The sequence below is a fragment of the Mastacembelus armatus genome, chromosome 7 (assembly GCF_900324485.2).
Source record: "Mastacembelus armatus chromosome 7, fMasArm1.2, whole genome shotgun sequence".
NCBI classification, from domain to species: domain Eukaryota; kingdom Metazoa; phylum Chordata; class Actinopteri; order Synbranchiformes; family Mastacembelidae; genus Mastacembelus; species Mastacembelus armatus.
The window spans coordinates 23,548,782-23,620,870 of record NC_046639.1 but is presented as its reverse complement, the minus strand read 5'-3'; the positions used below and the strand labels follow the sequence as shown (position 1 = coordinate 23,620,870).

Genomic DNA, 72,089 nt, shown 5'->3' with positions numbered 1-72,089 from the left:
TAGGAAATCCATTTTCTTTAGGAAAAGCATATTTGCTTTTTGTCCAGAGTGGGAGAAGATCAATATCAGTCCAATTTATATGCTTACAAAGCAGTTTACCCACCTCCTCTTGTCGCAATCCAACATATATTTTGTTTATTTGCTGCAGATATAATACACATAGCGTTAACCCAGTATTAAAGTAATATAAGTTATGTAACAACACTTAATGGTTTCATAATTTACTAGCTCTATGTAGCAGAGTGTGTTAATATTTCGGGATGATAATGTTGTTTGGGATTGTTTAATCTCCAGTCCAGTATCAGCCTATCATGTTGGCACACCCCGCACTCTTGTGGCCTGAAAGGTGCCCAACACTAAATACCCAAAACACCTTAGAGGTCCACACCTGGTATATACTGAGGGAAAATAACTATCAGCACTACTTTACTTGAGTATTTCCAATTTATGCTAATGTATATTTCTACTCCATGACAATTCAGAGAGCAATATTGCACTTATTACTATTTTTCATACATTTATTTGACAGGTGTAGTATCTGGTTGCATTTTAAAACAGGCTAAGTTTAGAGAAAAATCGTGCCACTTCACCAACCTACTCTAAGTGTATATAGATGGTAAAACTTCACCTTGACCATCTAAAACACTAAAATGCCACTTATTCAGTGCTACTCATCAGTACTAACACCAATGATTTAATATATAATAATATGTATGGGGGAAATTTCACAGGTAATTGCTTTAAGTATCCTTAAGTTAGCTTAAGTACATATAACTGGTAATACTTATGCAAATTTACTTAAGTAGGTTTTTAAATGCAAGACTTATGCCTGTAATGTAGTATGCAGAGCTGCATGTCTACTTAATTAAAGGAATAGTGGCCACAACTGGCTTTACATATCTGTTCATGTCAAGTTAAAACAGATAAGATTAAAAAGAGTGTATCTCATTTCTCACATCAATATATTTTATATTTGCTAGGGTAGCCATTTTAGAATTAAGAAGGTCTAATCCATCCTGCCTCCAGATTTAAGTCTTCTCATCTTACCCTCCTAAAAGAGAGCAAGTAGGCATAGTTCCCAAAAAGTGTTAAGCTCTTCTTTTCTTTTCAAGAACAGTATAAATGAGTACCTGCTCTATACTGTTTTTCATAATGATGTTATTTTTTTCATCAAACCTAAAAGATAGAGCTTCTGTTAGTAAAAAGAAATAATATTATTACTGCTTGTAGCCAAACTTTCCTCCACATGGGTCTGGATGCAATGCACAGTATAATATACACATTACTGCAATAAACATATAGCACATTCAGTGTAATATTCACATCCACACTCAGATGTGCCTATGGATTATATCACCATCAACCCAGTCGGGGGCACCAGGGCCTGAATGGTGCAATAACAAACATCCTAATGTGTAAAATATGTTTATTCTCTCAATCAAGCCTCTTCCCCTCGCCACTAACCCACTTCCTGAAATAGATCCGCTTCATTCACTCTCTGAAGTGTTCCAAAGAGAAAAAGAGCTTCTGGCTGCCCATGTCCTACATAATGTAATTATGTAAACCAAACCAAGAGAAAGGACTCACACACCACACAATCTACCACGCAATCAATGACAGATAATCATTGACAGAGCTATAAATGCATTCAAGCATACCATAGTTATTGCAAATACAGCTATGCTGTTCTTTTTCTGGGGATACATGAATACTGTCTCTGTTTTTTTCCTGTATTGGTCAAAATGTGTTCTATGGATAGCGGTTTTTGATAGAAGTTCTGAGAAGACCCTATGTGACTTCTGTTTATTCAGCAAAACCGTTTGGTGCTCCGGTCTTCATGAAATGCCACTTGAAGCCTTGCTCATCATGCTGTAATAAGCATTAGCACAGTGCCATAATATTCTCACTCATGCATACGCACCCAGCAGCTTCACATAGCCAACTGATGTTCTGGATATCGAAGTACAGTTGTGACATATATGTTTATGTGCATCCTAAAATCTACTCTAGAGTGAAGTGTGTGGAAAAGGGAGCTGAGCTGAGAAGATCACAGCTTAGGGCAGAAGAAGAGTTTTGCATGTCTTGTCTATTTTGCAGCATGTCTGTAACACAGCTCATTGGTCCAGCCATTAAAGAGAACAGGCTTTCTGCTTTCACATCTGTGATGCTGCCATTGATTATACTGACTCACTTGGGGACTACTTGTGCCATTACAGAGTGGTTTAATCTGCAAGCGGGCACCTATTTGCCTTCTCTCACTCTCTCACTCTCTCTCTCTCTCTCCCTCTCTCTCTCTCTCTCTCTCTCTCTCTCTCTCTCTCTCTCTCTCTCTCTCTCTTTTTTTAAAGAAGTGTTTGGTTACGCAGACACATAAACATGCACACACATCTAGAACTCCAGCACCAAAGCCTATAAGTGCCATTAAAGCCAGGGGTGATTTCTTCAGCTAACGTCAATAACAAGACACGTAAAGTGAAGTGAAAGCATTTTCTCATGACTGAGCTCTTGTTTTGACACATCACATGTTCACAGAACAAGTCGTGTCAGAACCTCACCTCCTTTAGAAGCACATCATATAACTCTTTTTTTTTTTTCATATAATGTCTACACTGATGCTTGAGTGAGGAAGAGATCCAAATGAAAATATGTACAGTATACTCGCTTTCCTCTGTACTTCATACCAAACACCTGAGAGTGAAGGATAATCATTTAATAAAGTTTAGTTAGTCCCTCGAGAATTCACCGCAGCTTCTCTAATGCCCACTTAACGCTGGCTCCAACACTCAACTTTATTGAAGCAACACAAAACACTTGTGCACAGCCAAATGTCACAAGTGTCTTGTCAATTTTTTAAAAATTGTTTCATTTATTAGACATTAAACCCCCATGAGTTTGTCTTTTTTTCTATGTAAACAAAAGTCTAATGAATATGGATGATGTGTAAAGATGCTCCTACCTGTAATTTTTCAGAAATTTAAATCCAGTAGAGGTCCAGTAGACAGATAGTAGACGGTAAACAAAGATGACTGTTGCTCTCTGAAAACAACTTTAACGTAACGAACCAATTTTTTGAATCTGTGAATGGATTGAGCGTTTTTAGTCTTATGTATATTCAGGAGTTTCTGCGATCCTTAATTATCATACACCTGTGGGCCTGACACACAGTTATGTATGGGGTTTGGTAGTTTGATTGACAGGTCGTTCAGTGTGTTGTGGATTTTTCTTACAGTAAGGCAGTGCAGTATGTAAACATTTTTCTTTTATTTCCATTTAAATTTTTTACATCCAAAGTGTTAACACTGAAATGCAGAATAATAGTAGTAGCACTGAACTAGATTCGTGCATTATTGTAGGTTCTTAATTGCTGTTATCTAACTTTTTTGCCACTGTTGTGTATTGTGCACTTTGCACTTGGCACTCACAATGAATTTTTCATGAAGGTTTAGAAGTTGTGAGCTGCATTGGAAAAATGTTGTGCAAATGAGTCAGGAGTAGCCAGTCCCCTTTTGTGGAGGATGGAATTAGGACATCAGCCCAGTGTGGGGATATCACAAGGCATATGGCTCAAACAACACTTGAGCTAAATTCAAAAATGTGTTTGTTCGAGTGCTCTCAACTGTCCTAATTATGTCGTCCGGTCAAACAGCCGACTGTATTTCCTCATTAGAACTGGTGTCCCAACATCACTTTGGCCTCTATGACCAGGGGCCATGTTGTAGATTAGAAATGGGTAAAGTGGCAGCTCTCCCAGCTCAGAGGAACCAGGGGATGGCAAAGGAGGCGACCAATTAATATTTCAACAACACATTCTCCATGGCATGAGACTGACTAAACTCCTATATGCCAGAGCAGTTATCTCCAAAACTGGGTGAAAATTCCATGTACTACGTTGTAAAGGGGATTTTATATTCTTTGTTCACTTTTGCATTTTATGTACAATTAGTTACAGAAGCAATTAACACTGGTAAAAAAAAAAAATGAAATGAATATAAATAAGGCTGGGAGGCAAACATTTAAAGTCATTTGATCAGAAATGAGCTGCAAGTTAAACTGAGCAAACTATTTCAGAACGTAAGGTGATGCTGTGAATGTTTGACTATTCTGATGATGTAGAGAAGGACATGTCCTGTATCACTACAAACTTACTTGTTTGACAAAAAGCGGTGGAGTATTTTCCATGTCCAGGAAAAAGCTCTTTAGTTAAAGTTTTTTAAAGAAGTATTCTTTATTCTCAACAAAGCTGTTATTTTCTGAGTAGATGGATTTGATTATTATTTAATGTATTTTATTGTTACATCACGGTCATCTCAGTGGTTTTTAGTTATGGGTGGCAACAGTGCTCAAAGGGTGGTAATGTCAGCATGTTGGTCAGTTTGGTCTGTTGCATTTTCTTAAAACGAGCCTTTTAAATCTACATAGGGAGCAAGTCTGTCCTCACGGAGACAGCAATGTTGTACTGCCTTGTTTCTGTAGTGGCCTAGAACACACAAACTAAACACTGGCACTAGACAGGGAATTACGTTTTGACATGACACCTCACAGCCACCGTACCCTCCCTCATGCCTCACGGAGGTGATGATGATGCTAATCTTTCACATTTTACACATTGCACCTTTAATTGATTCCCCAGCTCTTTGCCTGCAGTAGGAACATCATGAGGTTGACATTTTTTGGTGACTGCTGCCCAGTGGGTACATTTTAATGATTTTTAATGTTTCATTTAGTTCCACCATGAAGACGCATTTTTGGCCTCATCTTAAGGAGGTTTGCGATGATGGTTAAGTCAAGAAAGCACAAAGTTCTGCAAATGAGACTGTCCTACAGATAAGTCATCTAGTTAGCTGGACTTTATGGATATACTGCACCAGCTAGATTTTCTCCCTTCTAGTGAGGTGTTGTTCCATTTTTGGAGAACCACTTTCCATTTGCAGGGTTCCCAGATCTACTACCCTGACGGTTATTGATTTGACCCATACCTTTGGCCTTGAGGTGGCAACAAATAGCACTTACTTTGTGACATAATGTCGATACTCAAGTCTCCAGCATGTGTATTAGTTTGAAGACTCTAAGGTAGTGTATCTGCAGAGTGCAAGATGTTTTTGTCCTGTTTCTGTAGATCTTGGATTGGAGCAGTTTGCAGCATTTGATTGTGATAAAGTCAGGTATTTAGCTGCCTTGAATGCACTATAATACATTGCGATGTCTTCTCTTTGCAGGATATCTGATATTGTCAAATAAAGCAATCAGAGAACTGCTGATCTTCATTAAGAGAAGCTAGCCTTGGTGGTTTTATTTTTGACAGTGGTGATCTACCGGGTGCCACTGACTGGAATGCAACCATGTGTCAAGTTGGTCTGTGCTGGCCTGGTGGCAACAACAACGCTGCTTAGGAGAAAGTGGCCCAGTTGGTAGCTCGCAAACCACCAAGTCATTTGCCTTTTATTTCTTACCCATTTATGTCCAGAGGCATTTAGCAGTTAGAATGTTACACTCTAATTTGCCTCAAATTAGGCCTTAATAGTACCTCTACATCACACTGTTGATTGTATCTTAAAATTGTATACTATGTTAAAACAAGATCACCACATTCTGTAGCATCTTTAGTCCACAACCAGTGAAGTAAGGCTCATTATTTTGCCATCCAAGGTGTTATATTTGAACTGGATCCTCAGCCAGGTGTCAGGAAGGTGTGGATCTCATTTGAAGATAGCCTTTGCCTTCACTCTTCCTCTCTTGCTGTAATATTTCAGCAGCATGTTGATGGGTTTATCTGTAGAGTTGGAGGCTGATGAGGCACACCTTGGCGTGTTTGGACTTCCTGATTAGTTGACACAAAATAGGGAAATTGTAGCATGTGGTGAAAACGCACCACGCTGGCTCAGGAAATGCACCTGCTCTCTCCCTGACTCTCCTCTCTTTTGATTCATTAAAACTTCTCTAACCTGCAAGTTGTGTTGGTAATATGAGTTTCTCAATTACCTGAAAGTATAATAAAGGGTACGCATGTCTAAATATGCCAAGCAGTCATTTCCATGACTCTTTTTAATCTTGATTGCTAAATTGGCCCCCTCTTAACTAATGGAGTAGTACTATTTACTGTTCTATTATTATTTCCTCTTATATGGCGGAGTAAAGATTTGCATCTAAACTTAGATATTCTAAGTTTTATTAAAAGTTGAAGAGAGCAGCAATCAAGAAAATCTGCACAAGCACCATAGTGTAACCAAAAAATGGAAGCGCTGTTGGTTGAGCAGCTTCAGTATGACTAATACTCTCATCACTCCAACCAAATGATATGTTGTCAGCGATCAGTCATTTCACTTTGTCCTCGGAAACATGATCATATAAGCAAGTTTGAAAGATTGAGTAAGAAAAGCATCTACATAAAATGCACATACTTCTCTTTCTGTGAGGCTTAATGAATTGATGTAATCGGAGGTGTACATGTAGGAGTTTTTAAGGATCCCCTGAAGGCAGCTCACTCTTTTTCATGTGAACAGATATGTTGCAGTCAAGGGCTCGTGAGGGTTGATTTATTTTTTATATATCCATGTGCAGTGGAGTTGCATGCTTTGAGTTTCCACGCTCTCTTTTCTCTCTGTATCTATGTAGGGCAGCCCATGGATCAGCTGACATCCCCATCCTCCCACATGCCCACACAATCTTGTTAAAGCATGCTGTTAATCTGAAGAGGAAAAGGACTCTCTTCACAAGCAAGCCGCTCTTTCATCACCCTATTGTATTGCCCACATCACGTTGTCACGGGAATATTGGATTCTCCTAAAACTCAGGTGCTGAAGAGAAGTTGTGCCCTTGTACTGGCTCTGTGTGATGTCATTTGCCTGGGAGTGGCTTGGTAAATTGGCCATTATCTCACACTCTGGGAGCATAGACAGCATTATTTTGTTGCAAGAATTAACATGTCAATGGGGACTCGCTCTTATTTTTTCTCTTAAAATTTGGCTCCTCCATCAATACTTTAGAACGAAGTACTGCCCCAAAGATGAAACGGGAGGACTAAACAAATCTTTTGGAGGTTGCCTATAGTCATTTATTTAGGAATTTGCTCCTATTCTTTGCATTTTTATATTCAGTCAGATCCAACAATAGATGAAAACACACAAACTCTCTCATCTCTGGCTCTTTGTAGCGTCCTAACTTGTTCAGAGCCTCAGCTACTATCATTATCTTGTAGGCTGTGTGAAGTACAGCAGTTTGATGAGCACAGATACAGAGCAGTGCTAGAAAGGCCTCTGATTGAATTGCCACTTGCTGCTGTTGCTGCTCTTCATTCCCAGTTTGCCCAACACAGTGTAAGAAACGCAGCATGAGAGGGTCATCCATAAACGCAGGAGGGCTGCAACCCAGCCCTCATTTGACAGGAGAATCATTGTGTGGATGGGGAGGAGTGGGAATTGTGTGGCAGATATTTGTCCCCACGATGAAGTGGCTCCAAACCTTGAGACCCCAAGTTTCGGCTCAAGCATTTCTCGTTAGGCTCTCAAAGAGTCTCTCGCTTTTATGGGCTGCGATATCTCAAAAGAGAGAAAGTGAGAGCAAATCACGGCGAACTTGAATAACTCCCACATAATCACGAGTGTGCTTTTTCAGACATAATAAAAATGCAGTGAGCTCTCAAACAGGCTTCCATGGGCTGATTGTGCTCAAGAGGAAAATGAACCTTGACAAATGAAGCAAACCTTTTCACTCTCCTCCTACTTGTTATACCATATGAGTGGTCTTTGCATTGTCTGCATCAGACTATTAATTACATGGCCACAGTCTAAAGGGGACCGAAGGTTTAAAATGATCACATGTAGTCCTACTTCTTCACTGTATCATCAAGTCTATTTAAAGAGAGAGTGAAGAACTCATATGCAATTGTGGTGGTCTCTCACAGTTTTTTTTTTTCTATGTAGCTGGCATCCATGTTTTAGTCAATTAAACACAGTATATTTGTATGGTGCTTTGGTTGATTTGGCAACACTGCCATCTCATGGTGATCAGAGTAAAAAGGCAACACAATTCCTGTCTGAAGCCTCTTTATCAGAGTAGGTTTATTAGGCAACAAAAGATGTTATCATCCTCTTAAACTGCCAAACAGACCCAGATGACAATAATATTTCACCATCAGTTTTATAAAAAAGACATTTGCACAACATAATGAAATCATATTATAACAAGCTGTTGGTAATTGAAATGAATGTATTGTACTGTAAAGCTCAAAGCTATGTTGGTTGGGTTTCAGCCATCTTGTAAATTCCTTCAAAAGGGACATTAAATGTGCTGAACTGATTTTGTCCAGCACAGGAATCTCATCTGATTGAAACACCACTTTTTTTCACGTTTTATCAGAGGCAGTTGTATAAATTCATCTCTGATCTTTTCAGGGGGGACTTATTCTCTTCTCTTGTGGTCTGTTACTAGTCACTGGCCCTCCAGAGAGCTGAGACTGTCTCAAAACGAAGCTTAGATATAAGAGATGGCAGATGGGTTTGACTTTTCTTCTTGGTGTGTGAAAGCCATTCCCCCCTGAGGGCCAAATTCATGCCTCATGGCATTTTGAGCCTTTTCTATACCTGCACACATCTCTGATCTTTCCTCCTTCTCAGTCTCCCTCTCTGTGTTTGTATGACAGCTCTGCTCCTCGCAACACTCCTTTCTCCCTCTTTTCATTTCCTCGTTCACCTCTCCCCCCCTCTGGTTTTGGCAGTGAAGTACCAGGGCAGCACACCTCCCTAACCCCAAATCCCCTACTTGCTGCTCGCACTGAACCACATAAATCCGATAAAGCTCCAACAGGACAATGAGGATGTTCTTGCAGGTGAAGAAGATCATGAGCTGATTGAGTACCTGCTCTTGAACCATGAGGTACAACCGGTAAAGCAGGAATGGACCATCTTGGAGTCCCACTGTGAGCAGCAAGCTCCATACTTCACTGGAGCAGCAGGAGGGTGGAGCTCCAAGGCAGCAGAAGAGACCATCTGTGGTTCCTTCAGAAGGCTCACTCTTTGAGAGCCGTGTCTGAGTGAGAACCAGCGGAAACTGCATGAGAGCCCAAGAAAAGAGGGCCAGACCGATGATGACCACCACCCTGTTGGTTTTCACTTCAGGTTCCTTGAAGGTGTCAAAAATGTCCAGGATGTCGGCACCAAGTCCCACATTGACCATAAGGAGTTGGGAGAGCTGATCACGGGACATGTCCCCTTTAGGCATCAGCCAACGACCCACAACCAACACTATGAGCATAGTCTGTTCCAGACCAACTACCCAGTTCTCTGGTTCTAGCTCCACGATGCCCTGGGGGTGAAGGAAAGAGCAGCGTCTGATTATTTTAAAAGCATCAAAGAATTTCTTATTGTGTTAAAAAGGAGGAAAGTTCCTTTGCTTTCTTACTGGTTTTCCAACTATTTCATTTGTTTTTTGATCAATCATTCGCACCTTTAAAATATTACAATGCAAGTTTAATCACGGACAATCATCTATACAACAAAACATCTCCTCTCTGGTGTCGATATTATCCTGATGACTTGTGAGTCAGCTTCTCATTGTGTCGGGGTTCATTGAGTTTATCCTGACAGCTCCTTTTAACATTTCACAACGTTTGCGAAACACTATGTCTTCAAGTTTCAAAAGCTGCCACCCAGCCTCAAGCACAGCCAAGGGGCAAAAAGCTCCCAAATCCTACATGAAAGAAATTGCACCAAAACCATCCCAGATGGGGAGAGATCTGAAAGGTTTTCAAGCAGAAGCCTATCTGGACTTCATCTCAATATGTCTGTTACACATTTCCTGCAACTAATAGTTTATCCACCCCCTTGCTAGATTTAAATCTTATCTGAGATCAGGTGTTCCTTTAATGTGGCTGCGTGGAGGTTGAGGCGGGGAGGGCAGTTTTGTGGTGGGATGCCTACCGCTGTGATCGGGATGTGAGCCAGCAAATGAAGCTCAGGGCCTGAGGAATTGTTGATGGGCAGCTTGGACTGCAGCAGGCTCAACTCCAGAAACCAAATGGATGGGATGACAGTACTGAGGTACAGGAAAACCATGGGGGAGAACCTAAAAGAGGACCGCCAAAGGAGAGGGAATCGAGGGGAAAAGGTGGGGGTAGGTTATTTTTAGAGACAAGCTTTTTTTTGCCAGCCACTGAAGAAGAAAGAATCCTATACATACATATATATATTTTTTTTTTTTTTTGTTTGGAAAGAAGTATCGAATTTCAGACAGGCAATTATTCTCATCATATATGCAAATCCCACTTGACAGTGCAAAGCCTTCTCCATGAGGAGAGAACTTCAAAGTCAGACTAAAAAGAGAGGTCTAAAGAAAGCTTGTTTCTGAGGATGTTCACCAAGTGTGTGCCATGGAGCTACAGCTTTTGAATGAGATGCAGTTTGGTGTTGAATGAGGTGTGACACTAAATTGCACTGTATATCCTTTTGAGCCTCACAAAATAAAGGCTGATGTCAGTTTATGCTTACTCAAGCCAGATTTTTCAAAATATGATAGTTGGTCAGAAATGACTCAGGCCAGCAGGAGACATTTTCTCCATGACTGGACAGGAGAGGGAACGTGATAGCAGGCTGAGAATATCAGCTCAGTGAAAGACCGAGCAATAACACAGCAGAGGAAGTGATTTGTTTTTGATAGAGAGTGAAAAAGTGAAAGAGACTGCAGAGGCTAACAGAGAATTTAGTGACAGATGATATTACAGGTCTTACACGAGCTGACTCTTACCACCCTGGATAGATGGAGTGCAAAGTGTTTACACAGTTACAAGTTCAAAGGTCATTTACTCCCTACACAAACAACAAGTGTGTTTTTACAGGCATAATCGAAACGTTACCATTTCCACTCTGCGTTACGGGTGCATTTCAGGGTGACAGCCATTTCCACGCCCAGCAGAGCCACGCCTGCCAGCAGCAGCCAATAGAGTGGCTCCCCTTTAACGGCCACCACTCGCCACACTGTCACCACCCCGTGGACCGCAAACAGGAAGCGACTCAGCAAAGCCAACAGGACGTTCAGGAGACGACACATCATGCACCACAGAAACCCTGTACAGAAGAGAGCTTCATTATGTATCCTGCCCCATCCATGGGATCCTATTTGTGTACCATACTTGCTTCTCAACAGATCATTCTTGCAAGCTTGGTCAAACCTGAAGCTGAATCAGCACTTGTGCAAAAAAAGCTCATACACTCTACAAAGGATTGGCCAAACACAGGCTGTCAAAAAAAATCAAATTGTGAGTTAACAACCTTAAAGATGAAATAGATAAAATTGCCAATAGAGGAAGAAAGAAAATTTACTTTACACTTCAAACTTTTGTTTACAATGTCTCAAAGGTGCTTTATGTTGTTTTGAACCTAATATATAAATTTAATGTCTGGCAGTAAAGACCCTTGTACAATAAGGAATGGAATAGTGCCAAAGGCCATTTCTATTTGATTGCATTTTCCAAAGAATTTCAGGAATGAACTCACACAGAATATCAATTTCACACTGGCAGTTAATCCTGTCATGGAAAATTAGTTAACACTTATGTTAGTACTTACATCTTTACACATCATACTCCCACTTCAGCTTTCATTATAATAGAAATAGTTTAATAATTTTATTTTCAATAATTATTACATGATGTCAGTGTGCAAACAGTCCGCACTATCAATTAGTCAGCAGGATAAAAGCTTCTGAGCTTTGGGGAAATACAAAACAAGCACTGATTAGTAGGCAAGAGTTAAACAAACTGATCTGTAGTTGGTATTAAATGAATCCTGGAGGCTTTGCATGGGTTTGCTTAAATTTTTTCTGTGGATCTCTGTGGATTATTGTGATGACTGGATTACTTGAAAGTGGTGCTAAAATGTGGGCATCCAGATTGCCTACCGATTAAGATGCAAACTGTATAACCTGATTTGGTTCTAACTAGGTACATTTATTTTAAGTCATATTAAGTAATCCACCAATGGGTGTTACACAAATCATTGGAGGGGTCTTCCTGATGAGCTAAATAGCTAAAACAACAAACTAGCCAAAGTGATTTTATAAAACCTGGCAGCCCAAATTTTGTTAATGCATAAAGCATCAGTAGTTTTACAAAAAAAATCATAAATAAATCCATTTGTTCCATTTTATATATTTAACCTTTATATGTGCTGCTTTATGTGCTGACATATATTATGCACTGGATATCTCAGCCTTTATCCTTCTGACACAAATATCTTTTTTTCTACATGAATTTAACTCAGGTCTCTCTATATAAGCCTTGAACACATAGCATGCAAGATATCAGGTACTGTTTCATGCAGTACAAACCTACAGTATAAGCTGGGCTCCTCACTGAGATCAGTTTCTTCGTCTCTTGCCCGAAAGTTGTGATGCTGTGCAGCAGAAAATGACAATGGCACAGTCACACACCGTGACCTGGCCTGAATCTGTCTGGTTTTGCCTTTTAAATGGCAGACACCTCCTTAAACCACTGGGTGAATAGGCACATCAGAAGTGTATGTGTGTCTATTCAGTGGTGAGTGACTACTGTTCAAGTCCAGTGGAGTAGAGTATCAGTGAGTAGTAGTGTGTTCCACAAGTGTATGTGTGTGTCTCCTTCCCCTCTGTGCCATTGTAGGAGATAACGTTTCCTGCCCCCTGCGCCCACATCTTCATCGCCATCCGTCATGATGTCATCTCTCTTGGCCCAGAACAAAGTTATCTCCCTGGGAGAAGCCGGCATGCTGTGCTCCCTGTTCAGAGAGCACCCAGCCCTGCCCTGCTCCCACCCATGCCTGCTCTGCTTCTGCACTGCTGGCCGCGATAACAACCTCACTCCCTGCCCTCGTACACACAAACATGAAGCAACAGGAGGGAAAGGAGATGCCGATGGGTCTCTGAGTAGTAATCACTGCAGGGGTGTGTGGGTTTGTTACTGCTATTGCATCAGAATGAGGATGTTCATGCCATGAAAGAATGTCAGTCCACTAAACCACTAAAGTAAAGCAAAGATAGAAGACCGAGAAGGTGTTTTCTATTATTTGGTCAGTGTAAAAATTCTAAATATTTGTTAACGTGGTGTTGATCTTGCTCCTAAATGCTCTTCTGACTTGAACATGCAGTGTCTGATTTTCTGGCCTTTCTGGGTGTAAGAACACAAATATATTAGCAATTTATATATCCAGCAGACATGGACCAGCGTTAGCATTCATTTGGAGCTATTTTTCTGTCTAGTACCGTAAAAGGATGTTAGTCCAGCCAGTATTTATTCCCCTTTAGCTATTTAGTAATGTTTGAGTTTCCAGGTGCTAACATTTTCTGTCTGTTGTCTGACTTTTTATTTTTATATATATATATATATGTATATCATTTTTTTATGGCTGAACTTAATTAGAGCAGTGACAAAAAACAAAAATAGTAACGGTGCTGCTGGTTGGAAACCCAAAACCATGAGGTGCAGTTGGGAACTGCAGAATCATGTGATAATTCTCCATGGGTTCATACCTCATGCTGTTGATTTCATCCATTGGTAATATAAAATATTAACTGTGGTGCTAGCAGCTTATTGTACATCATGTTTAGGAGACCCTTATTAGCTATAATAATTATGACACAAAGGAGAACATAGAGTGATGGAGCAACAAAGTGCATTAATAGGAGGTTAGGGTGGATGGGTGAGAAACCCAAAAATCCATAACTGTTCAACACCTTTAACTGCATGTTGATTACTGTAAGCAGTAACTCATATTTAAATCCAAACCACAGTCCTATCCCATGTCTAACCAAGTGGTTTTTGTGCCTAAACACTATATGGATTAGTCAAAACTCATTTACGGGATACATCACCAGACGACTGCTATGAAATTTTACTTCACTGTTTTCAATGGATAAATCCTTTACATTTAAGGGAAACTCTCTGGAATAGTGCCAAAGGCCAGTAATGTTAAGGTGACAGTATGTATTTTAGTTAGAATTGTAGCATATTCTGCTTCAGTCAATCTAGTATGAAAACGATGCCATTTTCTCATTCCTGAATTTACTAAAATTAATTTCCCAGTTCAGAAAAGAGCCTAAAATGAATAATGGAGCACAACTCCTCACATTTTAGGTTTAAATAACAACTAGGAACCAAGAGCGAGACAGAGACAGAGACAGGTAGTGGAGGAAGTCTTTTAATAGTGAGGAAACAGACAGAAACTGGCAGCAGGAGATAAGACACTCCAGACGGTGCCCTAAACAAAAAATGAATTGAAAAAAAAATGGGTGGAGGACCAAAGAAGAAAAAGACAGAGGGGAAAGGCAATGGGGGAGAGTGTGAGTGAGTTATCGGCCATGCAGAATAGTACACCTCTTCTTATCCTCTTTTTGGGGTGGTGTGTTTGCTTTTCTAGATAACAGGCGGTTCACCCCAGATTGTGGCTTTGAGTTAGTCGAGCTAGGTTTGCTTATTTTTGTTTGAAAGATGTAAGGTTATGGTCAGTGCTGCAGGTGATCAAGCAAGTTGATTTGTTGTAGTGTCCTGAAGTAGTTTATAACAGGATGATGTGGAAATCTGGACTTGTTAAGCTGCATTCACTGAGTATGCAAATCTTCAACAGGCAATGCAGTCTTTTGCCTTTATATATCCCTTCAGTATACATGTCATTTCTCTAATTGTATTTAAAGATAGGAATTCCTGTTAACACTTCTTAAACGCATAGCTACTTTCTTTAATTACCATATTTCCATATTCACAGGTTGTAACAGTTCATTTCTTCTGAAGTTGTTTTTTTTTTTTTTAAACTGAGGCCTGCAGTATATTCAGCTGCCAGTCTGCCAGCACTGAAGTGGCACAGCTCCAGCAGTTTCTTATATACAGCCCTGGATGGCAGCCATTCACACAGAGCTGCTGCTTACTCCTCACATGGTGTATGCCACCCAGTAGATCACGTTCACCACAGCAAAAGTGAAAGGGAACACAGCCCTGGCATAGATATCGATGGTGTCTGCATCGATGGGCTTGCAGACACACTTGGAACAGCACTTCTTCTCCTCCTTGCTCTCCTCTGCCTGCTTGGACCTTCTTCTCTTTGGTTCGGGCTCCTCTGTGCCCCCTTCCCCAGGGATTTCGCTGCTTGGGGGCTGAGTCCGGCCGGGACGGCTGGAAATCACCACGCCCTGGTTCATGCCAGTAACCGACAGGGAAAACAGAACCATAGCCTGTTTTCCGTTTTTTACAATGGACTGTGGGAGATAGGGACATGAAGACATAAGCATTCTCTGAGGCTTTACTAGGTATGGTGCAGTTTTTAGCTATTTGACAAGATAACAGGCACAAATGACAGCCCATCTGCCTCCCCAATGGATTAGTTGGGTAGAATATAGAAAATTCACACACACACACATACACACACACACACACACACACAGTGACAATGATTTAATTTACCTTTTGAATCCCACAACCTAAAAATGGTATGTTTTACAATATAAAACATACAATTTCTTCTCTTTTACTGCTAGGCTTTATAGAGATTCAGTGTCTTAGTGTGAAGGTCAGTGGGATGGGTTCTGATCAACACCAGGGTTTGAAACTCAGGTCTATGTTCCCAACACCACCCTGCAGCCAGTATCATTATCTGCTGATGGGAGTACATGGTGGGAATGATTTCCTCACCTCAGAGGTGAGCTTGTTGGCCTTCACCTTGGCCTTCTCTTTGAGTCGGTAGTCAGCATTGTAGTGGGCAAAGGCGTACTCGATGAGTGCGGCGAAGACGAACACGTAACAGATCCAGAAGTAGACATCTAACGCCTTAATGGCTGATGCTCGTGGCAGGGAGGAGCGGGCACTCACCATCAGTGTGGTCATGGTGAGAACAGTTGTTATCCCTGTGAAATAGGGCCACAAGTAAGCATCATGCAGCAGCAGGTCTCAGTGGATGGCAATATCAATCAGCCTACCAACCTAGTGATACACGAGCAGGAACTGCTGATTGGCTGATCCAAAAGGACACCCAGGACATGGCAACCAGTAATATCGAAGGCATGTATGACTGGATAATGTAGACGCCTCGATTGCGTCTCAGCTGGAAGCGAAGGCTGAGCCTTGGAAATCTTCCCGCTAGGAAGCAGAAAACAGACATCATCAAATGTTTGACTGAGGAAGTTAATCATTCACTATGAAAATATCCACTTTTCTCCACAGATGCAGATATTAAACATCTGTCTGCTTCCTTGCGCCCCTCGTGGCAAAGCTTTTAGAAGTAAGACGCAAAGTAGTTTTGCAGCATGCATCTTCTCATCAGCAACTCCTATCATCTCCTAAACCTCCTGCCTGGCCCAGCAGCAAGCCTGACTTCATTCATTCCTTTTATGCATAAAATATAACCACAGAAGTGCCAGGAATAAAAAAACTTGCTTCAAAAACAATCTGCAGTGGTCTCCAACACAAGAGGCAAGCCAAGTAAAAAAAAAAAAACTCAAAGTAGTACATAATGCATAAAACAACAAGCAAGGGTTTTTTAAACTGGCTGTGGTGGAACAAGCTGACAAGTGAAGAAAAACAAGACGGATGCTCACCAGATTTGAAGTTCATCATCTCAGTGACAAACCGATAGTCTGTGATGGTGAACTGAGAGAGCTCCAGTTTGTCCAGACCATGGATGTGTTTCTGACTCTCCGACCAGTGATACACAATATCCTCTGAGGAGTAACCGTCTGATGTGAAATAACAGATGAAAACCAGTCCAACCAATTAAACCATGTTAAGATTTTTATCCTCAGACTGAAAAACTGAAGGAGCCTGATAAACTGTAACTTTTTTTTCCTTCCTAAAGGAGGTGTGGAGAAAAGTTTCATTCCAACTTACAACTTTCGAGGTCCAGCATGCACTCCTGTTCATCCATGGGATACTTGGTGAGGTCCATGTCACATGCCACTGTCGAAGTGATTCTAGGAGCAAAACGGTATCAATCATCAGATTAGTATCGAAACTCCAGTGACCTGATATGAGAGCTGTGTCAGGTGATGACACTCTCCTTAATGCTCCACTATGTTCAGCAGCTACTGTAGACACTGACGGTGGGTTTATCAGAGATTTTTGTAAAAATAAAATAGCCTGTTTGGAACTAAAACGCAATAGTTTGGACATCAAAACCTAAATAATGGCTGGAGACATTGCTACTGAGTCTTCTGTTTGTCTCTTATCTTCTATTTCAACATCAACAGGGATCTTTCCCTGACCTTGTTAACCACATAGTCTTAGCTTAACCAAATGTAAACCACAGGTCGGCCATGAACCAAAGGGTTGGTGGTTCGATCCCCAGCTTCACTAGTCCACATGTCAAAGTTGGGCCAGACACTGAACCCCAAGTTGTCCCCAGTGGCTGTTCCATCAGTGTATGAGTGACTGTGTTTATGAATGGATGAATGGCAGGTAGTATAAAAAGCACTGTGACTGCAAAAAAGTGTGCTACAAATATAAAAGCGTTTAAAATGAGACTAGGAAATCCTCACATGAATCTTTTTTGTGATTTGTGACACTTTTTTACAGGCACTTGAATACAATGCAAAATATAATGCTATCCTACTAAGAAGGATGGCAAGATTTTTTTAAAAAATGCTCGTAAGTTGCTGAATATCAGATTCACTTTACTTGCAGATCATAGACTAAAGGATACAGGATTTTCATACCCACAGTAAGCAAATAAATATCAGTGCTCTCCAATTTCTGAGTTTTGCAGGTATAAAGAACACAAAAAGTCTGAAATAATAAGAACTTAGATCATATGCAGTAGAAGGAAATGGTCAGCATCATAGCAGCCAGATATGTACTGCAGAAATACAGAATCTCACTAGTCTTACTGCATTTTCTGATTGTGTAGCCTGACTAGTGAAGACAGTCTGTTCGCTCATACCGGCTGCTGTATAGAATGACTCCATTGGGCTGCAGGCGGATCAGCTTGTTCTCCACAGTCACATCATGGAACCAAGCAGATTTGGCATTGACAATGAAGGTGTCGGGAAGCCACAGCTTGTCCACGAAGCGACTGTCCAACCCTAGCGTCTTGTTGGTGTGATTGTAGGACAAGCGGTCATCGTGCCAGCTCTGCCGCAGGAACACAGTCATGGTGTATTCCTGCCAGGAGTAACAAACATATAAACATTAGAGGCTGAGTCACGGGCTGGTAAAACAGACTTTAATTAAAGAAAATGGGCCCATGTCCAATATTAAGAAAGAGGGATCCTTACTTTTTTTTTTTTTTCTATAACCCACTTTCTGTCAAGAATGACTAATTATTCTATTCTGTGCAAATCTAAGATATTTTATTTTATGTTAAACAAAAAAAATTGTTTGGAATAGAATCAGAGTCACATACATAACATGAATCGTCCCAGTAGATTTGGCTCTTACTGCACTAAATCCATGAAAGTATCAAATTATCTGACAACTCAGCCAATGTGTCACACATGTTCACACTGAGTACTCTCAAACCCTCGAGTGGGATAAATAAGGATTATGCAAATGGGAAATCTTTGATCTTTGCCGCAATAGGGAAGTTGAGGGGATGATAAAGCCTGTCACTGTAAAATGATGAAAAATGGGACTGTATACTTTACCATGTTGGCTTCAGAGATGTGGTCAATGCTGGCCACTTCAATAGCCATGGCCACATTTACTGGTGGACCTGCAGGGGTAGAAGTGAGAAAAGAAGGCAAACCTGCCCCTCTCCCATTCCAAACACACACTCTTTCTCCTCATTCTGAATCCACTAGTCCATCCTATCCTCAGTCCAGCTTCCATCTGCTTCCCTCCCACCACTATCCTCCCACTTTTTCAACACTCCTACAGTGCACAGATATTGAGCATTATCCAGTTTAACCATGCTAAGTGGCACATCACACTGTGGGCATTCATAAACAGCACTGAGGTTTCATGGGCTCGCACAGAGTGAGCTTCTGCCAACACACACACACACACACACACACACACACTGCAGCAACTTAATGCAACAGTTTGCCATATGATTAGCATGAAGTACGCCTCAGTGATCGGATGCTAGAGGGCAGAAACTACTGAGGAGCTTGCTGATGCGTAACAGAAAGGCTATTTATACTGAACATTAAGGAATCATACATTACCATTCCCCTCCATTCAACACCTTCCCATAACCATTTGTGGTTATCATATTCAATCGACCATACGTTGGATATATAATGTGAGGTGACTTCTACTGGCAGGTTTAGAGGGCAGAGAAAGGCTTATGATGAGCTTCATCATTCCCCTGATGCCATAACAAACGTTGATTATAGTATCCTCATAATGAGGTGCACAGATTAATAACACATGTAATAGATATGCCTTTACAAATCTCTTAATGCTAATCATAAAGCAGGCAAAAGGTTTGCAGTGCAAATACAATAACATTGCATTAACATCCACAAATATGGTTTGGATATTATGTGATGTATATGACAGCCAGAATAGCTCACAAGTGGTAAAAATGTTATGTTTGTGGTCTAATATTGTAATTATTAAATATTATTAGTTTAAAAATTCTACACACTCATTGAACATTTTTAGTTCTGAAGTTTTTTTTAGTTCTTGTGCTACAACACAAATAATTTTACATTATGCATGTAAGTCTCTTTGGAAAAACACAATATATTATATTAGTATATTATCATGTATGTCTCTGAAGAAAAATATATAGTTCATAACATTTTAAACCAAAATCTTGTGGTGAATGAGAGAAATGTTCCAAAACTATTTATTACATGTGTTTGTGATGGCAAACCTCATATTTGTGAATGTTATTTCTTCTACAAAACAGATGTGAGTTGAATGATGGGAATTAACCCAGATAACACACATGACTCCTTAATGATCATAATAACCCTTTTTAGTTTTAGCTTTCATTTTCAGTGCAGTAGTGACCACATGATGTTGCTATATGATGGTCTGTCCAGGTGTGGAGTGCACAGGATGGTGTGTGTGATGATAGCAGCACTCCAGCTCCACATTTTCACCTTTGCTTAGCTGAGTTAAGCTGTGAGGTTGAGAAATCTATCGCTGTGGTCCTTGGATATTTCACATCTTGCAGCCATCCTTAGCAAGAACGCTAAAGCAGTTCTCATTGTTTGCACCACCCACCCCCTTATTGCCCTTTAAGAGCTTCGTCCTGAATACTACCTTCAGTACAAGATTGTTTTTTTTCCTAAATGTATTGTGTGTGTGTGTGTGTGTGTGTGTGTGTGTGCGTGCGTGTGCGTGCGTGCGTGCGTGTGTGTGCGTGCGTGTACTCTTTATAAGCAAAAACGATGTGCAAGAAGAAACAAACATAACGACACCTGCCAGAATTAGAAAATCAAATGTAAATATTGTCCTATAATCCTGGGTCGGATTATGCTAAGGATGGCTGTAAATGTGAGGAGGTGAAATGCAATCCAACACCACAAGCAGTAGATCTCATACTCACCTCCTATCCCAGGGCGAAAATTTCTGGCATAGCCCTTCATTAAATCATCCAGATTAGGTAACCAGGATATTTCAATGTCTGTACCTACATAGTCCCCAATGTCACTCAGCATGGCCCTAAAGGAGACAAACAGCAAACACAGCAGCCTTTTCAGCCATATGACAGAACCTCAGATACAGTTAGCAACATGCACAAATAAAAACAACCCTTTAAATAAAAGATTGTATTAGCTGGCAGGGTTGTTGAGTTTAAATAAAGCATTGCACTGTAATTAAAAAAAAAAAAACTTTCGGCATGGTTTGAGCTGTGGTTACGAAAACCTGATACCAATCATCAATTTTTCTGAGTTCTCTTCTTGAATTTGAAGAGAACTCACTTTCTATGTTAGAAATGTATTCAGTCATTTATCATTTATTTGTAGATTTGTGTATGTCTTCAAAATGTGCACATAAACACAGTGGATGGTTGTTTATCCAAAAATAGTATTCTGAAGCAAAGATTATTTGGATCATCATGTAAAGAGAAATGTATAATCTACCAGTAACATCCTCTCCTCCCCTACACACCTTTTGAATTAATCATCAATAATAAAACCAAGGATAAATATTTAAAGAGACATATGCACCCTGTATTTTCATTTGCAAATCCCTGTGTTGTTATATCCGTAAGTAACACTAAGTACAATAAATTGAATATACATTATTTATGATTTTGTGTTATCACTAGCACTTTGTCATGGAAACAGCATGCTATTTGTTGGAAATGTTTACATGATAATGATTATGTTAGAAGATGTTTAAAGATACTCAGTGTCAGCAGAAAATTCCAGCTGTATCCTTCAAGCAACTGTACTTGGATCAGCATCCATTAAAGCCTGGTTGGCATATTTTTATTTAGCTGTGTCTTCACAAGAGGCTGACTGAAGAGGCACATCATTGTAGCCTTGGATTTCACACATCATGCTGTGCCTTAGTCTCCAAGCCTCAAAACCCTTTGATTTGAATTATAATAGGTTCTCATTCGACTACAGATCCCCCTTTAACCATTTTTATTATTAATTTTTACCACCTTATTACATGCCTCTTTCTAATTTGTGAGGGGGGCACCTTTATTACTGTAAAATTGTATAAATTTTCTATTCTGTTAACCTTTCAAGAGGGGAATATTAGTAGAGTTAAAATTATTTTCTGGTATAAAGGGACTCCCTTGAGGCCCTTAGAGCCCACAGGGGCAGCTGGAAGCCTCAAAGCCCACACCAATAGTCACAGCTTTAGTGTAGAATTTAAAAGGTGCAGTACAGAGCAGAAACCACCAGGTGGCAGTTTTGCATTCTAAAGCAATGAACCTATAGACCGTTACAGTACCGGTCAGACACACTGCATAGCATGGACCTTGTATCTAACCTAGCTGTAGAGGCAATACTGTCATCTAGTATAGGAAAACTGACTGATGTGAAACAAAACATGAATAAAATTGAAGGGTGGCAAACAGGGAAATAGACCATGTGGGGGCTTGATCAGAGGTGTTACTACTGACCAACAATGAAAAGCCACTCAGTGACCTTTTAAATAGAGCTGACATTTGAGGAAAATCAACTTCCTAGAGAGCAATGTGTTACACACACAGCTACATAGAAAACCGACCTCCACTGCAAAACTATATGTCACAAACAGTATATGCTTTTCTGTACAAACAGTAAAAAAAAAAAAAAAAAAACATTATTTCTTCCATTTTATTAACATTTACTGAGTAGGTCCATTTTGTAGTGGTAGATGTATTTTTAGTCTGGCAATCACTGTCATGTCTGAAACAAATGAGAGCACTGAGTGAATTAATTAATCACTAATGTGACTCCTGGATTTCTTCACTAATTGCTAGTTTCTAAATTTGGAAATAAAGAGCTTTTCCTTTAAGAAACCCGTTAACACGCCAAGGTCAAACGGGCCTCTTTGCATGCAGCGACAATGACTATGTGAGAGTGTGTGTCTGCTAGGCACTGTATTGTCTTTGTACTACAACTTAAGGTTAATTTTTACAAGAACTTGCTCCATTATGTATCTATGCTGATCAGATTATGGAATTTCTATAAAAATATATTTCTATATTCTACTGACCATGTCTCTTTAGAGCCTTTCTTCTATGCAGTTTTCTCTAACTATTCTCATACGAACTGTATTTATAATGTAGTTACTGATTACAAAAATCTGTCTTTTCCTAGTCAAAAAGAGCTAGTAGGCAATTACAATGTGAGGCTTTTATCTAATGAGTGAATTAGTAACTGCAGCATATGAGAAAAATTGACATTTATTTAAAATGTTATGGATTATTGCTGCTCTCTAAAGAGCACATTGGTTTTCTCTAATTCTGTAAAATGGTATTATAGTGAAATTATTTTTTATTTCTTGATTTCCCTACCTGAGCTAGCATTTTTATGACCACAAAAAGCCAAACAGAGACACAGCTGACATCTCTGTGAGAATACCCCTCTATCCATATCAAAGAGCTGAGAGTCTGTATTTCCAGATACTTCTCTTCCTTCTATATTTCATTTTCATAAATGCCTCTCCTGAGGCCTGGATTTGCACCCGTCTGTTTATGATCTAACATTAAACAGATGGGAAGAGAAGGCAGAGGAGAGGAAAGACAAAGAGCGGAAGCCTTGCTCAAATTTATGGCATCTTTTTGTATCATGTGCAGCACACACTAACAAGCCTAATTGGTTTTATATAGTGACACTGAGAGTTACTTGAATATGAGTGCAGTGTCATTCTATGACTCACTGTTTTATTTGCTTTTATTGGCATTGCTGTGAGATGAGGTGCACTACAGTGCAGCAGCAGCATCAAATCCAATTGGGTAATCATCATAAAATAAATGAATAGTGCATATCTATAAACAGCTACACCATATTTTAGACTGTGTGTTTGAACTGAATTAACTTACAGTGATAACAAAGATTGCTTGTCAACCCACATTCATATCTTTTGATTGACTAATTTACTATTCTAATAATGTTTGACATTAGACACGCAAGTAATAGAATTCACTAATTCCGTTAAAAGATTATGGGGTTGCCTGAAGGAATTTGGCATTTATTTAATTAGACAACCAGTCACTATTTATTTCAAACGTACCTATTTTTGTCTTTTAATGGCTTTTGATTTCTTGGTCATAGCACATATGTAATCATTTATCTTTTTCCCATCCTACACACATTAATATGATTTTCATAAATGCAACGAGGAAAATGTGTAATGTTAGAAAACACGTTGTTCCTTTTGCTAATATTTGTGGTAGCAAATCCCAACTGGTTAGCTAGCAAGCACTTTGTATCACCTTTGTGTGTAAGGTTCATAGACAGATTAGAAGACAATGGACCCCTGACATGTAAAAAGCCAACACCTCTCAATCCTCGAAACTAGAATCACGGATTGAACAAACACGACTTGTCAGTTTATGTTTTTGTCTGTTTGTTTTATGTCTATTTTATGTCAACTTTTACTTATTTTACATTTCTACTTATTTCACTGTTGATATTTTGTTTCATTTGACCATTTTGCAAATTTCATTTTTTGTCTTCATGGTGTTTACTGTTTCTTTTTAGTCTTTTTTTTTTTTTTTTACAGTTTTACATGTATTTTTTCTCATTTTGTGACATTTGCAGTCACTTTGTAATATGTTTTTGACCTTCCAACATAACGTCCATGGTTCTCTAGTCTAGGAACACAGTGTGCCCAGTAGGTCCATTTATATATCCATCCATGGTCAGGATAATAGTTTGCATAGATATTTTGCTGTTGTCATGTGAGCTGTTGTTGCAGGGGAGTTGTGGCTCACTGTCTGGAGTAAGGAACACAGATTTTCTACTACAATGGGATTATTTGATGCATAGCATGGTCTGGGCAGCCCTGGCATAAGCACAAGGTTGTTAATTCATAAAATGTCCAAACCATCCTGTCTTGTCTATTTTATGGTATTTTACTGTGGTTAAATGAATTTTTTTATCATTTAAAAAAAGAAGAAAAATCAGTCATTTTTGTGAAGACCCCCCCTCAGTGCAGATAGGGCAATGGTCAGCTAAAGAACAGCTGGAAGGGACTCAGTAATGTTAAAGTCTGCACCCTGATCCTCTAGTTATAAGATGGTTCCTCTATCCCATCCTGATAAATACAATGATTAATTCTGCTTGATAATCTGCTGTTGGAGGAGATTTATAGTAGAGCATGTATTTCGTGGTCAGAGTGGAAAACAGGGCCCCTCTTCAGTTCAGTGAGTATACTGTGTTATTTTAAAGAGCCTAAAGACACAGACCGTCTTCATATTTGAAAGTGCCATTTTTTCCTGATCAGTTTTAGACCAAGCTCCTTGGATCCACAGTAAGAGTCACTGGACAAACTAGAATGATACACTCATAAATGTACCTGGCTTCTTACTATTTCCTGCTCTAAAAAGTTGTATTTGTATTTATAAAAATATTTAATTTATTCATCTAGAGGAGTTTGAGACTGTATGAAAAAAAGACAAATTAATGTTAATTTGAATGTTTGTGAACATAGTTAGCAGATCAAATTAAGCTGATGGAAATAAACTTCCTACTGTTTTTATATGTGGTGCATCAGCTTAAGTTGCATAGGAGGCTTTTAGTAGAAGCACTGATGTGTCCCTGTACCACCTCACCCTGCAGCCAGAGCAAAGTCGGGCTTTAGAGCCAGTTCATGCTGCCAGAGGACCACGATCAAATCACTTTGTCATTGGGAAATGTACTCGGGACAGTAGGAGGGATTTGTCCGCTGACTCAGCCTGTCTTACAGATTAGTTGAGAACTGTGCCACCTGAAGTTTAAGGGCAAGTGGGTGAGACCAGAAAGATGAAATTAAACATCTCGCTAAACTATAATCTGTTCAGGCTTGGACATTTCTCCTGTATCCACATAAAAACAAAATATTTACTCCTTTTTCTGAAAATGTAAAACATGGCAGTGATCTTCATGATGTTGAGCTTCTCTTTAAGCTAAATAAATACTACATATACTATAGACCACACTTTTCCCCCTATCTAATCACTGCGCATGTGTTCTGCAGGCTGCACATGATTTATATTTTCTGTATATTTTTTATTTTATGCTGCAGAAAGTCCCAGAAACTAAAAATGCTTTTGTCCTAGAAACTAGTCGATGCCTGATTTGTGTTAGCTAAATTATATGATATAATTAAAGTGTTAGGGGGGTCCTTCTGTATATTCACAAACACATTTATATAATCAATCCATCAAGTTACAGCCAACTACTGTAATTGAGTGGCACCTGCTTCATGGTAGAGCACCAGAGCAGGGTGTATAATCCTATCAGTTGGGAGTAACCATACTGATCCAGGGTCAAATCCCGACAGGCCTGTTATCAACAAAAAGCTGTGCATGGTGAAATAGTGTTTAAATGCCACACAGGCAACTGGACAGAACACATTCTTTCTTAACATCTCACTGCTTTTCGCTTTCTGTGGTAGCGCTGCATATCCTGAAATTCTGTGTTGCTTCAAGTTTTGATCGATGTCCCTGTCCTCAGCTTTGACCAGATAGCAGCCTGACTTCTGCTTTATCTGCTGGAATCAGAGCTGACTAAACTGCAAGTACGTATATTAAAACTGCAGACTCGACGATAAAGGCTTATCACCGGTGAACCACTTACAGGCTTCTATTGTTATGTAGCTGCAGGAAATGTTTATCTAGTCAACAAGGTTACCAACAAATGTTTTTACTAATTTGAGAAAAATGTACCCACCTATGATTTTGGCTGTTTTTCAGCACTTTGTTGCCAGTGATTCAAATCTAAATAGTGCATTGGAGGAATAGTACAAGAAGATGTAGCCACATAATAACACACATAATATTATATATTACACATAATAACTGGTTAGATGAAAGGGCACAGATGACTGGTCTTTTCTCGCTCCACTTCTTTATGTAAACAAGACACAGTCTGTGCAACCAGATAGAAATCCAACACCAAGCCTCTATCACAGCAGGTCTTTTCCGATTTCATAACAGGAAAAGCACAAAAGGACCTGATGACATTACTAATGACTGCATTTGGGACTTAAAATACCTTTGCTTTCAAAAAGTCTGACATTATCTATAATTTTGTAAATGTAAAAAAAACCCAAAGAGACCAAAGAACAGTTTCTCTGTCAATAGTTTTCGACTTCTCTGACATGTTGTTTCCTTCCTCACCGGCTCCTACTGAGAACGTAAATCTTTAAGAAATGGTCACAGATATATAATTAATTCTTTGTTTGAATAAAGTCATTTCCTGGAACAGCTGGTCATTATAGCTCCTGTTTGGAGACTATCTCCAACCTCTGATTCATACACATTTGGTGATTTGACAGCCTCATAGCGATTATATACAGTAGAAGTTGGTTTTGGACAGGAGTGGAGGCCTACACAGCAAATTAAAAGTGTTTATATGTAAACAGTGGACACATACTAACACTTTTAGCATTAAATTAACACTGAGAGTTGATTTATTATTGGTAATTTTAGCGTGCACTGCTTTAAGACCCTATGAGTAAACCATAATGTACAGTATACTTTGAATACAGAGGCAATACATCTTAGTAAGAATAATTCATTGCTGAATTTGGATGTTTAATTTTCATATGTCTCCAAACCAAAAATACGTTATGTTGCCATCTTGGCCAAATGATTATGACAAACCTGTTCAATCTGTGTGCACTGCTGTAGTATGGGTTATAAGCTCAGAGTTTATTCAGTTTATTTGGTTTTGCTGTCTGTTCTGTAGCTAGTCCTTTATAACACAGTGCTTCTTGTTGTCTCTGATGCAGATATTACACCATCAATTAGATGCAGATTGTGTTGGTGAAGTGAAGGGTAAGTGACACTTCAGCCTGAAGGAAAATCTGTGAAATTCACACCACAGTAAAAGTGCCAAGGCATAACTTAGCTAAGCAACTTTTGTGAAAATGATAAATGAGGAGCTAAAAAAAGAACCAGTGTAATTCTGTTCTGAAGGGGGAGGCGAGGAAAAGAATCAGTTTGCAATTTTCAAACACCAAATGCAAAACAGCAGTGTGTTTGTATGTGTTTGTATGTGTGTGTGTGTGTGTGTGTGTGTGTGTGTGTGTGTGTGTTTGTGTGTGTTTGTGTGTGTGTGTGTGTGTGAAAGAGAGAGAGAGAAACAGAGGGAGAGCTGACACATAATGAGGTGCAAGAAAAAGCCTACACTCTGCTTTGTGCTGAGAACAAAATAATAATAACAGCAGTGACTAGAAGCAGAAAAATCCAATTACAACAGCTATTACTCCCTCTACTGGTGAACAGCCAAGAGGGACAAAAGAAGTGATTTGCTCAAATTTCACCCAAAGCTTAAGCAGCTGCACCCTTTGCCCTTTTCAGTGGAAGCACTGCCAACGTATGTACTTTGTGGAAACTGTAGCTCAGTGGTGGGTGGTGGTTAGTGCTGGATGCTATTCTGACTGCACACAGATGAACGTACTGTCGGCCCCTATTAAAAATGTGACGTTTGAAGCACAGAAAGTCACCATCGGATTTAGATATGCCTAGTTTACCAGTCTGACAAAAGCATACAGTTTTCTATTCAGGATGTCTGTTCAGGATTATTTATAATCCAGAGAATAGTGACAATCAGATGGCATGATTGGATTACATTTCAACATGACGATTATGTAAAATCACTTTAAATGGCACTGGGGTTAGTGTTTTCTTAGCTGAGGAGGATTGGTGTTTGATTATCACAGGCTTGCCTCACTTTAATTCCTCTACTGAATATGATCAGCTATTATTAAAGACTAATTTTTATTAAAGCACGTTCAGGAGGTGCTGTAAATCTAAATTAGTGTTATATTTATGACAGTCCATTTGACTATCAGTAGCACCTGCAGTCCTGCCTTTTTTTAAACTCCCCAAACTGGGAAACAACATTTTTACTTATATAGGCAAAGAGATTTGCTCAAACACAAGACTCGTCTTCCATATGTATCACGGCACCATCTGATATGTGACCCCTGTATGAAACAGGCCTGGAGGTGGGTGACCTTCTCTGCCACACAAAACGCACCCACTCACCTCACCTAGCATACATCTCCAGAAAAAAAACAATCACCTCTTTTTATGCATATGTATTATGCTAATAGAGTCATCAGGTCCATGTGCGGAGAGGGGAAGCAGAGCAGAAAGTAGACTCCAGGTTGTGGGTGTGAAGAAGTATTTTTATCTAAGCATGTAGATGATCAAGACATAAATACAATTTACCCAGTTTCGGGGGTACTGTACATTACTATTACTAAGGTAAAACCGTGGGTGGCGATGCATAGCAAGGGCGAGTCAAACTGTCTGGCGATATTTAAGCGCATAAGCACAAATAAATGTTCTTTTTTCAGAACTATTGTTGATTTTCAGTGATATTGGTTGCTGGTTGCCTTGTGGTTACATTCCGTTTGGAGCTAATAGATAGGTCTGAGTATTAGGCTGTAATGCGTTTATTTGTTATGATGTTAATTTTCAGGGGTGTTTTTGTTTGGTTTTTTTTCTGACCAGACTTTAAATTTACGCATACTCCAACTTTTTTTGAATTTATCCTGGGGCGCTCTGCATTAAGCGGTGGCATGGGGATAGGACACCTAAAAAGAAGCAAAAAGCAAGGCTCATCTCACCTGGTGAAAATATCCCCTCCGACAAAGAGCATAGCAAGGCTCGACAGCAAGAAAGTTGGGATCTCCATTCCACACGCTTCTCAATAAATCGGGGTTTAAAAAAAAAAAACTTTCCCAGAAGAAAATTGATGACAAAACCACAGACTTATTTTAGTGCGCTCTCCTCGAGATCCGGCGCTGCGGATAAGAAAGTAAAGTGTAGTGCTGAAGATGATGGTGAAGATGATGGTGATGATGACCCCATGATCAGCTCCCCAAGTCCTGCGCGTCCTGGAGCGCACAAGAAAAGAGCGCACCTTAGGAAAAGGAGAGAAAAACTCCCGGTCTGACAGCAACAACCAGTCGATCCTCCGCCGCCGCAGATTGTCCTCCAGCAACAGAGCAGAGAGGAGGATGGAGAGAGAGAGAGAGAGAGAGAGAGAGGCAGAGAGAGGGAGAGACTCACTAATCTGTCAGTCCCTCAATTGCTTGGCCTCTCAGCGTCAGATTAAATCTGGCCACGAGAGACGAGGGGAGGGGGTGGCATATCACGAACACAGGACTTCATCATATTATGTAATTTTTGACACATTTGAATCATCTCAATTAGAGAATTAGTGTCACTAAGTTGTGTTTCTCAGGTGGAACAAGCACAAACAGCAAAGGGTGTCGCAGCGAGGAACCCAGTGAGGCCCAACATAGGTAGGGGAACCCAAAAAACAAAATGGAGAGGCTTTCTCGATTTATGAAAACAGCATGTTGTCAGCTTTCATCACAGCACCAAGTACATTTATGTTTATTATCTGACAGGGACAATAGGTGATGATCAAACAACTGCCACAGATCTGCACTTGAAACGATTTAGTCGATTTTCTTTAGTTTCTGTGGAAATTGCATGAAATATCATAATTGTGTGGTTCCCAAAATGCAATTTAATAGCACTGTTAATAGACCTTCCACATCCACAGTGTTTATAATTATATAAACATTATTTTTTAGATGTATTAAAGTATTTCTGTAACCATGTCCATTTCTGCAGATAAATAAAAATACTATAGACCTACAATTTAAGTTATAAAGATAAATATTTCTTCAGTTGTGCAGATATTTGCCAGCATTTTCTCCTCATTCAGTGCAGCCTGTTTTGGGTGCTATTGGGAAAAGTAGTTCGGTGGATAGCTGCAGCAGTGCACCTGCCCTGGTTTCTGTGTCCTCACTCTGGGGAGCAAAGACAGGCCTGAAGTCAGTGGCTGTGGATTCAAACCGCTCTCTCTCCCTCCCACCAGACCTTCCTCTTGGATTTGCAATGCAAGTTCATTTGATGTAAGATACCAGGCTGCAGTGCATGCTGAAATGTACTGCATGGGATTACAGTCTCTCAAGCACAAACTGTTTCTTACTGTTTATTCAGCTCATCCTTGTGTATTCTCTGCCTCCATCTCTCCCTGCTTTCACTGCTGTTCTCCTGTTGATCTGTTCTTTATATCAGCTGGAGGCTTTGTTTCCCCTGCAGTTACTTTGCACTGCCTTTATCTCTTTAGCAAAACCTGCCTGCTATTCTACAGTACAACACATACTTGCACAACCATCCACACTTAGTTTCTATTTATTTATTCAGTCTCCCATGGTGATATAAAATATTCCTGTATCAAAAGAGTTAATGTTATACAGTAGAATGCATACTTCTCCCTCCTCTTCTGAATACCTCTCAATATGATGAATTGATTTAAAGCTCCCCAGTAAAAAGCCTAATTGTGCAAGTACAAAACTGATCAACTACAAATGCGTGTCTGTTCCCCGTGTAAATCAGATAGGACAGTACTTGGCATGCTTAACAAAAGATTTTGCATAACACACAGATTTAACCATTCTTTCTGAACCAGCAGAATCATTTTTTTCTGCTGTGTATGAACTGACTGATATCAGTAAAGAAATAAACCAGTTTTGGGTGAAGGGAATTATAGTATAATTGGTGACAAAGATTACTATTACTGTGTAAAAAAAGAAGTAAATTAACTGTGTGTCCCCTTCACTACTGGGAAATCCTTTAGCCAGTCCTGGCATAGCATAATTAAAAAAAAAAAAAAGCACAAGGTAGATATTCTTTAACGTGTAATTCAAATACTTTGGTCATCTACTGGGCTCTAATGTTATTTTAACCTCTAAAATCGGTATATTCACGACATTAACAGACGATATCCAGGTAGTTTCAGTTGGTTGTTGCTAAGACGTCGCCCTTTGTGTCCCGTCTCCTTGGAAACGCTGACAAACATGGCGGGTTAACTTTTCCCTGTAAGGAAAGTCATTTAAGAGCATATCTTGCCAGTTGAAGGAAAGCCTAACAACGAGAGGTAATGGCTTCGTTTAATTAAGTTTTATATTTGAATTGTGAGACAACCTAATTCGAATTAATTGTGTATTAGCCCCCGAGATTAACAAGCTAACTCTAATCAAGTTAACGACATGCCAGGTTCCATTGAGGTATTTGCCAATAATGAATGTCGTCTCACTTACTGGCAATGTTATGTGACACAAAACTTACTTAAAATCTTATACGATTCATTACGACTCACTCTCCAAATCGGCATAAATACAACTTATCAGAAAACAGATTTCAAATCAAATGTACAATGTTTAAAGTGCCCAGCGGCGCAGGTTCAAGTTAATAGCCAAGTTAACATAAAGTGAATTACGTGTCAGAGCATTAACTTAAGCGATAACGTCCCGTTAACTTACTAATAATTGAAGAGGTTTGTTAAACTTTCAGTCCATTACTGTTTCTCTGATAATATGTGCCTGTGTTATTCATAAAAAGGTGAAATGGAAGAAGGAGGCAGTGATAGTCAAACTTATGGGAAGCCAGAACGACGTGGACCGCAGGGTGTCCATCTTAGCCCTGAAGAGGACACTGAGGGTAAATGATAGCGCCGGTTTTTCTGCTTCCTTGTTTTCAAAATACAGCTAATAACTGTGGTCACTGATGTGTCATCTCCTCTTAAACCTTTTGGAGTCTTGAACTGGTCCATTATGGATACCACATTATAGTGTTATGGTGTTTACCATGCCAGTGTTTGCTATCTGCTTTTCAGCATTTGGCTAGTAATTATAGCCAATAATAATATACATGATTTTTATATTGAACTTAAATGATTCTATTTGCTTTCACTTGGTTTATCCACATCAAACAAAACTATATTATTTCAAACCTGCACTTTCAAAATAAGTTGATGGCAATATTCAACATATTGAACCGACCAAGTGATTTGATCACGCTGGCATAATTAAAGAAAAAATTGTAAATTGCAGGTGTATTTTTCAGATGGAGGATCAGACCAGGAGACCTATAAAGACGAGGAGCCTGCTCTCCCTCCTGATTTGGATTGGTTAGAAGAATTGTATGAGTAGGTCTTTCTTATTCTTCTGTGAATTACGGTATATCTGTTTTATTTATTTGTAGTCCCTCTCATTATCCACTTTAGAATGTCAAGTCATAATAATTCCTGGTTGTTTTTAGTGTCATATTTAGATTGAAAATAATAATGTTTAATTTTCAATCTCCAAAACTGACTTTCTCATTAAACCTCAAGAATCACCTCCAGGCATAATTGTTGAATGATTTTATGTGTGTTTAAAATGCAGAGGCAGATTTTGCATTAACCATGCAACCTTTCATAAATGTCATTGTGCATCTGTCCCAAGAGACAGTGATGGTGATGGTGACCTTGCAGTTGTAGCCGATACTGAGAAGAAGAGGAGTTGTGCCGAGACAGCACGGATGTTCAAGCTGAGACGAAACCTGGACCAGCTGGACTGCCTTCACCGACAGAAGGAGCATGACATGCTGAAAGCCAGGTTTGGACCTGGCAACTATCAGACCTCTAGAGTTACACTACCTCTTTAAACTAGATAGGGATCTCTGTGCCTTATTAGACTCTGCTGAAACCTGTGCACGTAATTGACATTTGGTTATTAGTAAGAATAGAAAAAATATAAACATGCTTTTGTTGCAGATTGATTGACAAAAAACATTTTCCATAATATTTTTATTCTTTGGAAAAATTGTTTTTTTTTTAGTGTTACTCCATTTTCCCAGGACATTCCCCTTTTGCCCTCGTCAGAGAAGGCCAGTCATTTCTGTACCAATTGATTCAGCAATTTGCAGGAAATAATTTCACTTGAAGAGAGAACATTCCCATAATGTCCTCTCTCCCTGCTTTTCTTCCCGCTTTTTATTTGTCTGCTCTTTGAGCCATTAAGCACCTGATGAACTGTGATGCAGCCCATGGCAAAAATGGCTATCATTTTCCTTTTAGCACAAAACATCACAGGTCAGTGTGGAGCTGCAATGTGCTCTGATCAAACATGAGTTTAATGGAACCTAAGCACACCTGGCCTTTAATCAATCTGTAGCTTTTACTGTACCGTGTGCCATGATTTAGTTTTTATGACAGTTTTTTCCCTGGAGTCACAGATTGTTGTGTTGCACACCATTAGACTGCAAAAAGAACATTGGGCCATTTAAAGCTGTTGAGGTGTGTGTGTCTACCCTTAGCTTTTCAAAATCTTCATTACATTGCCTTGTTAATCGACAGAATTACCTTCCTATTGTTGTGGTGGCCACAGGAATTCATTAGCCTGATGCTGTGAACACATTGCACTTTAACTGCATTGAAAATGTGATTCAGATTGACTTTGATCTAGTTTGTTTCTTTATGTCAACTCTCTAACCTTTCTCTTTAAACTTATTCTTTTTTCCAGAGAAGAACTGAAACTCTGTCAACACAATATTGAAATCATGTTGGAGCAGAGGGATAACTTGGAGAAAGAGATGGAGCAACAGAAAGCATCAGACAACAGGTGAGTTCAAAATTAACCTTCAGTGATATGTTACTTCACATTTATTAGATATACAGTATGTGGGATGTTATTTTTATTTCCCTGTGCCTTTTATTCTATGTTTATTTTATTTTGCAGTGTGGCAGTATTTCGAATACGAGCCCAGCTTAGGCATCTGTGTCAAAAGCTGCGGAGTGAAGAGGAGCTGGAAGGCCTTATCAGCACTGAGCTGAAGCAACAAGAGTGAGTCCAAGAGAAAAATGTTTTGACAGTAAGGTCTTGTTCTGACAGGCATTAGCAGTGTGTGAAAAATGCAGCCTCCTCATATATTTCATTGGCACCCACTGCATTGATACGGTTACACACAAAACAACTGTTGTCTGCTATTCTTCTTAAGTCATGTGTTCTCCACTATTTCTTTTGTCCAAGCTAGGAACTACAGTAGCTGGTTGAAAAGTTTGTCATTTATTTTTTTATATTTATTATCTGGTATGATTTTCCATTTTTATACTGGACTATTAAAAATACATAATTCCAGCGTGAGGTAGAGCAACATAATCTTAATCTGTAAAATTTGTAAGGATTGTCTCATTATCCTTTAAAGAACTACCTGTTTTTCTAAAGAAGCAATATGTCTTCTAATGGTCTGACGGTTGCTTCTCAGGCTTTTTCAACAATCACCCAATAAGAATTACATACTTAAATAATTGAATCTTCATTATTTATTTTTGTCATCCTAATTCAAATAAATACTTAAGAGTAAAGTGAAATAAGTATTGCGCTTCAGAGCCCTATGTAGTTCTAGCTTCTTGTCTCTGCTGAGGGACTGTAGAAGTACATAATATACACCATTAGTCAGCATCTTTAGCTTCTTGTTCTGTCTACATCCGTCCTTCTTTTTCTGTGTCTGGGGTCTTCAGACTGGAGCTGAGTGAGGTGGAGGTGGAGATTGGAAAGTTCTCCTCACTCCGAGAGGAGGTACAGGAGGAGGAACAGGTTTTCCAGCTCATAAAAGCCCAGAAGGCTGCGACAAGGCTCAAGCAGGAGAAGAAGTCAAACCAGAACCTTCGGTTCAAGATGCACCACCTGACAGAGTAGGGAAAATTACCATCTTTACCAACTGTGTGACAAGGCCTGCCCTTTTGTGCATACAAAGTTGATCACTGATTTCAGTATTATCAAAAGTTAGTAAATGATATAACATCTAATTTAAATGAAATACCACTTGTACATATATAGTAAAAGATTATGAATCATTAATTTAACCCTAATATGGTTTCAAAGTTTCACTTCCTTATGAAAGTAATTTTTGTCTTATATTATTTTTTATGAGCGGCCTCTTAACTGTGTATAGTTTACATGGGGAATCAGTGAAAGTATAGAAACTGTGAATAACCTTGTAAAGAATGATAGTTAAAATATCTGTCATTGTTGTCATAGTAAACAAGAAGCCAGCAAGAAAGAGGAGACCGAATATCAGAAAAAAAGTGAAGAGACCCAGGCGAATCGTAAAATAGCTGTCAAGTACTTGAAAGAGACCATTAAAAGGTAAGCTGCTTTTAAGCCAATAACCACAGCTCAGAGTAGAGCAGGAATAGGAATCTCATAGGAACCACTGGAGAGTTGACATATTCTGCTGATCTTTTACTTATATTGGCAAAATATTCATTAATTACAATGAACATTTGCAGTGTTGTTTATTTTGAGTCAGTCTTATAACGTTCATACTAATTCCTGCTCCATACATGTCTCACCATGTGATGCCTCTAAGGTTTATTGTTTTTGAGAATAAAACATTTCTCTGGGTTATGATAATTAACCTCAGTGTTCAGCTCCTTGAAGTTTCAATCAGTATTAGATTTGTTTTTCATTTTGTACTGTACTTCAGCATCCACATGCTTTGTGATTGTCTGTGTTTCATTCAGGATACATCAGCAAGAGGCTGAGAAGGAGCAGCAGAACAGGGAGTTACTAGAGAAGAGAATACAGGCTGTCACGTCACTGAAATCTAGCATAGCAGCCACACAAGTAAGCAACAGCACCTTCTCAAACTGATCCTGCAACATAATTGTTGTTTTAGTAATGATGACACACAAGCTGTAGGTCTATGTATTATTAATACATACTGTAGCAACCAGAGGTATATTACAATATCAGACAATTTCTAAGTGACTAAATGTTTAGGTAGAAAACATTTTTATTAATGTATTATATATAATTAAAACTTTAAAGACATGGTGATACAATAAGGCCTAAGTAGAACTAGTCTATGGTGAAAAATCATAGTCAATGTTAGTGAGTATCTCCATAAAAAAACTCAATATATTATTTCTCCAATTATTATACCTGCTTACATTCTAGTAAAAATGTGACATAATGAATGTCAAAGAATGTACCATCATTGGAGTGTATTGTAAATATTTAGGCCTAATTAATAATAAGCCAGAGTACAAAACAACTTTTATAGTCTCATCTTGACAGAATCAATATCTGGTGGTACATGTGTTTTGTAATTCCTTCTTGTAAGCCAGCATTTTTATGGAGCCCCACAGGGAATATACCTAATATAATTTAGTATTTAATTTACTTACAATTGTCCAGGGCCTGACAACTTTGCTATTTTTTCACTCCATTAACATTAGGCTATATAGAGAGGAGTTATCTGCATTAATGTATACATTTGTCTTACAGCATGGTCAGATCTTCATCTAAGTGAACAATGTATTTCGACTAATGTAGTTAGGCTAGCAACAAAAGCTATTTGGAGGTCAGAGGTTAGCAAATCTGGGGTTCAATCGTTGAAACAAGTTTGGAGATGGGTGTGTTACTGTACTTTCACTTATAAAAAAACTCATATATTTGAGTTTGCTATTCACAAGAAGCATCTGCAGATATCAATGACTCAAAAAAAGAAACCTCAAAAGATTTATGATCAAGAATTGGTGATTGCCTGAATCTTAACACATTGTGTTTCTATATAGATCTGTTAAATATTGATTAAGAAAAGAGAAATATGATGATAGCACAAACATATAAGCATTATCAACAGTAGGTGTAGTTGTTAGTCTGTCACATTATATTTGTCCTTCTCCGGTCAACACTTTTTTTATAATTGTGGTGACCTGGGCTTCTGCATTAACTGATATAGATCAGATCATAAATATGACCAAAGTCACATTATCATGATTTGTTGTCATGATCATGATTTAGGAGAAAATAAATGTGCCACACTCATTTTCCTCTACTTCAAATGATCTACTAATGCCTAAGTCTGCATGTGGTCAAATATAGCTCCATTAAACTGGAGTTATTTCTTTAGGAGAGCTTACGGGTCCAACAAAGCAGAGCCAAAGCAAATGCCCAGAAGAAAAAACAGCAAGAGAGACAACTGAGAGAATCCCTGCAGGCCCAAGGCATCAACAGTATCAAGCATATGCACCAACAGAAACAACTAAAGAGGATAAAACAAAAACAAGAGTATGTCATCTCTTCTCTTCTCCTCTTGTTTCCTCTCCTCTCCCTCTCTTCTCCTCTCCTCTCCCACACACATGTCCTCCACTCCCACTCCATGGAGCAGTGTGTAGGTGTTTTTTTCTCGCTATGTACTGAGGAATACATGACCCCATTTCAATATAATGCAGTGCTGTTGATTTACACTTTTCAGGGAATTCGAGGAGAGGCAGAAGTCAAAGCGGGTGGCAATTGTGGAAAAGATTCTTCAGGAAGAACAGCTGGTAAGGAGCAGACAGAGGCACCAGCTATTGCTGCCTAAACCTTCAAATAAGTTCCCATCTTTTGGGAGGGCAAGAGAAAAGCTCCTGAGCTACCTGGATCCCAGGCCCCCATCAGCCACAGAGGAGAAAACCATAATTGTGAGTAGTCCATAAGATTTGTGATGCCACTTTTGTGATGTCAAATTACTGTGTAATGAGATTAGCTATGATCAGATATGTGTGTCCATGTGTCCAGCAATTAAGAGAGTTCAGTGACATCAGCAGCTCATCATCAGCTTCCTCTGATGTTGAGGACCTGGAGGAAACCATGCTGCAGGAAGTTGTCCACCAAATGCTTGCTGACAGCTTGTCTGAGCCTGAGTTCGCTGGACTGTGGGACCAGAAATACAAGGTGCACTTCAGTAGTAGCCACATCCTATCACAAGCAAATCCCTGTTGCTAAAATTAAACACTCCTGTCCCAAATCCTGTCCCATTCACAGAAGGCCCATTATTTTTCTCTGGATGTGGATATTCAATCAAAATACATCATATTGATCAGATTAAGGTTGAACTACATGACAGTAATGTGTTGTGTACTGTATGTACAGCACTATGTTATGTATGTCTTCTCTTTAACCTAGGAATAAAGTGCTCTGTTCAAGGGCTGATTCATAATGGTTGTTGATAGAGGCTTGCATTTTTCTAGCTCACTGCCACAGAGGTGAGTTGGCTCTCTGTGCCATCCAGCCCCTTGCACAATGTGAAATGTGGGGTGACAGGCATCACTTCACATTGCACTGGTCCCTTTGAGGCTTCAGAGTTAGTGCGGTGTTACAGCTCAGAGCTCTGAGCAAGTGACAAGTCAAATGGAAGTGATCTCTCCTCCTAACATACAGATCAGACTGAGGTCCTCATCAAAGACTACTTCTTAGCCCAGTAGTGCCTAGTGCAGTAGATAAGTATAGCAAGGGGGGAGAGAGCAGAATGAATAAATATCAGTATCCACTTTAAGTGCTTTACAATACAGAAAAAAACTTATTTATATTCCTTAGCTCACAATTAACACAGTTTTTTCCTCATTCTCACTGACGAAATACTGCCATTTATTCTGTATCAGCTTGTTCCAACCAGGATTGAGTCTTGATCCCCAGTGCTTTTTTTTTTTTTTTACTGTCTACAGTGTGTTTGTGGCACCTACAGTAAGGTGAAAATTGTGCTGATCGGAGTCTATTTTCTGGTTTGAATTATAATTATGTATTTGGAAAGACAGTTCTTGTCTGGCTGTTTTTATTCAGTCATTTTCTACTTAAAAATTTTGCCTCCTTTTGACTCCTTATTTTTGGTATTTAAGAAAGTATATCTCTGGCCCTATGGACCAATACTGGATTTAAAAATGATGAACATATTGGAATGGTTAGTATTTAAACAAAGACACAATGTAAACACTGGTTTCAGAAAGATCCCTGAAGTAAAGGTACTGAACGGGATGTTTCACACATGAAAGATGAAACTGTCAATGCTCTCTGGTGAGCAAATTATGTAGTAGCAACACCTTTTCTAAAAATCGATTTTGGCATTTCTACACTGCATTTTCTTGCAGAGGTCCATATTTGCTTGGTTCTATATAAGGTATTATTTTTGGATAAAGGAGAAAAGTAAACAGAAGGGGGAAAACAGAGAGCCTTATGATTTTTGGTCTGTGAAAGTTTATTATGGTGTTAGAGTTTTACATTCTTATTGCTGTACTGCTCTATGATTTTTAGAAGCTCATGGATGAGAAAACTACATTATTTCAGACAGATGTAAATCAGAAAGACGCTGTGATGGAAAGTGGAAAGCTCAACATTTCTGCTAAAAAGGTTCATGGAAAAGAATTGAAAGGGCCTCCATTCATCAGTAAACCAGAGGTCATCCTCTTCAAGGTACCACACTATTATGAAGCAACAAAGGATTTTGTGTCTTTTAGCTAAATGAATGTTAATGACCTTCTATGTTTTGTGTATGTTTCTGTTTTTTTCTAACTTTTGTTGATTTTAATATCAACAGAATGCCAACAGAATTTGAAATATTTTACATGGTCTGTTTTAGGACTTTGAAGTTGGGAAAATGTACAAGAAGAAAATTGTCCTGACTAACATCAGCTACACAACTAACCACTGCAAGCTTCTCGGGGTCTCCACTCAGCTAAAGGATTTTATCTCTGCCAAGTAAGATTTTTACATTGTGAGAGTCTGTAAATGGTTTGTCACATAACAGGTTATGGTTGTTGTGTTGGTATAGTGCAAGTGGGCTGGAACTTAGCAACATATACTGTATTTAACATTACATTTATGTGATGAGTAAAAAACTTTTATTCTTAACCTGGCAAATAAAGTATTAGTACAAACAAGTTGCCCAAGCAAGTCCACCATCAATTCAAATTTGTATAATAGTGAGAATTATGACGGTAAAACACAAATGCCATATTTTATTAAAACAATAAATATCAGTGTCTATCACTGTCTGTAATACAGCTTATAATGTAAGACAAAGCAAAAAAGCTAAACAAGGAAAATATGCAGATATAGGGATAAAACAGACACCTAAATAACAATACAAGATTAAGAACAATTGTTTTTCAGTGGCATTGCTTCAGGTACAGTAGTTGTTTTGAATATATAAGCTAGGTACTTCCTCTGTTTTGACAACACTAGAGTTAAATGTGTTTACAGCAACAGATGTTAAAATTTTTAGAAACCCAATATAGGATGAACTGCTTCAATTATCACATGGAAACATCTGCTCACGTATCACCACTTACGAATTTAACACAACCATTTCTTGTCATTTTAAAAGACGGTGGAGTGGAGGTGAACGCAAAGCCTGTCCTCCCACATATGGATGCCAGCTTAGATCACCATGCTCACAGCTCCTCTTATGAGACTCAGCTCAGTGAGTCAGTCTAGGTCTCTGCTATCTCCTCTCTCTCAGCCTGCCAGCAGCCCACAGGCTGAGCAGAGATGCATTGTTCTCCAGGTCACTCACTGTGTATCACTTTCCCATCAGCTCCCCCATGACTTAATGTGGTTTCATCTCTTTTTTCTGCTTGACTGAGTGAAGAGTTTCCCAGGCTACAGCACGGTCAGTTACAAACTACTGATGCTGTTCTCGAGCCATTGTGTTGGACGCCTTGTCTGAACATATCACCTTCTAGTCATCTATTCTAAACTCACATCTAGCAAACACAAATTTTTTTACCAAACAGGTTAATGTTCACATCCACTATGGTGTATATTATACCCACTCTCACTTGGATCTCCCTTTCATGTCGCTGAAAAATAGTCAATTTGTACTCATATTTTATTTTTACAGATGAAGAGAAAATAACATATTATATTAATATAATATTAATTTGTATTAATTGCATGATAAAATATGTTTTTCAGCATTCATTATACAATCTAGCTATATAAGTATCCTATAAAGTAGTAGTCTAGGTATACTATAAAATAGCATAAGAATAATATCATTTGGTGTGAAGAAACACAAAATTAAAATGTATATTTACTGACAAATTCACCTGCTTCTGCCACATTACCTGTCATACACTTTGCCTCTACAGTGAGTGTCTGTGTTCAATGTGGGACTAACCAGCAGGTTAGTTAGTCACACATTATTAAAGCCTACATTATTGAGATTAGTCGTGACAACTGTACAGCCTTTATGGCTCACCCATCTAAAAACATTAGCACAGCAGGGAGAAAATGTGAACCAGGAACACACTGGGCTTTTCACACCAGCCTATGGTTCCCTGTACGCCCCCTGAATTTCTAAAAATGGCTTCCCATCCCCCTGCACCCCCCGCCAAGCGTAGGTGCCTTTGTGCCAGATTGGGCTCTGCTGTATCTTTCAATACTGGGACAAATAACCACAACATCCCAGGCTTGCCAGACTTGTATAAAAGCTGTGTTTTTGCAATTAGTGTCACTTCCTAGCATGTACTGCAAATGGCTAGCTGAGAGGAAGACGCCTCTGTGGATTGTATATTTGTGAAATTGGTTGTGAGCTAAAGTCTAGGTCCGTAATAGAAATGGTGGTACTGTACTTCACACAGATCTCAGGGTGCGATTGCACCTGCAATCTCTTTAATTTGGTCAAAATCATGCCAAGATGAGATATGTTATTTGAATTTGCATCCATTCTGTTGACTTCAATGACAAGACTAGGATGCATATACATTTTAAATATACATTTAAGTCCAAATGAAATGAAGTTGGATGTTTTTTTTCTACTGCAGCATATTTGTAGAGGTCCATAAATCCAAATTTTTGGGCCTAATTCAAAGCGGAGCCATGGAAAACCAAGCTAAACGAGAATTGCGTATATTTTCAAAAAAAGTGACCTGAGGAGAATTAGAACACATTCAAAATGTGTTTGACTTCCACACAAATGTGTATCATTATTGTGTTTGTGTCCTGTTGGAAGCTGCTAGCTTTAAATAGTTGGGAAGGACTTGAAAGGACAGGAAAATGTGTTTGAGTGACATGTGACAAATCCCTGCTGCAATTAATTGATATTTTTGTTTAATTAATCATTTCTGGTAGTCTGTCTAATACTCCAATAAGAGCTAATTTAAAATGAACATCAGTCAAAACTGGAGTTGGGCTTTGAACTCAAAGGTAGCCCAAATTCAAAAATAATCCACTTTGACACGTTTTCAAGTTGTAAAGGTTTTGATGAATTAACCAAGAATATGCCCTTATAAGAACATATAAATATTTTGCTTCTGTGAGATAGGTACAACAGCAAGATTACACAAGTAATATTCAGAAAGATTGTCAGAGGTTTGGTGCTTCACTGTAGATTGCTTTTACAAGTAGCTCTGAGTGTGAGGGTGTTTTAGCTATGTTGAACTGAACAGTGAACTGAGCAGTGAACTGAGCAGTCCTATTGATTTACTGTAGTAGAAGCCAATGTTGAGCATCCTGAATGCTCAGCTTTATCACTTCACATCACATATGGCCTCATTTGCAGCACTTTATATAGGGCTGAAGCAGGCAACACTGCCTCACTCAGCATTTAATCCCATTAGAACTGTTCTATTTTTCTTCACGTCTTTTCACGGCACCTGTCTTAAAGCTAGGAAAGAAAAATAGTGCCAGTAAGAAAGGAAATTAGCCAAAAAAGAGAGACTATCTGACAAAAGTACCCAGTGACATTTATGACCTACCCAAACCATTGGAGTCCTCTGATACACTTCTATTTAATAGTGGTGAGTGGGATGGCAGCTTCAGCCAGCCTGCACCATGTTCTTCACCTGACAGCCAGACCAACAACTTCAAACAATTGGCAATTTGTTGATGATAGCATGTGAAGTTTAACTGTTTGACAAAGTATAATACCTTTTCATTAAACGGAAGTGTGTGCCAAAACTGAGAAATGATAAACAATAAACAGTGAAGCCTTAATGACTTAATGTCACTTGAAGGGTAATAATAATTTTAAAAGCATTTTGTGGCAACAGGCGATATCAAGTCATTTTTATAGACTGATTCTTTATATGTGTATTCAACTGTTAAGTTCTTAAAAATTTCTAGTGAAGCATGAATATGAATGTGATTATTCCTAACCAGGGTCACAGGGATCTGCTGGAGCCTGTCCCAGCTCTATTTCGGGTGGAAGGCAGGGGTACACTCTGGACAGGTCACCAGTCCATCACAGTGCTGTATTCACTCAACATTAAATAAGGAAGAGGGGTCCCAGCAAGCATTATCTGTTTTTCCTTCATTTAACTCATTAGGTTGATAGAAATTGATGGATTTCTATCTGTGTTTTCTAGATGGTATATATTATCAGCAGTCAGTAAACTATAATATTAATCCCCCTTAACAGAGTTTGAAAACAGGATGGAAGATGGACAGAGGATATTTCCATGTGTAAGCATTAAAATTAGCAGCTACAGAAGCTACACTCAGAATTAATTTTTTTACATTATAATAACATTATGAAGTTATAACAGGGTAGTTTGATAGTCATAAAATTCTGTAACTGAACTGTAGCTACTTGATTATTATGCTCATAGTTGCATATTTCTAAGTTTTTATTTAGCTGTTGAATTGTGAGAATCCTTCCTCCTTTGGCTGGCTGCCTGGAATATTCATATTGATCTGCCCTCTTCTTGAGTCTCTGGAAGGCCAGCAAGTTATCAGGCTCCTCAGGGCAGCATTAGGGCTTTTGTAAACACGTGCTGTCAGAAACACATGCCGCTATGAAATGGTTTAAGTCCTTTTTTTTTTTGGGTTTCTGGTATGGTTTGTAGTGCGCGATATATAAAATATGGCTGTAAAAAGTATTTGACTTTCACTTCCACTAACAGGAACAGCATTTTATTCTCTTTGCACTGAGTGGCCTTCTGATGTTGGTTGAGTCTTTCACCTTTCTACTCCTCTCAGGATATTGATCATACTTAAGTATCTTATCTGAAACTGTTGATGGCTTGTTTAAGGTAATGCCAAAGGCTCACACTTGATGCTCCAGCAGTGCTTTCATATTGTGTTGCTCTTCACAAAGTATCTAACAAAGTGTTTTACAATTAGCTTTATTACCTTTGTGTTAACTGTGTAAGATTTAGTTAAATAACCTTTGTCTTATTTAAAAGTCATTGTGATTTGTGTTTCAGCTTTGACCCACCTGGTTCCTTATCTACTGGGATGTCCTGCGACATGCAGGTTGTTTTCAAACCTATGGTTAGTTCTATCATCACTCTTATTACACATACACTACATGTTAGAGTTAATAGACTTACATTTTTATTTATTAATTAATTTATTTGTGATTTTGACCTTTTTTGAGACTATAAAGGGGTTAGTTAGCCAATAAGGTACACAGTAGTAATCAAATTGAGAAACTTAATATCCATGTGCCCTTTGAAAAATTACTCTCCTAAATTGTCTTAGGTAGAACTTCTCAGCAATACAAAAACATAAATTCAGGCATTTATACTGAATTAAATCTCAGCTATCCAATACTGTCATGTAGCAGCACATTGCTCCATTATCTGTTTTCTGCAGATCAACGAAGACATGGAAGGAGAGGTCAAGTTTGCATCAACAGTCGGTCCTTTCTCTGTGCCCATCAAATGCAGCATAAAGAAATGTGATGTGAGTAGTATGCTGTAGCCAACCCAGAAAAATGACAAATGACTATAAATGTCATTTTCATACATTGCTGTCTTCCCTTATCAGATGCTAATTAATTCATTTGAATATATAATATATTTTCCTGTATTGTCCTTTGCATAGCTGGAAGTTGACAGTCAGTTCATTGACTTCGGTTCACATGTGGTGGGCCAGACTGTTATACAAACTATCACTTTGACCAACAAGGGTGCACTGCCCACCTTCTTCAGCCTGGACACCTCCACATGTGTCAGTCCAGATAATAGCCATGTCCAGATGCCATCCCAGAATTCTGTCAACATGTGCCAGGTCAGACTGTCAATCTGGACCTCAAGAGAATGACTAGAATATGTAGTCAATTCAAATTACCAAGTCTAGTCATAAATAATCTAGCATGTATAAAATCAAAGTAATGCACATGTGTTCATGGCTGACAGGACACAAGCAGTAAAAACACAGCATCTGATCACCAGAAGAGCTCTGCATTAATGGAGGACAAAGGACTCCATCCAGAGGAAGAGAGTCAGGAGCTCTTTGAAGCATCACAGCACGAGCAACCAAGTAAGGCTACATTACTACATATATGCACAGTTATTATTTGATGCTAGTTTTGATCCTTAACTAGAGTTCTATAGCTGAAACCTCAACCTGTATGTGCATCTGAACCTGACTGGTATTGCCAAATTTGGCACTGTCTTTTGCCCTGTTCCCACTGGGGAACGTTGGAACACATGAAAAGCATGGATACAGACAACTAGCACAGTTAGAGTGAGTGGTCTATTGCTGGTCGCAGAACTCTATCCTTAACCCAAAAAATAAATAAATACATGTCTAGTGCTTTGGCCCACATGTTTTGGAGCTGAAAATGTAATTTGCATTACATTCTTTTGCAGTGTTTAGTCCATGCAGAAAGTCAGATTCAGATTCTGAAGAATATTTTAAAAAATGTTAAATTGTTGTAATCAGGAATATTTGACATACACACACAAACACAGAAAGGTGGAGGGTTGACCTTGCTCTCACAGCTTCTTCTCTTTTAGATTCTCTCAGATCAGATCAGACTGCATCGCTGTACTCAGCACTTTCCTTCACTGATGCCTTGATAAGCTGTTCAGTCTTTTGCCTCTGCTCTGCTAGCTGTGGAAAAACTGTATTAAAGTGGCTGGTTCTTTTTCTTATTTCCCATTATTCAGAGAGAGTGTTTGATACTGGCCAAATTTTGGGGCTGCTGATGTTGCTTTTTGTACTTACAGTAGTTATTTTTTGTCTGCATTTGTCACAGATGTCTTTTGAACTAACGGCAACATCCATTTCCGGCTTACAAATAGTAGAAAACAGGCCTTCATTTTTCAAGGCCAAACTGTTAGGTTTCTGATGTGTTAACTGTCTCTCAATTTTAAATGAACTATCTGAAGCACATGCTCACACTGACTATGTGACCTCAAGTTTCCACTTTGTGGCTAAATCAGTTTTTTCATGTAGCCATTTTTGGATTTACAGTATTTACTTTGTGGCATATTTGATGAGCCGGAAGCTCCTCAATGCATATTGAGAACTTAACAGTAAAGATGACACGTTATTAAGGTTTGCCCTGTGTCTCTGTGCGTTGAAGTGTCAGAGGCTTCAGCATCATGTCCAGACGTTGTTCCTGAGGTTTGTGTGCTCACGGATGTGGAGGCCCAGGTAGTCAAGAGCCTCTCAGACTGCAATGACATAAGTCTAGGAAAAGTAAGTATTTTATCACACTGTAAATGCTGTTGTGTTGTAACAGTATTGCTTTTGGCTGTTGGTATACTTTATGTTTAAAGTTAGACAACTCTCTTTTAACAATACAGTGTAAACGTAAAGGGTTTGTGATCTTCTTAAAGCTAAAATCATCATGACATTCGATTGATTACTTTTTACCTTAATATTATCGGTAATATATGTGGGAAGTCCTTAAACCAAGTTGAGTCTAACGCTTTTTATTTAATTTTATCCAGCTATGCATATATATAATAGTTTTCTATTGTATTTATTAGCACTGCTAGTAGTAGTAATACTGCTTTTGTTTTATACTAGGTAGAAATGGAGTGTTTGTCCGATTGATGTTGATTAAAAGGTGTTGCATAACACTGCATAACATAAAAGTCCTGGACTGAAAAAAGAGAAAGAGAAATAGAATATAATGTTTGTCTTGAAGGCCATGCTACTACACTCAAAAAGCTTTATCCCCTTGGGGATTGCATTTGCTCACTAAATTTAATGTAATTAGTAGAGTTGACGTCTTAAGTTGGTGCTACAATATAGACCAAATTATGTGAGTTCATGGATCTTAGCAATTAAATTTTACAGCGATTTGGCTAAAACATTATAAGAATTTTTCAGGGCAAAGTTAGCATTTTGGGAGAAAAAGAAAATTGTTAGCCGTGCTAGCAACGTGGCTCAGGCATAATATTGCTCAGTGCTTTGGTTTAGAACCAAATACCTGCAAAAATGATCACATTCTCATCAGCCTCAGCTGTTTAGCACTAATTAGCATGCTAAACTAAGATGGTGAAAATGATAAACATTAAATCTGCGTAACCTCAGTATGTTAGCATTTGTATTGTGAGCATGTTAGTTTGTTGATGTTGGCAAATATCTTGAAGCTCTGCTGTGCTGAAATATAGCCTCACAGAGCTGCTAGCTTGGCTGTGAATTAATGCAAAACTTTGACTCAACAGTGACACTGGATGTCAGGTATCACCCAAATTGTTTATGACACAATGAATCATCCCCTAGGACTATAAATGACCAAAGTCATCTTTGTGTTTTGTAGTTGTTGGGATAGCACACTCGTGATCAATGACTGACAATAACAGCCAAATACAGTCGAGCTGCCACCCCTCCTATACGTGACTTTATGAAAATGTCATATTCAAAGATGTTGGTACAACTAATTGCTTTTGACTCAAACGCATCACTATTAGCTTTTGTATGTGGACTATCAGAGAGAGAAACACCTGCTCTGTCTGTGAATAGACTATTATCTCTGTCTGGAGAAGACAGTGTTTTTAGCACGGATGCTATGTGTGCCTTGTGGCCCATGTGAAGTTGTGGAGTTGTTCAGGCTTCATTATGTTCCTCTGGCAGGGGGCTAATGGTGCATCACCTCTCCCTCTGCTTGTTAATGCTGTGTGTATTGCATGTGCCCACAGCTCTATTTATGTCATTTTGACTGATACTTTAACATTGTATGGTTGAAGGCTGGTGTCTTAAATAGCAGATTATCCATCAAGCTGTCATGGTCCCACAGTATTGAGTCAGTTGCTGCATGAATAACTTACTACACTCTCTTGTTTTTGTTATTGCTCCACCACCTTGATGCTTTGTAGCAGAGCAGACAACCCACACTGCTCTTCACTATAGTTTGATTGCATGCAGTTTTATGTTGCATATCTGTGTGACTGTATCTTCCTCTACATGAGTAGAAACTGGGTTTGCTTTATAAAGCTAGATTACCATAAAGATAATGATGTGGTTAAACGTGTTGGTGCACATACACATCACTGAAATAAATCTGCGTTGAAATTGAAAGACCTTTTTACATGAATGCATGCCTTTGAATAGAACAAACATACTATGAAAACAACTGAAGTCTTTTATTTTTTGTTCAGGACACAATGAAATCAGAAAATTATTAAGGGATTCTAAAATAAAGAATAGTGCCCATTGTCAGAGAGCTCTGTCGCACTCATCCAACAGGATAATAACCCAAAGCAAAAATCAACCAAGAATGGATAAGAAGAAAACATTGGACTGGTCTGAAGTGGTCAGACATGAGTCCTAATCTAATCCAAATAAACATATGTGGAAAAATAAAATGGAATAACACACACATCAAACCACAAAGAGAAGCAGTTTTCTCATGAAGATTAGCCCAAACTACCACCTAAGCAGTGTAGATGTTTCATTAAAAGATAGAAAAAGGGTTTGATAGCAGTGATTGTTTCAAAAGTACGTGCTGCATTAAGAGACCCAATATTTTTGGCCCATGGTATTTTTGCCATGCATTACCATTAGAACCATCTAATATTTAATCCCACAGATAACTGATGATTTTACATTTATCTTATAGACTGCTTTCTTAGAGATACTGAACTATAAAATAAAATAGTTAAACGTGAAATTATTGCTTGTCCTGTTTGATTTGATCTGCCTCAGGTTAGACAAGGGGAGATTGGGCCTTTTGAAAGCATCAAACTGGAGATTGTTTTTTCACCGGCTATTCCTGGAGAGGCCAAATTGGACTTCCACATCAAGTTCTCCCACTTATCCAGCAAACCAGTAAGACATGTTTATCTTGTGAAGGTCATGGGTTAAAACAAGATACAGGTCATGGTTTTAAAAGTTTACAGAGATATAGAAATAATTAGTTTTTCTTCAAATTAGTATTTGTGTAAATAATTTTATGTAGATAATTTGTGACTGAAGATGTGTTGGTTTAAACAGATACCCATCAAGGTGAGGGGCATTGCAGTCAACAGCCCTGTATGGGTAGTTCAGCCCAGCATTGACTTGAAGATCTGCATGTTTGACTGCCTCTATCAAGACAGTATCACAGTCCAAAGCAGGTGGGTCCCATAGTCTGAGATGGCTGGCAGTTTTGTTATAGTATATCTATAAGGGCCCCTGATACAGAAATGTTAATTGTCTACACTGTGGCACTTAAAAATGTATTTATGTTTTTTGCACAGCTCTCAACCAACAATCAGTATAGTGTGCAAGAGACGGCTATAAGGGTTCCTAGTGAATCCTCGTAACAGTACTATTGTAACACCTTATGCTATGTGTCGACATCTATTTTGCTTTTTTCTTCCAACACAAGAAATCCTAACTGGTAACTGCAGTATATTTGAATCAAATGCCCCCAACTCAATTAGATCTTTTCATGTGCATGCCATATTTTTGTTTCATTAGTTGTCATGCTTGGAAACATCCTTGGAATATAGTTTGGAAAGTGGCATGGACTGCTGATGTAGCATGCTGGCTTATCTGCTGAATGCAATACTAAAACTCCCTCACATACTCGGTCTCTGCCAAAGCAGGCATTTTCACAGAAATACAGCTCATGGAAATCCCTTAAAATTGACAAGGCCAGCTTACTTTTCAGCCAGCCCAGCCTCTCAGCCTAACTCTGTTTGGAAATAAGTGGTGTATTGAAATATTCAACAAATGTGCAGACAAAATAGAATAGGTAGATATTAGCTGATAAATGTTCCTAAACAAAAGATTATGTAAGAGACCAAGTGGTAAGCTCACACACAATAGCACAGAATAAAAGTAAATTTCTTTACAATATGTGTGTGAAACATTTACATACACAGATCAGGTTAAGAACTCGGGGCAGTAACATTTACAGGCATTTCGCCCACCATCCAGCCAGTCATCGTGTCACATCATGCAGGAGAGGGAGTGTATGCGTGGGGGTGGGGGATTTGTGACAACTGCCATCTGGTGCGCTGGCACACCAGTACATGTGACAACATGATGATGACAGCATCAGTGTGAACAGCAGCTTTTAAAAAAAAAAAAAAAAACAGCTAATGCTTGCACCAGTAAACTATGCAGTATGTCACTCTCTCTCCAAGACAGTAATTTAAACACAAAATAGCTTGGCAGGTTTTTTGGGGGAAACAATAAGAGAGCTGCTGCTTTCATCATACAATTTGTCACTTCTTCCTTTTAGTAGACAAGTAGATATCCCACAAGTCCTCCTTACATTGTGACAATTTTTTTTAAGTGAACAGAACAATGCATAATTGAATATGTCTCTTTTGTCTGTAAGCCAGTGATTTGAATATCACACCTACTAATTGAAAGAATTTTTCAAGAGGCTTTAAAATGTACAATGTTTGACTTTTGCTTGTGAGCCAATGATTGGAATATTTTGAGTACAGTTGGCAGAGTTTTTCTTTATTTCAAACACAGCCTGTACTTTTAAAACCTCCTCCAGCGGCACCCGGTGGGGAGCAGAGCATTCCTGCCCAAACTCAGGCCACAACAACAAACAACCAGCTTCACAAAGCCTTCTGTCCTCAGTTTTTCTGCTGACTGCATTTTAATATGCCCATTCTAACTTGTTTTTAGTCCACTATCCAGTGTTTGGCTTTAGGATGACAAATGCAGAACACAAAAATGGTTCTTGCAGCTGGTTATTGTGAAATATAATCTGTAGTAGACAGTGCTGCATGATGGGAATCCATCCATCCATCATCTATACCCACTTATTCCTGTTTAAGGTCACGGGGATCTGCTGGATGGTAAATGGTCTTATACTTGTATAGCACTTTTCTACAATGAAGTGTACTCAAAGCACTTTTACACTATTCACCCACTTACTCACACATTCATACACTGGTGGAACATCAGGGGCAACTTGGGGTACAGTGTCTTGCCCAAGGACACTTCAGCCTGTAGGAAGCCAAGAATTGAACCAACAACCCTCTAATTCATGGCTGACCTGCTCTACCTCCTGAGCCAAGCCACCCTAAATATAGATTCACTGTGACTGTGAAACACAGCAACCCCTTCATCTGTCCAGACCCCCTCCTTACACAGACTTTTTTGCACAATATTAATGTCATCTAACTTTTCACTGGTTTGTTCCTCTTGGAAGAGTCTGTTCAGTCCGAATGGGGGTATGATTTCATTGTGGATGTTACTTTGTGCCTGAGCGCATTGTCATGTTGAAACAGCAAGGCACCTTGCCTAAAGTCATATATTGTTTTATACTTTAATTCAAAAATTTCTCTGAATTGGACCCAGGTCGTCTATGCCAAATGATAAAAAAATCCCCAGGGCAAAAGTAAACAAAAATATAGCCACAAGGAATCTACAGTAAGTAATTTTGCCCTATAGTGTCATTAAATCCCAATGTCTTGCATGAGTACATTCCATAGTACATAAATACTGTGTAAATTAAGATTTCAGCATCAGATTGGGATAAAAATGAGTTCATCTTAAAGACACTGCATAGATGAAAGTAGGCTGATTTGGTTACTTATTTGATATGGGGCATTAAAGATAGAGATGAATGGAAGATAACTCCTAGATTTTTGACTATTGGTAATTGAGTAATAGGGTTTAAATTCTACAGGAATATAATCATAATCACATTTGTCATATGTCCCCATGTGTCATCCACTGTAGCACTGGAAGTCAATATAAAGAGGTCGACATTGCATGAATCTACAAATGAAACAGAAATATTTGTATAATGTGAAGGCTACATACTATGTGTGTTTACTGGAAGAAGCAAAATTTGTAAATTGTAAACCTGTTTTTAAATTATTTAAAGATTGGATACTGGTCTGGTCAGATACAGTGAGTAAAAGAGAGGTTCGTCTAAATGTCCCTGTTAATTGAAATGTCTTATTGCCCTTAATGATTATGTATCTATAAATATGCCTTTGAAGGTTATCATTTGGCTGGAATAAAGATACTGACTTAATATCCCCTAAATGTCTCTGAGAATCCTTGCCCTAGGGAAACTACCATCTGTTTGACCTCACTGTTCAAAGTGGGTCATTTCATTTGAGAGGGGAATCAAGAAATAAAGGGTCCTTCAGTCTATTCGACTACAGTTTGCTTATTGCTTGACATATATTATTAACATCTTCAGCAAACAGATGTTTGTTTTCACTGTTTGTACTGTCATCATTTCATGAACTTCATGAACTTGTGTAAGTGGATGGTTGGATGTGTTGGAGAATTCCCAAGGTGAAGAGCCATTTATATCTCAGCTATAACTAAAGCTTGCATCAGCTATAACTGAGGCTTGTAGCTACAGGCACAACCATCTGCTGGCTCTCCTGGAAAATGGGTCACCTATATGATATGGACTTGCAGTGCATCACTTTATACAAAGCAAATACTGTAAATGCCACTCAAATAGAAGTCTTTTCATTGTCCATGTTGAATCCTCAAGGATAAGGGCTTTCCCTGGGATGTCCATTGGGCAAAGCAGCTGGACAGCAATAAATAATTTATAAATGTTATAGATTGTTCAAAAACATTGTTGAACTTGAACTTAATATTACTTAGTAGTCTTTTTGTGTACATCTTTTCTTGTGTGTTACTTCCTATGTATTGTTAATGAACTATTTAGATTTGCCTTTGTTACCCCTGTCCTAGAAGAGTGCACTTGGTGTGTTTGTATTATGCTAATGAAACCATATCTCTTGCATGACAGAGCCCCCACAGCCTTGAAGCTAACCTTTGAGGTGTGTCAGGAAATGAGGAAACACATAGAGATCCTTCCAAAAACTGGCTTCATACAGGCTCAATCAAGCTTTAATGCCCAACTGAAGTTCCTGCCGAGGTAAGGAAGGTCACACAGAGGATGCAATGATAATGGAATCACTGGAGCATTCATAATCTTATTTAGACTGTAAACTTGTTAAGATTCTATCAACTTCCTCTGAAAGTGTTCCCTCCAAAGGAAATCTATCATATATATTGAGCTAAGCTTGTAGTTTTTTTTACACCATGCTCACAAATGAGAGGGACTCAAGTAGAACGGTGAGGTTACAGGAAGTAGAGGTGAAGAAGGTGGAGGATTTTAAGTACCTAGGGTCAACAGTCCAGAGCAACGGAGAGTGTGGAAAAGAAGTGAAGACACGTGTGCAAGCAGGTTGGAACGGGTGGAGGAAAGTGTCAGGTGGGATGTGTGACAAAAGAGTGTCAGCAAGAATGAAAGGAAAGGTGGACAAGACAGTGGTGAGACCAGCAATGTTGTCTGGTTTAGAGACAGTGGCACTGAGACAAAGACAGGAGGCAGAGCTGGAGGTAGCAGAGCTGAAGATGTTGAGGTTCTCTCTGGGAGTGACGAGGATGGATAGGATCAGGAATGAGGACATCAGAGGGACAGCTCATGTTAGATGTTTTGGAGAAAAAGCCAGGGAAGCCAGATTGAGATGGTTTGGACATGTTCAGAGGAGGGACAGTGAATACATTGGTAAAAGGATGCTGAGGTTAGAGCTGCCAGGAAGGAGGCCTAGAGGAAGACCAAAGAGGAGGTTCTTGGATGTAGTGAAGGAGGACATGAGGATAGTTGGTGTGGGTGAGGAGGATACAGAGGATAGGGTTAAATGGAGGCAGATGATTCGCTGTGGCGACCCCTGAAGGGAGCAGCCCAAAGGAAAAGAAGAAGCAGCAGCTCACAGAACTTCCCTGTGAAATAGCAGAATCCTTCACATGAGCTAAAAGGGCAAGTTGTGAACTAGAAACAAAATGTTTAAAACTACATCTATCTTATGAGACCTGAGCAGGTAACTATTCATTTTTAGATAAAAATATCAACTATCAACTTAGTAAATCTCTTAAGTTACTAGTATTTTCTAATGTTTATATGATAGCTTCCCTTTCGGTAAAAGAAAACTGGAATTTTAAAAGTGGAAACAGCAAGTCAGTATAAAGGAGTTCAACATACCTACATCGTGAGTACGAAGGCTTCTGATAATGATTTCTAATGACATTGAAGGACATGATAATTTGTTCCACAATAATACAGTCTCTATATTTAGACAGAGAAGCAGAAGTTGAACTGCGGTTTGAATGCCAGGAGAGCGGACAGGGCGCCCCCAGGGGCAACTCTGAGAGGCGAGCAGTATGTAAAATATTGGCGTGGGCGTTAATATTCTTCTGCACACCATCCTTTTTTACCCTTTACAGTTCAGCAGCTTTGTGTATTGACAGCTGAGAAGATATTACTGAGGAAAAATAAAAACAGAAAAACATTTTCCTCCCATATGACAAAAGTTGCGGACACAGTAATCAGTGTCCTGCAGGGGGCCAGCATTCAGGAGCACTAACACAGCTACAGCTACAACCTCCTCCCCACCCCCTCTGTGTCACACTTCTCTATCTCGCTCCTTCACTTCTGTGCTGTCTTTTTCCACTCTTTTACAAATACTTTTCTTTTTCTTGGTCTCTCACCTCTGTGGATTTCTGTCTCTGCAGTCCTCCATCTCTCTGCTCTCTTACTTTCCCTCTTAACAACATGTATCTCTCTGTTATTCACAAACTCCTCTCAGTTCTCTGTGCATCTACCATCCACCAGTGCTTACATGCTGGCCCTGATTCTTCTTACATAAGCAAAGACACCCGTCAACCTTTGCTGTGCTTTCACTGACGACATTGTTCTTCTTAATGGATAATTCTAGTATATAACAACTTGGACCGTACGGTGTGAATTTGGCTGTCAGTTCTGTCAAACTCAAGAGGTTAATTGCTGAGATATATGACTGACACCTCTAGAAATAAGTCATTTCACATAAATCTTCAGCTTAACGTTGTGTTTCTATTAGCTTCCTTTTCTTTGTTAGGGTTTTTTTCTTAAACAGTTATACAAACATATAATCTAGTTATATAAACATATAATCTAGCCCAATGTCTTTAGAAATCCCTACAAACAGTTACCTATTTTTATGACAGCCAAAAATATATGCTGGTTTAAAATTGTTCTACCTTTAAAATTGTAAGCAAATGCAACTTCTACAGCTGTGATGACCTCATCTATGTGTGCCAGATTTTTCTGGCAGTATTTTTCTAGCTATTTTTTTTAGCTTGGGCAAACACACATGATTTAAAGTGAATATGACAGGATTATGCAAACAGCTTTAAATGCCATCTAATAAGCCCTAATTTCCAAATTGTTAACTTTAATCCTTTTTTCTCTTAGGGAGTACAACATTATATGCAGATATACAATATTGGATGAGGTTTAGTTTATTGTATATTGATTACAATTTGTCAGATATTGTAGAAAATGACGTTCTATGAAACCCAACATTATATCTTGTCTTTCTTGCCCCATTAGTTCATATCAATACTGTTCTCATACCGTATCTCAGCAATTGATCAAACTGATTGAATTCATTGAGTATCCCTGAAAAAAAAAAAACAATACTCATCTCTTCTTGGTTGAATATCCTTATTCTTATTTTATATTTTGTTTTAATTTCATGCTTTTATTTTAATTTTGATTCAGATATAAATCAAGCAAAGAAATACTCTGCTTTTTGCTTGAATAAGGGGATAGTGTTGCAAATTGGGATCAAAGAATCACTTTTATTCTGAAGGACGTGGACTATATTTTGCTTGTTAGAAAAGTTTTGAGGTTTCAGGAAATACCTTCAGACCAGTGGTTAGTGTTGTTAAATAACCTTTGTTAAGGGACTTAGCTTTCCAAAAAAATTAACACTTCTCTTTGTGACTTAAATGTAATTATAATGCTGAGCAGCATAAACTGAGTTGGATGAGTCCAGAGTTTCCAAAACGAATAGAAATGATAGCCAAAGCTAAGATGCCCAAAGGCCCTAAAGAGTGTCTTTCACCTGCACCGGAAATGAATGCAAAATATACTGGGAATGGCAATAAGTATGTTTTCAGCATATCAGCAAGTGTGTTCCTGTTTGTGTCACCTTTTTCATGCTTGGATCTTGCCTTCCAATCTGCTGATTTTTGGTAGGTTTGCTTCTGTTTTATACAGTAGTGGTGTGTCATTTAAAATGGCACTGCCAAGTCTTCCAGTCTAAACTCTCATTAGCAACACTGCTTTCACTCACTGTCTTATCCACGCACACTCATACACTGTTAAATCTAGATTCTAAAATGACTCATAGCTTTCATTCTTTGCACAGGTGTTTTCTTCTTGCCTTCCCTGTTGGGAAAGGGTGAGCACATTCTTGCTTCCTGCTCTGCAGGATTGCGCTCAATCTGCCCACATCCTTTGCTTCATTCTTTGCCTGTCTTCCTCCACTTTTATTTGTCACCATCCAGCCCACACGTTTCCCTCACATATCCACAGAATTGTCCCTTAACACTACATAATCCCTGCTCTGCAAAAGCTAAGAGAAATGCTGCTCAATTATATTCTGATGGATACTCAGAGCCTAATAAGATGACTAAATTTCCATTTTGTTTGACATCGGTAATTTAGCCTGATATTGTGTTAATGTTAGTCTGTTAATGTGGTGGTGGATGCTTGAAACAGTTAACGGTTACAATAATCAAAAATATTTGGGAACTTAAGAGTTCTTATTTCTGTAAATCCACTTAGCCAGACCACCCTACAAAACTGTGTCTATCTCATCCATATTTGCCTGTGGCTATTTTTCTGTCACTTTATTCATAAATGTAGGCAACAAGCAATGCAGAGATGCCATACCCAGTATGAATCCCACCTACAAATCTCAGGTTCTTCAACTAATTATCCATTTCTAGAGAAAATTATATAGTATAAGCTCTATTATAATTACATGTAGAGGATTTGAGTATAACTGTCTGTTATACTGAAAAAATCCTGGAGGAGAATTTGTTTCCTGATTTTTGCTGTGAAAACCTGTGACGTCATGCTCATTAGTATAGGATCGCTTGAATGAGTGGTTTTAGGTCTAATCTCTGAAGAGTGAGGCAGTGTCCCCTGCCCTGGCAGTTCCGGCTGATAAGAAGAAGATTACATGGATGATTTACTACAGATTACACTGAACATCTCTGCTTGTACAGTCACTGCTGGTTTACCACTCACATCAAAATCAAAAACTTTGATGATACATTAAGTTGCAAGAAAACAAACAAACTCACCTGTTTGGTTGAGACTTTTGTGGTCATTTGCTTTTTTTTTTTTTGCCTCTTCTCCCATAATGAAATATCCTCAGCCTCTTAATCTGTTTTGTAATCCTTGTTGTAATCACTTTTTAATGGATCCATCTGGTTAACGGAAGCACTAAACCAGTCACTTTCCTCAAACCATAAGTTGAAATGTCCCGTTAATGGTCTTTTGAGTTTTTGGAGCCTTTCACTCAGATTATAGGGGATCCTCACAATTATTACTGATTTGACTTTCCAGTTTTTGTAAGAATGGACATGGAGTTCCTGGTAAAATAGGCTGATAGGCTGTACAGTTCTCTTAATAGTACCATAAAGTTAATAGTGTCATGAAAGACTATGGAGGAGAATTACTTTTGGATACTGTGGATGATCTGGCCACAAAGAAAGAAAAGTACACAAGTAAATCTGTACCGGACACTGATAAATCTAAAACTCTATCCATCCACCAAACTCTCTCGAGCATATGGGCCTGGCGACGTCCCACCAGGCTTTTCCACTCTGCCCTGCCAAGCTAATTCAAGAGTGACTCTCCAGCAGCGATTCTATTAGCAGGCTGAACAAGAGTGCTTCCTTAAATACACCCTCTGCGCTCATTGGTCAAGCTATGGAGGAAAAAAATATACATTTTTTGTTGAGATTTAATGCTGTCATATTAGGAAGTGATTTTCCAGCTTTGAGTCATGTTTATAGCAGTTGCTTTCAGCAATTAGGACTGAGAAATATGAAGCACAAACCTGTCTTCAACCCTGAAGCTGAGAGATTTGTTGAAGGCAAGGTTTGGTTATAGCGTACTGACTTCTCAAGAGCTTTAAAACTACTGACATTCACAGCATTAGCTCTTAACCCTTCAGCCAGCATTAAGAGCGTTAAGAGGGAAAGACAGAGGAGACAGCTGATATCAGAGAAACAGGAAAAGCCAGTAATAGCATGAAAAAGAGAAGGACTTTGGGAAAGACAGGAGTAAGTGAAGGGTAGTGATGGATCTGAACTACAAACTGCATTTGACTATTGTATATATACACTGCAGTTATGTATATATATATACTGTATATATGAGAGATAGAGAGAGATATGTATACTCTTTGACACTGGAGTTTTACATAAGCCTGGTCTTCTTTGAATCATACTTACGTCTCTCATCACCATGGCTACAACCTACAGTAGTGTGGAGGCACAGTCTGCATCTCTCTCTTGCTTTCACTGACGAGTCAATTCTACAGTCGTGGGTTAAAGTAAAGTAATGAATCTTTACGGTCTGAATCTGTTTCATGTTTTGAAAAGCCTGACAGTGGCTTGTGGCTTTTGACTGTTGGTATCTGATGTACTGAAAAAAAAAATTCAGAATCGCTAAAACCACAGTTGCATTTGTTTGCTTTCCTCTGCTCATGATGTCAAGATGAAGCCATTTTATGAGAGTGCCACTTTGCATGATAGTGTGTTCTCACACTTTACCTGTCATTTTTGCCTCTATTATAGACGCTCCTTATCCAAAGATGCCAAGAACTTCTTTGACAGCGATACAGAAGTGCTGGAGGTTCCAATGGTAGTGCAGGTAGCAGGGCAGGTATGTATCACACTATGGTGTGCACATTATACATACTGTACAGTCTCGACAGTAAAGCTCTCTGTACTCCTGGAAATAGTGTACTTATTGTGCAATACAGGGCTTGTGTCCTACTTTGTCCCTAACAGAAGCAGCACCACTGAAGATTGTAACCTATTTTGCTGGTAACAAACTAAAATTATCTCCCACCCCCAAGGCCCAGTTACTCTATGGGTGCTAATAAGCCAAGCATAAAGGTTATTCCACATTGTTCCACTGGAAATGTCTCCAGAAGCTCAAATTGGGGAAGCAGGAATTTATAGTATGTGTTGTTTTCTTATCTCATTGAATGGATATGTGTATTAACACACCTTTTGTATTGTTCTATTGGTTTATTTATTTTAATTATCTTACATCAGAAGCTCTAAATTTAATAGTGTCTTCATATAAAACAGACATCATTGGTTCTCAGATGTAAAAATCTTAGGTAACTGGCAGTAGGATCACACTCCTGGGTGCATTTGATCCTTCAGGTAAAAGCTACAAGCTTGTGTACATAAAAACAAAAGTAGAGAAGTTATCCATAACTTCCAAGGTGCATTTTAGTAATAAACACCTAAGCAAAGGTTTTAATTTTATAATCCAACTGCAGATTAAACAAGTTCACTTTCTCCTTCACTTTTCTCTTTGAGTGTGTACAGTGTGATGCATCAAGGAAGCATTTTACATTTGCTGCAGCTCTTTACACATATGACTGGCCAGTTCTCCCTAAGTTTCATTGTATTTAAAGAAATCTGCCAAGCCAAACTGCAACAAGTCCCTTAAAAACAGCAGTGTTTCAACTGTTAAATCACCCAACATTGCCTGTGTAGAAAATGAGTAGGACTATTATGATTGGACCTCTCGACAGATACTTCATAATTATTTTACCTGTGTAAAGTGGCCCATACTTAACACACATTAGATTTCATTATAGTTAGAAATATCTTACTACAATATATAGTATATACTACAGTAATATACTGGTCGTATTCAGTGAGAGTTCTTGCAAAAAATACAAATCTAAATATCTTCAAGGTTCTATTAGCGTTTTAAATTTTAAAAACCATTAATTAAGAAGCCATTAAAGTGGAAAATAAAGTGCTTACAGCAACTGAATTCCTTCAATTTGTCAGCAGCAGCCTTTTTAAAAAAAAAAAAACACACAGAGCAGCTGCTGAAACATTCGTGTTGCCTACATGCCAGTCCTCTTTTTCAGTAAATCTAAATCTGGTCCGTCTTCTTGCCAGATTGCCACCTTCCTTTCCCTCCCCATCCAGCCCCTATTCTCTGTCATTTCCAGGACATGGAGAGGAGAAGATTGTGGGGGGGAGCATAGTTTTGACAAGGAGCCAAAAACTGGGCCAGGATGCTCCTGTGGAGCACCAAAGCTGTTGCCCCCAGCCCCATGCCAAGAGTTCCTGGCATTACACCACAGACACATACAAGCACACATACTGTCACATAGGATGGTCACCAGACTCCACAACAGCCAGGAAAGCAATGGTGCAGAGACCAATAAACAAGGTCATCTGCTGAGCACTGACATACCTCAAGAGGATGTCATCTTAAAAAAAAAAGAGAAATGCCCAGAAAATCACAATATTACGTAGTTTTCTCCTTAAAGGAGTGTTGAAGTCTGGTGATGTTCTATATTTTTCACATTCTATCACAGGACAAAGAGAGACAAACATCCCCACTCACATTCACACCTACAGACAATTTAGACTTATCAGTCAACCTAACCTGCATGTCAGTGGACTGTGGGAGGAAGTCGAAGCTAAAACATCCATCCATCCATTATCTGTATCCCAGCTCTCTTTGGGTGAAAGGCAGGGGTCCACCCTGGACAGGTCACCAGTCCATCACAGGGCCACATAGAGACAAACAACCTCACACACTCACACTCACTCCTATGGGCAATTTAGAGTCACCAATCAACCTGACATACATGTTTTTGGATTGTGGGAGGAAACCAGAGAACCTGGAGAAAACCCACACAAGCACAGGGAGAACATGCAAACTCCACACAGAAAGGCCTCTGATGGGTTTCAAACCAGGAACCTTCTTGCTGTGAGGCAGCAGTGCTAACCACTAATACACCGTGCTGCCCTGCAAAGCTAGAACAAACTTACCATAATTATAAGTAGGGAAAAGCTGAGGCCACTCATTAGCAGCTGGTTTGATGCTTAGATTTTAATTTCTAAAAGCGACTTTGAGGCAAGGATGGCTATGTGCAGAAAAGAATCGTTCCATTTCGGTTGAGGAGACTAAAACAGTCTTAGCTTAAACATGACATAAGGCTTATTTTTTTAATGAAAGAAACAGCAGTTCATGTTAGTCCTGTGATCATGTTGTTACAGTCTTTGTTCTCCTGCTATTTTTTTTTTCAATCTGATTTTTGAAAATGCATAACAAAAAATTTAGAATAATATTAGGGAACAGTTGAACAGTTTTCACTGTGACCATTTTGTATTATACCATACAAATATGATGATGATGTTTTACAGACTTTTCAGGTAGAATAAAATCAATTAAAGAGTGACTTGATCAAATGCACGGTATATAAAAAAAGAACAAACTTTCTTCTTTATTAATTGTCATAGAAATGTTCCACTTAAAGAAAAATGTCAAAAGGTTGGTAAAGACGCTTCTTGTCTGTATGTTCAGGTGCAGCTTGTCCATTTCACAGTCCAAGCAATTGTGACCTCATCAGACCTGCAGTTTGACCAGACTGAGGTGGACTTCGGCTACTGTTCCATTTATCAGTCAGTCAAGAGCACAGTTCACCTTACCAACCTGTCCCTGCTGCCTCAGGACTTTGGCTTCTTGGGCATTCCTGAGGTACTGTATGAGTTGCAAGAGTTAGATTTTTGCTGAAAACAATATTGTTATTATAAATGTAGTGTCAGGCTTATAGGAGATTCATATGTAGTCATTAAGTGCTTTCACAAAGAGTTCTGTCCTCCCTGTCATAGATTCCCCATTTTTGAGATATGTTTTGATATGGTGTGAACAGTCTACAATAAGCAGTGAGGTTGTTATAAATTACATACAAATGCACTGAATTACATGGAGGCTTTGTTTTTCTTTGAAGCCATTTGTTTAGGCAGGGAACCTAAATCCAACATGTGAATGAGAGACTACTGGCTTTACCATTAAAGACTCCTGTATGGAGAGATAATAACTGGCTGCATTGAATGGCTGTTGTTGAACACATGATGAATAAAGTGTATTGAAATTTGAATTAAAGAAAAGCTTAAAATTTTAATTTAAAAATGTAACCATTTCGTGCTGTTTGTTTTCTATGATACTCCAGTTTGTTGATGTCCAGCCCAACGATGGCTTTGGTACTCTGCTCCCACATGAGAGCCTGGAGATTGATTTGATTTTCAGTGCCAACAAGGGCAAAGACTACAATTTCCAGCTCATCTGCAAGTCTGGAATGAACAGGTTGACTTGTAACCCTTAACTGTGTGTAAATGATTATTTATAACTTTGTTGATTGATTGACCTTGATTTTAATTATGGAAACTGGCTTGATCATTGCCATGTTTGAAATGATGGATATGATGTTCAATTGCATCCCATATTTATACATGTAGAACTAAGCTATTTATTTTCTTATGTCATCAGAGATTTCCTGCTGCCTTGCCGAGCAGTGGGTGTCCAGCCTCCACTAGAGCTCTCCCATTCTCTGGTCCAGTTTGGGGCCACTGCAGTAGGTGATCACTCCACTGCTATACTTCACCTGATCAACCGTCAGACTGACCACAACCAGTCCAAACAACCAGGAGCTGTGACTCTTGAAGTGCCCAGACTGTTCTCCTTCATCCCACCAGAGGATTCAGACATCAGCATCACTCCGACCACGGGACACTTGATGCCAGGAAAGGTGAAATAGAACATCTCCCATGTTTGCACTGATGTTGAAGGGACACCCCACATTACAGTTTAATGATGCACTCTACTGGATACCTGATGAAAGTGAAGGAAATATTTTTTTTATTTTGCTGTGTCTATGCTCTGATCTCAATGAGTACAGAACACAATAATTGTCTTATTTTGAATTTTATATTCAGACATTTTGAACGTCATTGCAATTTATTGCAACATTGCAGATGAAGTCAGTTGAGGGGGGAACATATCCTTGCATTCTCACATTTTTTTATAGAAAAAAAAGAATCCATTCTATTTGTTTTCCATCTGGATAGCAGAGGCCCACTGGGAGAAACCAGTAAATAGTCTGCAGTTTGAAAACAGAGAGCTTTTCGTCCTGAGTTCACTTGAATTTGTGCACACTAGAGAAAGCCCAGAACACAAGATTGCCCAAAACTAATTTAAACCTTCATTTTAAAATATATTAGAGGTTTAAATTGAAAGTCACCAGAGTGTAAGAGTGCTGAAGTCTGTTATTCTAAAAAATTCTGAAATTTTATACAATACAACACACAACATTACTCACTGTTATTGTTGTATTTTCAACCATTGTTTTTATATTGTTAATCTTATAATCTCTTCGCTGGCCTAGAGATGTCTGATTCAGGTGACGTTCAGACCCAGACTCTTGGAGCAGGACATCAAAGAAGAGTCGCTGCGGGTCCTCCACAGAGCCAAGTTGCTCTATGAGAAGGAGTTGGAAAGGAAAAGACATGCTGAACAGGAGGTATAACTGCACTCCCTCCTACACCAGTGAACTCCTGCTGGTGTGAGGGTCAGTCTGTGCTGCCACGTGGGAATTAAACTAAACACAACTCCAGCAGCTTACTGAGTTTTTTCACTTTCATAATCATGCTGGTATTTATAGAGAATGCAACCACTACATTTATCTTACCTTAGTATGAACCCATCAGTCATCTTCTGTATGTGTATTGTAAGGCTAAAAAGGACATCCCAGGGGAACCTGGCAAAGCAAAAAAGGCATCTGTCAATCCAAAGAACGAAAAGGTGTCAGATGACGCAACGACAGACAAACTAACTGAATCACCAAATTCGGCTGATATACAACCAGGGTAGGTTTTTTTCTTATTTGTACCTTTATATCATAAATTAAATAAAATATTCATCAGTAAATATTCTGTAGCCAAACATCAAAGAGTAGTACTGCAAAAAGACTAATTCTTTAAATATCTTTCACATCCTTCAGGAAATCATTCCTATAGAAAATGAAAGTATCTGATTGAATACATGGTAGAAGACAGAAATCCAACAACGATAAGATATAATTACATGCAAATCCTTTGTACATTCTCTCTTTTTTGTGCTTATGTGACTTCATCATTGTTCCCATTTCTTTTAATTTGCCTTCCCATACACATTCTTAACTGGAAATCCAGGATGAAAAGGTTTTGGACAGTAAAGGCAGTTTATTGATATGTGGTGTCTCTTTATTCAAGTTCACAGTTGTATGAGGAGGCGAGGACCTCTCTGCTGTATTCCTTCACCCAACACTACCGTGAGTACACCATTCCCTGCTTCATATCAGATGGAGACCCTCCAAAGGAAGACAGACAAGCCCAGCAAGCATGGAGGTAACACTTAGTCAGCTGCTCCACACACTGTAGACCCTGTTATATCCCCTTTGTTTACGGTCTGTGTGCTAAGCTAATGGAACAAACTGCTAGCAGTAGCTTCATATTTACAATAGACATATGAGATTGGTATTAATCTTTTCATTTCACACTTAAGAAAGTGAGAAATGTCTAGATTTCTAAAAGTATTTCTTTAAAGCCCTTGGCATTTTAAGTAATTTTTTGCTGCATGTTACAAAATTTTAAAATAATTTTTTGTTGGTCTCTTCCTCCATTCTTTTCTTCTTGTTATAATGTTTGCCTATTTAATAGTTTTATTAGTAAACCTGTATTGCGGGTTGATTTGCTGTTTGAATACCCAGATTATTATATCCTAGTCTTGTCCAACCTCTCTACAGTCCCTTCAATACTCTGTATTTGAAGCTGCAGTGTCCTGCTGTACAGCCCCCTCTGGTGGTAATATCCAACAGTGGCCACAATATAATAGACTTCCACCAGGTGGCAGTGGGTGAGTCACTTCAAATGCTGAAGTATAATATAAGCTTGGTGATTCATCACATACTGTAGGTGTGAATTCAACTAACTATCTTTTTGTATGTATTGATTGTTTGTGTATTCTGTTTTTAGGAGAGAAAGCTCTAAAAAGTTTTACAGTTCAAAACATTTCAAAGGAATCTTTGGATGTATCCTTTCTCCTACATACTTCATGACAAATGGATAATGTGAACATTTGATAACCCTGACCCCTAAACATAACTGCAATCATTAGAAAGATGGATTTTAGGCAACAGGTCCACTTCACTTACAGGATTTTTACTAATTACAGTACATTAATTATTTCTCAATATGGTTAGTGTATAAAAGTCTTCTGCAGAGTCCCTGCAGTATATTTCAATATGTTTCCTATGTGAGTGTGTACTACTCACAGACAGAGTTCTCAAAACCTGGCCAAATGAAATGATCCTATATCAAGGGGACATTGTGCCAAAAAATGCATTAAGGTAAAAAGTTTATATTTCTTAGCATAATGTTTCCTTATTCAATTTCCTTGATTAACAACATATGTGCCTAAGTAGTATTATACTGCAAAAATATACAGTGAAACCCAAAATCATAATACTCAATACAGTATTTAATATTTTATGTGTTCACAACTTATTAATGTTATCTCTTTATACCAGTTCATTTTGCATCCAGTACATCAAGTACTACATGCTACTATATACTATACAATAATAATAACAAGAAAAGAATAATAAGAATAATAATTCCTTGACCATTTCTAAGCTGAGGTCATCGATCCTGAATATATTTGGTCCTTTTTCCCTTCTTAATGCTCTCAGAAGCATAAGACCTGGAGAAAAACACATTTTGGTACTGGCCTTCAGTCCAACTCAGGAGAAAAAAGTGGGTGAAAACATTGAATTACTATATCTTAATAAACATGTAAGCATATCACCAGTGTCACACCTTTCTTACTAGTTAATTATACAAAATTATTATTACATCCCCTGTATATCCATTTATAACTGTACCTCACAAATGACAAACCACATTAAAGACTCTTTAGGAACTAACAACATAATGAATATTGAGTAAAACTTTGCCCAGCCACCCTCTACCATTCTCTAGTACTGTGAGACTCTGGAGGTGCATAACCAAAAAATGACCCTGGAGATGACTCTATGTGGAGAAGGTGTGGTTCCTGCTGTTACCTTGTCCCACCAGGGTGGTCTGCTTGACTTTGGCTATGTGTTGGAGAATGAGAGTGCCTCACAGGTCCTGAAGGTTAGTCAACAGCTACCAAGAAAAATTAAGTAAGATAACATATTGTTGGTTGTGAAGATCAAAGAATCAAATCCAGAAATATGAGTGTGTTGGCTGTTATGCACTGATTATAGTCTCGGTAATGACATCACACCCTCTTTTGCTCGTAGCTGCAAAACAACTCTGCGGTGTCAGTAGATTTCAAGGTGCTGTTGGCCAGTCTGTCTCCTTCCAGGCCTCAGGGTGGAGCTGATAGTGTTCCCTTCCTGCTGGGCAGCTACACAGACTCACACATTCAGCCTACTGTGGGTAAGTTGTAATTAATGCTGTACTGATTCACCAGGGAACCTGACTGCTAGAGATCCAAAAGAGACAGAGTTCTACTTATTCTTTGACACTTGTGTCCACTCTTTAGAGCTTATATAGTAATTATTGTTTTTATCACAGTATGTATATATATATATATATATATATATATATATATCTGTATATGTCAGTTAGTTGTTAGCCTTAGAGGAAAATCATTCATTATCCAGCTGAAGAAAGTGTTTTGTAAGCTCCTCCTTTGTAATGTCATTAACGTGGCATAAATATATGTAATATACTAACTAGAGCCCCCTTATATCTGAATAAGAAGCATCATGGACGACTGTGAGATCTGACATTAAACTTATTACAACATCCAGACTACAGCCATAAACAATGTTACATCATCTTTAACCATTGTACTTGTAGCAGATACAATGCAACAATAAAAGGTATAGTAATAATAGCTATATCTTTTGTATACTGTACAGGAACCCAGAACTATAGCAGCCTAAGTGTATTCAGTGTGGTGCCAATACAGGGCAGCATTGGTCCAGGACAAACTCAGGACATCAGTATCACCTTTCAGCCTGACCACCCATCTGTCAACTACTCTGACAGACTCACCATAGAGCTAAAGAATAAGGTCAGCAGGACACAACACACTGACTCACACACACTTTATATTTCTTTACTCAACATGACATTGGCCTTAATCACTAGCTCTACAAATAATCACACAGTCCAGATAAAATTGTGTCCTTCCAAAATGTTTTGTTGTCATGATGTGCATATTGCACCCTGTACATTCACACTGGTCTTCATGACGTAACAACCTAAAACCTGCCCCATGTCTGTCTCCCAGAGTAAAATATGTATGATGGATCTGAAGGGTGCAGCCACTTCACGTAACATGTATCTATTTGGAGGAGATCTGCTGAAAGTACCCATTGAATCCCTCCTCCCTCCACTGAAAACTAGTCATCCTCAACATGGTACAGGTACAGTATCAAAGGCTTCAAATTCGACATAGAATAATGGAAATCATAGTATTGTGTGTGCTGTTTATCTATGAAAATGATGCATGGAAATTGATTGAAATTTAAGCCCCCTCTTTAAGATACTGAAGGTGCTAAAAAGAGGAATCTCTGGCACTGACACTATAAAAATGACTATTAACATCCACACATTCCATGATTTATGCAGGCAAGGGCAGCATATGTGGCATGGTAATTTATGCTGATCATAGCATGCTGACAGCCCATGTGTTTGTCATCAGCAGTAAGATCACATTTTACCACGAAATCAATGTGTGAAAATGGGCTTGCAGACAGGGTTACAGTAAATTTTCATAAATCAAAGAGGTGTCTGTCCATGAAAAGTACTGTTTATTTTATTTATTTCTTCATTTATTTAATAGGGACAATGCAGTTGACATAGTTACAATATAATGTATCCAACTAATGTTCTGTACAAAGACTTTATAGCCATAGCTAAGTTGTGCTTTTTTAACACTATATTAAAACATACCATGGTAGTCAAAATAAATCTAATCTTAGCTGCTGGCTAAGACATTTAGCTTTGCTTTGACTGTGTCACAGAAACAGGACTCCTATTAGAAAAAGGATGCTATCTTATCTATTAGAAACCCTGCCATTGACAGCCAACTTACATTGTGATATCTGTGCATTAGATGTGTCTTGAAAGATGAAGCTGAAGGTCCATAATGGTGTATTTGCTTATTTTTATGACTGTTTTCTGGATTTCTGCATATATTTTTCCTATATCCTACTACCCAGGATACACCAAATCATGTTTGCATCGGGTGTCCTCACCTATTTTTGCACTATATTTGCCCCTTTTAAAGTACAAAGTGCAAAAATGTCTAGTTGACAGTTCACTTAAAAGCACATGATGGCACTACAGAAAAAGATGATCACCACATTTATTATGGCTAATCATTTATGGGTTTATGAATGTCTATATACATCTTCATAATAATCTATCCAGTATTTATTAGTAGTAGATATTTCTGTCTGGGCCAAAGTCTGCCTGACCTTCTAAATTACTTCAGCATTATTTAAAATGTTTAGCTGAGATGTAAATGAACCGATTCCACCAAATATGGTTGCTGCTACATTGAAGTGAAGTGAATCAATGCATGATTTGTAGTGAATGTACTAAAACCTTTAAAACTGCTAATACAATCCTTTCTATTTATCAGAATCGGAGGTGGTGGAAAAGCCCAGCATCCCTGTGCTGTTGAAACTGCGAGCTAGATACAGTAGTGGTGCCATCATACCTGCAGTGAGGGAGCTGCAAGTGGGTTGCATCCGCTCCACACAGCCCAGTAAGAAGGTACTGTGATATCACCAGACACTGATGTCCAAATATTCCAAACAACAGAGGCAAAAGGGTTAACTCAGATATATAATTGACTGATACCACGTAAATGATCACAAAACCTTATACAATTAAATTTCATTATGATAATGTATGTTATACTTTCAACTTCTATAAGTTATATTATTATTATACATTACTGTCTCAAACTTGTGTTGTGTTTTTTAATCTTGCATCACGTTGTCCATATGATAGTAATAACAGTAATGTCAACAGTAGTAGTATGCAATCACCCACCACCAGTCTTACTCTTCTAACTATGCTGTTCTCTAGGTCTCTCCAGAAAGAATGACTTGTATTACTGCTTAGAGATTCACAGTGTTTTTTTAAGTGATAGAAACGAAAGCAAAAAAGTGAACACAGTGCAACTACTTCCAGATTACAAACCGAAACATTTTGAGGCAAAAAGTGAAGCATTTAACAGCTTTATGCATGCCAAACCATTTTCAAGGTAAAGGATTGGTGGGGTAAAAAAAAGACTAGCACTGTATGTGAGTTTTGTCCTGAATTTCTCTTTGGACAAACCTTTTCTCTGTGTTTCAGAGTGGTGAGTTTTATTGGGATGATGTGGCATCCCTGCAGCAGCTGGGCTTCAGTGTGGATCCCAGCAAAGGCAGCATGGAGATTGGAGACAAACGCACTATTACTGTTACATGGACCCCCCAGAGTGGCTACAAGGTCAGGAGGAGAGGGATTTTGTTACTATTACTGGAGTAGGAAAACATCCTTTACAGAAAAGTCCATAAAGAAATGCTTGCACAAATCAGTGTCAGTGTCAGTGGGGATTTTGAATGCAACAATCTCTACAACGAATGCAGTGCAGTGCTGCATGGCTAATGTATTTTTATGTTGTAAAATAATAACGAATTATGATTGAAGGCACTTTATAATTAGTTACATTAGTCGTCAAAAATTAAAACACATCTTTAAGTAAAAATTTAATTACATACTGCCAAAAACAGAATTTTGAGATAGACAAAAAATGTCTGATGATTTATTAATTTGGTTATTTATGAGCACACTGCACTTGCTTATTGAATATATGTATGTGTTTCAGCCCTATGAGGTGATGCAGACATGTGTGGCACTTACCTTGAAGGGGGATGAGATGACTGTTTACAGAATCACCTTGATGGCTTTGGTCTCAACCACCTGACTGACCTCAACAGTACATGGATTCCAGCCAGTGGCAAATCTGCAAACACAGCACAAACACAGTGAAACAATGCACAAAGACATGATATATTGGCAGCATTTACAAATTAATTGAATATTTATGATTTTAATGTAATTATTAAAGGTGGATTATTTAATTTGAACCATTTCATTCTGCCATCCAGTGGCTCTATAGCTTCCATTCTTCTTATTCTTCCCATTATTATTATTTTAATTATTTTAGCTTTCAGGCCTCAGCAGAACGACAAGAACAAAGCTTTGGTGGATTGCTGCATTTGTGTTAAAATGAAAGTTTCTTTTCAAAAGACTAGTAAGAGTTGTTTCCAAAGCAGAACAATATCAAGTCATCATAATAAAGGTATGTCTAAATGGCTTTTAGGCACGAACAGAGTCCTTTTTAAGACCAATCTGTAACAGTACTGTAATTTAATGAGCACTTTACTGTATACACCTTTTTCCACCACCAGGGGGTGGATGTGTAGCTGCTTTATATCACAGTTAAGGGTGTGTCAGCTGATGTAAGCCAGCAGATGTATATACTGTAGTACTGCTGGTACTGTAAACATGAAGTGAAAGGAAGCAGAATTCACACTGAGGTTAAACAATGTACAGTGTGTTTGTGGGGACACTGATTTAATATAAAGGCCAATGAAATTATAACTTATTGATTAGGCATAGATTATCATATAGGATTAGTAGCAGTATTTGGCTCTGCAGAAGCAATTGGATGAAATAGTAACACCAGTGGCATCAATACCATTAGTAGTGGGCTGATAATTCTTCATGATATTTACAATATATAACTACTGAAACCTAAATACTACTACTATATACCACTATTCAGTTTAACATTCAAAAATGTTAGTATCAGTGTTACCATACAGAAATGCATAGGTCACTATTTAACTTTAGCACTTTGGAAAATCACCAGATAAGTACTTCTGTTGTTGCACAGTTCATTTAGTTCATCAAATTTATAAATATTTGTGCATGTTCTCAGTAAATATCATAAACAACAGAGGGAAAAAAGCAGCACCAGAGTTTGTCTGTGTTAGATATGTCATAAAAATCATCCTTTGAACATCTTGTGGATGAAACTTACTGGCTGATATCTGAATGCTACAATCACATCAGTAGATATGGCCAACAGAGCCTTATTTAGGTTTCTCATCCAGATTTTTTTGCAGACTTACTCCATCATATTAAATCATTACATCTTCATAAACTCTGTGTGCACTACTGTAAATGAACTTGGTCATGTGTATTTGAACAGTAGATGTCAGCAATGCCTCAAAACAAACCAACAGGATCTGACCTCTCAGAGATACATGCCGTAAGCATTTATCAGAGATTGTAGGAGATTATGCTAAATCAGATTACTGTACCCTGACCTGTCTATTAAAAGGAAGGTCATTATGAGCTTAGTCTCATGTAATGTCACTCGTTTTATGAAATGTACGGGATCATATTCTGCAATATCTGTGTTGCCAATTCGCCTCTTTTTCTAATCTGATTTCTCCCCTGATCTCTTGTTAATACTGTGAGATAGTGCTACTTACGCTCCCCGCTCTACTGAATGTGCGTGTCTCTGTTAATCTGTCTGTATGTGAATAGTTGGTCAATGTAAAGTAATGTGTATTAAAGTAAACCAAGCGAAATCATAGAGTTCAGATCTTAAAGGTTGTTGTATATCATCACTGTTTATCATACTTTTGCGTTTTTTAATGACTTAGTCTGAAACACAAAACATATCAAGGTGTGAATTGTTCTCTATTTGCACCCTCCCATCAAAAGGATGAATGCAGACAGTAAGCTTTCTCCCATGGGTGGTCTGAAGCTCTGCTAAAGAAGCTTCACAACACATGCA

The 72,089-nt window shown here is 38.6% G+C and overlaps 3 protein-coding genes and 1 long non-coding RNA gene across 9 annotated transcripts; 1 reads left to right on the top strand and 3 right to left on the bottom strand.

Moving 5' to 3' along the window:
- Positions 1 to 8,573: 8,573 nt before the first annotated feature.
- On the bottom strand, positions 8,574 to 12,505 carry LOC113145990 (transmembrane protein 26). Its single transcript, XM_074933678.1, is given in 5 exon segments — positions 8,574 to 8,597; positions 8,599 to 9,300; positions 9,915 to 10,059; positions 10,847 to 11,057; positions 12,323 to 12,505. Coding segments are annotated over 4 exon segments (1,068 nt in total). The 5' UTR covers positions 11,044 to 11,057; positions 12,323 to 12,505.
- Positions 12,506 to 14,189: 1,684 nt separating this feature from the next.
- gabrd (gamma-aminobutyric acid type A receptor subunit delta) lies at positions 14,190 to 18,705 on the bottom strand. Its single transcript, XM_026332629.1, has 7 exons — positions 18,589 to 18,705; positions 17,886 to 18,106; positions 16,838 to 16,920; positions 16,549 to 16,686; positions 15,935 to 16,090; positions 15,647 to 15,858; positions 14,190 to 15,213 (listed from the first exon to the last, which is right to left on the bottom strand). The coding sequence occupies exons 1-7, from the start codon at positions 18,634 to 18,636 to the stop codon at positions 14,890 to 14,892; spliced, it is 1,182 nt and encodes a 393-aa protein (XP_026188414.1). The 5' UTR covers positions 18,637 to 18,705; the 3' UTR covers positions 14,190 to 14,889.
- Positions 18,706 to 31,359: 12,654 nt separating this feature from the next.
- On the top strand, positions 31,360 to 71,502 carry cfap74 (cilia and flagella associated protein 74). 6 transcript variants are annotated; one of them, XM_026331545.1, is made up of 39 exons: positions 31,360 to 31,464; positions 31,929 to 32,027; positions 32,433 to 32,514; positions 32,813 to 32,965; positions 33,872 to 33,970; positions 34,088 to 34,192; positions 34,870 to 35,043; positions 35,390 to 35,497; positions 35,875 to 35,977; positions 37,269 to 37,426; positions 37,614 to 37,821; positions 37,919 to 38,074; positions 39,461 to 39,586; positions 39,753 to 39,871; positions 44,323 to 44,389; positions 44,714 to 44,803; positions 44,945 to 45,130; positions 45,259 to 45,382; positions 46,434 to 46,549; positions 49,007 to 49,129; positions 49,295 to 49,416; positions 53,037 to 53,165; positions 58,934 to 59,021; positions 61,710 to 61,883; positions 62,359 to 62,492; positions 62,676 to 62,934; positions 63,571 to 63,705; positions 63,918 to 64,051; positions 64,436 to 64,570; positions 64,969 to 65,078; positions 65,198 to 65,253; positions 65,858 to 65,977; positions 66,203 to 66,358; positions 66,508 to 66,646; positions 67,135 to 67,289; positions 67,509 to 67,644; positions 68,868 to 69,001; positions 69,590 to 69,724; positions 70,104 to 71,502. In XM_026331545.1, the coding sequence occupies exons 2-39, from the start codon at positions 31,934 to 31,936 to the stop codon at positions 70,200 to 70,202; spliced, it is 4,941 nt and encodes a 1,646-aa protein (XP_026187330.1). In that variant the 5' UTR covers positions 31,360 to 31,464; positions 31,929 to 31,933; the 3' UTR covers positions 70,203 to 71,502. The 6 variants fall into 6 exon arrangements, with proteins under 6 accessions (XP_026187330.1, XP_026187329.1, XP_026187331.1 ...); XM_026331544.1 differs by having other exon boundaries at positions 39,431 to 39,586; XM_026331546.1 differs by having other exon boundaries at positions 39,428 to 39,586; positions 45,295 to 45,382.
- LOC113145147 (uncharacterized) lies at positions 63,522 to 66,345 on the bottom strand. Its single transcript, XR_003297215.1, has 3 exons — positions 66,286 to 66,345; positions 63,874 to 63,942; positions 63,522 to 63,662 (listed from the first exon to the last, which is right to left on the bottom strand). It is a non-coding gene; the product is annotated as an uncharacterized LOC113145147 (long non-coding RNA).
- Positions 71,503 to 72,089: the final 587 nt, after the last annotated feature.

Coding starts and splice junctions, on each gene's coding strand:
- cfap74 (XM_026331543.1), top strand. CDS start 31,934: ATGGAAGAAGGAGGCAGTGATAGTCAAACTTATGGGAAGCCAGAACGA. Junction 45,383..46,433: donor ATCACAGCACGAGCAACCAA/GTAAGGCTACAT, acceptor TGTGCGTTGAAG/TGTCAGAGGCTTCAGCATCA. Junction 49,130..49,294: donor CCCACTTATCCAGCAAACCA/GTAAGACATGTT, acceptor TGGTTTAAACAG/ATACCCATCAAGGTGAGGGG.
- gabrd (XM_026332629.1), bottom strand. CDS start 18,636: ATGGCTATTGAAGTGGCCAGCATTGACCACATCTCTGAAGCCAACATG. Junction 18,107..18,588: donor ACATCTCTGAAGCCAACATG/GTAAAGTATACA, acceptor TACTCCTGGCAG/GAATACACCATGACTGTGTT. Junction 16,091..16,548: donor GATGATGAACTTCAAATCTG/GTGAGCATCCGT, acceptor TCTGCTTCCTAG/CGGGAAGATTTCCAAGGCTC.